Here is a 72,089-nt window from a genome sequence, read left to right on the forward strand (position 1 = left end):
TTCAGTAAAGCGCCATCATAAAGTGCGATAACTCGCCGCGAGAACGCTTTATTTTCCCATAAAAGCGTTTTATCCACGTATAAAAGCTTAAATCCGCACAAGCTTTCTCCCGGCGGCGAGTCGGCAAAAAGAGCATTAGCGCAGGCCACAGAAACATGGCCCCGACACGCCTCGCGCCGCCGTTGGTCAGGACCGCCCCTGCCGCCGCCGGCGCCGCCTCCCGCCCGTCGGACCGGCTCCGGCACAGTCGTTGTCGACACTCCGTCGTGTGTGCTGTGTGCCCATACAACACGATAACACGCGTTCTGCGATCTCGTATCACTAAAAATCATTCCCTCAAATATCGAGTGAGTGAACTTTCAAATATAAAAGAACTTATCCGAGTGTGTTAAAGTGTAGAAATATAAAAAAAATATAATTAACTGTTACATTTTAATTAATTTAATTCTTCATTGGAAAATCGGTAAAACAAATCTACAAGTCTATTTTATCGGGTGCGGACGGATATTGTGAAAAAGCTATTCGTGAGGCGATGTGCAATTGGAATAGACTACTGAGCAATCACGTGAAACATTCGAAAGAGTCGTGTTGATAGAGAAGGATTATAGAGGTGTGATGTGCCGAGTGCGGTGACCGTCGGTGCGAAGAGCAGGCGCGCTGGGGGCGAGCGAGGTGCCTCGGGTGGGTCGGGGGTGGTGCGCCCCGGCGCTGGATGCGGTAGAGGCGGCGGCGAGCGGCGGCGGCGCGGGCTCCGCCGGCGGCGCCGTGGCGATGACGGTGCAGCGTGACGAGCGCGCCCCTCGCACGCGCTTTATGATCACTGACATTCTTGACGCGCCGCCAAGGGATCTTAGCGCACATCGGGACTCCGACAGTGACAGATCAGCCACTGATTCACCAGGTAAAACTGCAATTTAACACTAAAAAATTATCCTAGAGGTTTTTTTAACATAACAAACCAAGAAAAAAAAAACAATGGCTTATTAGTTTCTTCAAAATTCAAACAAAAATGCCTCAAGGAAAAGACATCAACGCCGCGATAATTAAGTGCGCTTCATACGTAGACACATAAAGTGTACCCCGTCTCGACTTTATTGACGTTTCTGTGGTAATTTCATTCTGTTGCTCATTACGAAAGTAAAGCACTACAATATGATAATTTGCTCTAGTTCAATTGCTGGGAATTGTGATAATAAACGAGGTGTAAAGTCACGCAACTATAATGGACTCGCCTGGTTAGAAGCAGTTCATTTCAAAGTCATTATGTTCAATATTTGAAGATAACGGATAGATAGTTAAATTACCGTTTCATGTTTTTTATTTGGTTTTGCTTTTCAATACATGTTACTTGTAATTGTAATGTTATAACTTTAGTAAACAGTGTATTATAAGATTTTGATTTTTTCAAAACGGGGATTGATTCTCGTTAACAGATTTCATTAAAAAACTGAATCAAAAAGAAAAAAAATAGGTGAATTTAATAATGAAAAATGACATTAAGAAAACAAATAACATGAATTTTATTTGTACAAGTTATGTGGATTATAAGGGTCAGTTCACCCAGGTGTGAGGTCGGGAGGCTGCAACGCGATCCGCCCGAGATCCGAGTTTTGTCACAGCCGTACCCAGTGCGGCCGACCGGCACAAATCCTCAACGATTCGAACCTTAAAACCTTTGTTGTGATTCACTTTTCAACGCTGACAAAAAAAAAGTAATTTTGAAAATTTCGAATTATACTTTTTTATTTTTATTTATTACGCACTCCATAAGTCTTGAATGACTTTTAATAAGATACAATTTGAAATTATACTTTAGAATTCGAATTTTTGTTTTATATTAAATAAATTGGTTGAACATACGCGTTGCCTATATACCTACTACATACTATAATAACGCAGATAAATTTTAGTTTTTAATGCTAATTAATCTTGAAGTTAATTTTGGTCTTGATACTTCTAAATACTCGCTTAATCCAGTTGGTCCAGTCATATCGTATTTGAGATAAAGTAAACGTTTTTAACATGATTTTAACATCGTTTTGATAATAATCTGCCGGTCTCAAACTGCCGGGATCCGAAGTCATTAGTAAATTTAAATGTATAGTTTAAATATTTAGCTCTCTAGACTTCTTTCTTTTTGTTTGACATAGACATGTTGTTTGCGTGCGTAACACAGATACCTATAGATCCTATACCACGCCGTTCACATAATTAATATTAATTAGCTAAAAATAATATATTACGTATTTCTTGTTTCTAAAACTAAATTTAATGACAACACGCGATAATTTTTCCTTTTAAAATTTTAAATCAAATTTTGTTTTCGTTCGAATATATTAATTTGCTTTTTTTTCTAATGATATACGCCATTTTTATCTTGTACGTTTTAAGAAACAAGTTTTTTATTTTATATTTATAATCATCTCGCATAAACGATCGAAAATAGAAACATGGAACATATGTACATGAATTTATTTTATTATCCGTACATATCAAAAGCGGCCACGGTAATATCTAACTCATAGTATTACGAGTTTTGAATAATGATGATATGGAAGAAAATGTGTGGGCTATCGTATTAAGGCTGCTTTAACATTAAGCACAAAAGAAAGAGCGTGTAATCACGTCCTTCTTATTATAATTCCTCATTAATGTTTCATTCGGTCGAGTGCAAAACTAATTAATGTATAAGAAAAACGCTCGTTATCAAGATTATATTTACAACAAGCGCAATTAGCATACACAAAGATCTTTTAACATAATATTTTTGAGGATTATACAGTTTCTGCTCGTAAAATGCGCACGGAAACAAACACTAATTTTATATAATTGTTCGAATATGTAGACGATAAAAAACAAATTAGATTCTGACCGAAGCCATTAATAGTACGGCCTCTTTAAATACCAATAACAATAAATTGTTTATTTCAAACAACCAAGACTAAATAATGTTCGAGTTCGGATCGCGTTATCCCATCGACGATTTAATAGACAAGCCGATAAACCCGAGGCGTTAAATAAATTAAATAATAAAACGTATAATGGGTCGCGATAAATACAACCCGTTCGTAACACTCCTCTCCGAGATAAGTAAGCCCTTATAAAACGGACCAAATTAATCCTGGCTGAAAGGACTCTCCACGCTGCACGAGGGAAAAAGAAAAAAACTGACGTCATAATCAGCTTTTGTCAAATGTCAACCTACGTTCGCTTTTTAAATTTTTAAATAGCTCACCGAAATCCAAACGACTTTCTGACACAGTACAATCAGAAACATATTTCTAATAAATAAAAAATTCGTTTGACTAAAGCGAAAGAAAACTCCTAAAACACCAGGAACAATAATGGGTTTTTATCATAACTATTACCTTATTTCATGAATATACATATCTACCATTTACTGTGTTTAACATTCACTGACGGTAATTAAATGTTTCATGCAACTGTAAATGCCCCTGACAGCGTAAGTAATTTGAAAAACCCACTTACCGAGAATGTGAAAAATTACAACGTTTATAGCAATTAATGCTCACATAAGACAATATAATTCAGCAATTAATTTATGAGTAATGATGCAGTAGTATTCGACAGTTTCCAACGAAACAACTCAACTGAATGTGATTCGTTGATAAATAAATGAGAATATTTGTTTTAAAAATTTCAAGATAACATGGTAAATAAGGATTTTTTTTTTTGGAATTTTTCTAATGAAATATGTACTCAACAAATGTTCACGATTGACTTCCACGGTGAAGGAATAACATCGTGTAATAAAAATCAAACCCGCAAAATTATAATTTGCGTAATTACTGGTGGTAGGACCTCTTGTGAGTCCGCGCGGATAGGTACCACCGCCCTGCTTATTTCTGCCGTGAAGCAGTAATGCGTTTCGGTTTGAAAGGTGGGGTAGCCGTTGTAACTATACTGAGATTTTAGAACTTGTATCTCAAGGTGGGTGGCGCGTCTACGTTGTAGATGTCTATGGGCTCCAGTAACCACTTAAAATCAGGTGGGCTGTGAGCTCGTCCAACCATCTACGCAATAAAAAAAAAAAAAAAAAAAAGCTGACCCCGTCACCCTATGGGGTGAATAGCCAGTAAGAGAGAGAGAGAGAGAGAGAGAGAGAGAGATTGTTTTACAATTTTCACGGTTTCTATTTCGCGTTTTCCTTGACATCAGCTAATGAGGACTTATATAAGTTGAGTAAACGAAACGATTAGAGGCTAATAAAATTTATTTATTGCTAGTTATCACGGATTATGCCTTATTGTTTCAAACGGACTCTTGAATTCATTATAAAATATTATTATAATTCGTTAACAACGACCTTAACGGCCGACTGGTGTAGTGGTAAGTGACATGGTCACTACACAGGGGGGTCGCGGGTTCGAATCCCGCCAAGGAAAGATATTTGTATAATAAATATAAATGTCTTTCCTAGGGTTATGGATGTATATTAAATATATGTAGGTGTATAATAAAAATCTTACATTTATTTCCGTTATCTGGTACCTGTGACACAAGTTCTTTACGAACTTATCACGGGACCAGTTAACGTGGCATGACTGTTAGTAAATATCTATTTATTATTATTTATAAATAGCACGATTTTAAATAAAGAACACATTACAACTTTCCCGCTCAGATTGAAGTCCAACGGCGTAATTAACATAATGTTAATGTCTTTGTGAATTGCGTTTTGCTGTCGCCTGTACTTGGCGTTCTGTGCCACTGGTTCGACTCGTTGCTCGAAACGTCAAATGTTACCTCAAACGTTCCATTGCTCGCTAAGCTGCTTACCGTGCTTTTACGATAGAGCACACGCCAACCAGAAACAAACTTACAGTTTTAAAACATAAAGTCTAAATTTGTTTTTTTGATCTCTCCCTGGCTTTTTGGCATCGCGATAAGAAGAGATGAAGGTGACGATTCTTTCATAGTACCAACTTGATAAACATCAACAGTTTTATTGTGACAATAAATAGATTATGAATTCGGAGCCAGTTTTTGATACTTCCATAATAGGGCTCCCATTCGCGGCTCAATGTCACTTTTGACAGCAAATCCAAGCTGTGAAATCGGGACTCATTTTAAAATGTTCTCAAGATAAATTTGACCGGCTTATTCTATGTAGAGGAATTCGAATATTTCCGTTTAATTATGCCATAGTTTATACACCAAAACAGTAATAATGTGCTAATTAATTCTTTGTCATTATATTTATGTATAGGTTTACTGCTTTTAAAGTACCCTAGGTATTTTTTTATTGTAAAACAAAATTCATTTAGGTAGACAATTGGATACAGGTCGTATTATTACTCTTTTTTTAAGAGTGCTGTCGAATTGTCAAATCATCAACCAGAAAACTTCGCCTTAAACTGGTACTAAGCGTTTCACGAAACCAGTTTATTCACAAACATCCGACTTGTGTGTGTACGAAACCGTGTAATAGGTTTTCTACGTCCACTTGATCGAGATCTCGTAGAAAAATATCGGAAAATGCATAATTTTTCATTCGATTACACAAGAAACGAAATCGATTTTTTTAACGCAAACTATCGAATGGCGTTAATATTTTGACTGAATAAAACGCTAATTAACAATCATTTTACATTTGAAACATACAGAAATAATAATTTGAAAAAAAATACCATAAGAGATTCGGTTATTCTAGCATAACTGTATTGTCTAACCTACTTAATCTACTCACATAGGCCTAATTATTTACGTTGCTTTCTCATAATAGAGTAGATTAGTAGAGTAGAGTATTATTAGAGTACGTTCAAGTTTCAATCGTATTGTTTAACGGTTGTCCCACCCTTCAGATCAGAACTAATGACTGGTACACGAGGTGCGAGCTTACAATGCGCCCCTAACACTAGTGGCTACGAGAATTGACTATATTGGGAGATCGATTTTCATTGCCACCACGACTAAGATAGTTAGCGCGTTCACCCAAACAACTTAAAACCGTAACGCATTACTGCTTCACGGCAGAAATAGCCGGGGTGGTTGTACGTGCCGACTCAAAAGATGTTCTAACACCAGTAAAAATAAAATAATAGTTAGTTGGGAACATGAACATTTAAAAAATACGTTTGTAAGGCCGAAGATTTGTTTTATGTAATTTCAATAAATAAAAACACACTGAAAGACACCGATCTTGATAATTCTCTTGAGTTATTTGTACAGGAAATACGTGACAAGAACAAATACACTCGGACCCCGAATAACAAATATTTTTAACAAAGATACTGTCATCTACTGGTGCTGAATGATGCATACTGACTACTGATTATTAGGTCAATGAGGAGACCAGAACATCAGATCACAAGAAAAAAACAAAGTATCATTTGGTATTTACCTTTCTAAAATAGTGTTTAAAAAGAGCAAAACACGACACGATACAGAATCTCGTAATGAAATCGCAAACCATTAAAGCAGTTGGTAGCGTGGCGGTTGCCATCATTGCGGCGTGTTATGCCACAGTAGTGACATAACTCAACGCGCCAGCAAAGTGCATTGTTGAATGCGTTTGCACCGCTCACACAGACACCCATTGTGCATCATTTCATTAAAGCTAGTCACACAACAGTTAGACGATAGCGATTTGATTATCGTATTAAAATATTTAGCTGTACATTAAGTATACAAATATCAGGCACACTAAACAATGGTTTTTTTTCCCCTACCTATGCTCATAGCCTTGAGAGGTTATATCAGCTTCGCCCTAACATGTAGGTGAGCTCACGTGGCTCAAATCGGAGTGTTGCTAACACTGGCCCTAGCAAGAGCAGTGCTTCGCAGAATTTACTACCGGATCGGAAACGCGACCCACTGAGAAGATCCGGCGAGAAACTCAGTGGGCTGTGTCTATGAGTTAATTCGCTCGTCGAGCCCTTCGTCGAAAGTGACGGGTTCGACGAGGACGGTGACCGATGCTTGTGGTGCCTAAAAGCACCATTAATGGATCGGGAGGATTGGTAATGACGTGTTTTGGGCTGATTTTGTGAATTTCTGCTCAGATATCGTGCATTTGTTGAGGTTGCTCGTATATTTGAGGCAATTAATGCTTACAAGCCGTTACTTCGGTGTACTTACCAAACCACTTTCATGAAATATTTTGAGCCAACAGTTTTGAAGATTGTGCATTATTATTATAAGGAACTTCATTGGAAGTTAAGTTTCATGTGAAATGGCGAAGCTATTGTACAATTTACAATAGATAATGTCAATTGAATTTTATCTTAAATCGTATATAATATAATATTATAATATAATATTGAGATTCATTTCTTACTGTTATACAATGTTTATGTGTAAGACAAAATACTTTTCGAGTTCTTCAAAGTAGCTATTTTTATGAGTAAAATATTCAAATTCGAACATACCATTATTCAGTAGCCACATACTTTCGCCTCATTAAACGCCATTATTTTAGATGTTCATTACATTTCGCTTCCATTAATTTCATTTTACATAACTGTAACCGAAAAAGTAAACAATCTCGCAATTTGTTTGCAACATAAATGATTGACGGCTGCGTTCCTCTTTACTTCCTATGTAGTTTGATATTATCTAAGAGGTTATAACAAAGCGTTCCACAAACGTTAGATTGCATCTAATGTAAATGTGATAAGTTAGATTAACTATAGAATACACCGTGATTCTCATTAATCGAACGATTATATTAATTGTTCGCGGTTACCGGTGGGAGTGTGTATGTATATTGCAATTGTATTAATCCATTGTAAAATGAGTTTCCTATCCGAGATAAATTATGTGCAATTAAATTTAAGCCGATTTTGTTTTATGCGTAGTTTGTTGAATACAAGGAGAGGATGTTGGCTTAACTAATATATTGTTAAGTAAATTTTCATTAATAAGTCAAAGTTTAATTAAGGGTTTTTGTTAGGGTTAGTCTCGGACATATTGAATATCATTATATTATTTCCAGCATTTGAATACAGTTTTCGTATTTACAATTTTATTTTGATAACGTTCTTATTTAAAATCGTGTATAAAATAGTAATAAAAATCTACGGAATCTATGAATATGCAGATTATCGTAACCCGATTCCTGAGCAAATTAATGGAGTGATTAAACTAATTTTTTTTATCACAAAGTTTTCATACCAAATAGAAATTATTAAAATATGACATGTGAGTCGTCTATTATCAAAGGTGGCAATCTGTGCATTTGGACAAAAAAATGTTATTGATATGTCAATACAGATTGATTTGAATATAATCGTCTCCTTCAAAGAATACGGTTCAAAACCTGCATTAAATAAAGGTTAATACTTAACCTGTTATTTATCTAAGATGTAGTTCAGAAGAGTCTTGTGACTGCCAATGGAATACAAAGTCAATAATTAGTTTTTCTGATTTACCAATAATTGTCCAAAAGTCACATTGCCGGCTTTGATAATAGTCGACTCATGTATTTGTTATGGTTATTCATTTCTATGAAATTATATTTGGTTTATTTTAATTTATTCAATATGATTTCGACCTTGATTAGTTGTGGAAATACGATGTTTGAAACCCTATAGAGAATTTCAGATTCTGTTTAAAAACAAATATGAATTGAGTTAAACGAATAAACAATAATAATAGTCCAAAAATTCAGATACACATTTAAATTCAAAATTAAATTACCAATAGAAACATATAGAAAAGAAAAGAAAATAAACAAGTAAATAAAAATATATAAATAAACAATAATTATGTACATCATACTTATTTATTGAAAATAATTTAAGACGCGAGCTTTGCCGTCTCGTATATCGCGGCGTACAACTTTGCCTTACATTGCTGGACCACGATGTAACTATATTGAGTGAGACCTTATAACTCATATCTCAAGGTGAGGGCCGGCATTTACGTTATAGATGTATATAGGCTCCGGTAACCACTTAACACCAGGTGGGCTGTGAGCTCGTCCATTCAAATATGCAGTAAAAAAAATGCAGGTATTGATGCTTGTCCTTGTTTATTAGGTATACTGGGTCGTAATGTGGGAGTTTATTCTAACTGTTCTAATTTTAGATACTGCGAAGGTGCTATCCGAATGTCACCTCTAAGCGAACATTATTCTGTCTGTTGCGATACTCAAACGAACGAGGTCGTTCAATATATAATTTTCAATTATAAATACATTAGCCGACCTGCACCTACGCACGTTGTTTCATATGCACGCTCAACAGAGGTCGCAGCCGTGATTACGCTGTCAACGTTAAAAAAAAAACACAATTACGCCCGGTTATTAAGGCCGTTTTATCTATTTTAGTCGAGGTATAAATACATAAAGCCTATTCTTAAATTAATAGCCGCAAAAAGTTTTATGTATAATTTTTATAAATGAAAAACAAACGACGTTTCCTGCCTAATGTTTTCCAAGGTTATAAAAGTTATTCGATGTTTGATTTTTTTTTTTTGGCTCGGAACTTAATCTCTCTTTTGTAGAGCTCAATCGCGTAATCGGTAATACACGTCACTTCAAAGGTCAAAAATGAACGCGAAATAACATTTATTAAAACGTATTTACGTTACTGGCGTATGGAGTCCGACTTGTTTTCGCTTTGAGAATCCTCCTCCATGCGTCGTTTTCCACAGTGCTGAAGGTCGTGACCTTTACGGAGCAAATTTATTAGGACTAAGTTCCTCCATCCCTTCCTGTCCTCCGCGTAGTGAATAGCGACTTTGATGCTGGAGTCCAAAGTCGTCTTAATTGGATCAGACCAGCGCATGGGACTACGCCCCCTAGGCCTCTTTCCTTCCACTAAATCTTTAAATCTAAGGATCTGAGAATACCTTTTAATTTAAAATTATCAAACAGAGGTTTAATTCATTTAATTTTTTTAGTAATCTTAAAATATGCCACTTAAATTGCCAAAGTAGACGTTTATGGAGCAAAACTTCCAAAGGACTGTGTACATTATTGCGTACTAATGATAATAATTTTCACGGTCGGGTGAATTTGGCGGTTGGAGCTATTTACAATAAATTAACGGCGGTGTACCCTAATGGGCTTCTCATTCATAATTACGTTGAAGGCTAGTTTCCCTGTCCCTTATAGATCAAATAAAACCTGACCGAGAAGCATTTTAACAGAGCATACGTTATCCTAGACAAGCGTCTCTGTTGCACTCCTAATAAATCTGTAATGTTAATGCAATGAAATAAGTGTCATATTCCGGTACGAAAACTATATTCAACGCCCAACCACCTTTTTGATGTCTCTGTGAAGTCATTCCAATTATAAAATTGTTTTAATATTACCTCTATAATTTACTAATGAAACCGGGCCACGCTACGCTATTACTATGACTATGGCTAATTTGTACATGACAAAAACACACGTCCTTACAGATTTATCAGATCCAATAACCTTTGCCGTCAGCTCTAACACTAGGAGCAGGCTTAGGGACCCCAATAACCGTACTCGTCGAACTCGACAAAGAGGTCGACGTGCAATCTAACCCATGGATCAGCTCGCTGAGTTTCTCGCCGGATCTTCTCAGCGAATCGCGATTCCGATTCGGTAGTAGATTCATTCGCGAAGCAGTTGCTCCTTCGGAGGCGCACGGGCAGCTGCTAGCAAATCCCACCCCTTCTGGTTGAGCCTTTGCTCGCCCACTTGTCCTGGTGAAACTGAAAAGGCCTCCGGGCCACCAGTAATCCTTCAATCATAAAAAAATAATGACAAAAACCTTCTCTAGAGCTCCAACAACAATTACCAAGTTTCAAATCAATCGAATCGTGCTTTTTCCAATACATAAACAAACAAATACCGAAATATCGATTTTTATAATACCAGTGTTACCAAACCACGCTTTGCTATGAATTTCGTTGAAGGTATGAAAAACTTATGTTTGTTAATAAATGCTGGTGCTCGACTTCCAAACGTCGGTACCATAACAAAAACACCTTGAAGCGTCAACATCAACAGAACTGTATCGTTCAAGTTAATGGAATCAACTACGGGCTCATACATAGTTTATGAACGACAAACATACAGACCTTCATTCTATACTTTATGATATGATATGGTTCGATTATATTGTTATTTGACGTACGATTGATTGTCCGACTATACAACCCATTTCGTTATGTTAATATTATAAATTCGTTAGATAGTTTGTTTGTTTGCTAAGCTTTCACGTCTTAACTACTCAATATATCGTAATGACGTCTTGCTTAGACTTAGTCAGGGATACAGAAAAGGACATAGGGTAGGTTCCGTTTACTATAGGAATAATATTTTTCTACACCAATACGAGTGAAGATGCGAACAAAAGCCAGTACCTACTAGTTATAAGTTACTACATTACTAATCCTTTATACAGCCTAGTAGTCGAATCCGGGGTTTATAAAAAACGAAATAAATTATTCGAGTCGTAACATGTGGTATTGTATTGGCTTTTCTATTGACATGATTGCGCAAACATGTTCTTGGCTCATCGAATTATAGAAAGTTAACGGTCATTATATCTAAACCCTACCTATTTCTGAAGCCAAATTATATGTAGGTGCAACCGATATTAATTGTTAAAAATACAAACCATCTTAACATATTATTTACACCAATACCATACTTTTTTTGATGTCCAAGGGCTCGTATATCTATTATAAGAAAACAGATGAGTTTATAGCCTAACTTTGCGGAAACCGTTTTAGCTCTCCAGCTGTAACGCTTGACTTCTTTACGACTAAAATAGGCGGTACGAAACATGTCAAATAAAAATCCCTACTTTTGATCGTTATTAATTCAAGTGTCAAATATATAGTGGGTACATTTCAACTGTTGGTTCATAAACATCGTCTCTCATGGACATTCGTAATGCTAGGGACACATCTGGGTAGTACGCTTTCTGATAAGCTTGGATCCGTCTAATGGGCATATTTATTTATAGATCTATAGATCCATCCAGCCTACCCATTACGAATCTTTTTGCATTATTAACAAAAGCAATTGGAACTAAGGTTGAAGTTGAAAACTCAATTGTATTTCATCTTAATTGTTATTTGTATTATTACATAATTTAAGTAGCATATACATACATCATTCATTATTAAATAATTTAAGTAGCATTTACGTCATTAATTTTTTATATTCATTAATTTTTCAAACTCTTAAACGACTATTATATAGAATTAGCAGCACCTATAACGAATTCGTATGCAAGGCTACATATTTATTCAAACAAAAAATACTTCGTACGGCAGATAAGCATTTAATCCGTTATAAATTACTTATAAATTTGTTTCCCAATTATATATTCCAAATTTTGTTTCGTACTTATGATCTAATATTTTTTATTTGCTGGTGGCAAAGTTTATTTTAAACGGCACGAGGTAAGTATCATTATACTGCTTATTTCTGGTGCGAAGCAGTCATACGTTAATCACTCCTGGATGTTATTAACCTAGCCCTCGAGGATACTTTCATGAATCAATCTTTATTTAATATTCTAAGAGAATGAATGAAAATAGACTATTAGAGAGAAAATAGACCCATAATGAATGCAGAGTTAGGGTACCTATAACAATTTTGAAGTGCGTATGAAATATCGGCAAGCTTTCTAATGGAATATATAAAAATTGGAAATATATATTGGATATAAATATTGGAATTGAATTATTTCTGCCTGTGGAGCAGCCGTTGTAAGCCACTTAACACCAGGTGAGCCGCGAGCACGTTCACCTGTTTATGGAAGAAGAAAAAAAGAAACTCTTTAAAGAAAAAAGAAACTTTACTGGTGGTAGGACCAGTAAAGTTTGTGTAAAGTAGGTGGTTGTGAGTCCGCACGGGTAGGTACCACCGCCCTGCCTATTTCTGTCGTGAAACAGTGAAGCGTTTCGGTTTGAAGGGTGGGACAGCCGTTATAGATGTCCATGGGCTCCAGTAATCACATAACACCAGGTGGGCAGTGAGCTCGTCCACCGATCTAAGAAATAAAAAAATTAAAATAATCTGATCGTAATTTTTTTTAATCTTCAAAACTTATCATCGACCCCAATGTTACGCGTAGTATTGATATAACTGATCTAGATGTGTGTGTATACAACGTAATATTTTCTGTCGAGGGCAGTTCGTGCACGGGTGGCAAACCACAACCGCGGCCGCTCTCACACATCGCTGCACTAATTCCTTACGCTTTATACGTTATATTTATATCCTTTTCGTATCGTTTTTAAAACATATTTAGCGGTGAGTTTGTTTCTGGCTTAATGCGGTATTATTTAAGATTAAGTTTGATCAGTATTCGATTCAAGCATTTTTTTTCATATTATATGTTTAGATCATGTTTTTAAGAAGGTATATGTAATTTATATAAAAAGCAGAGAGCTCATAATATGAATTTAAATTAAAGTCAAATTATAATTTATGATGCCGCTACCGATCTACTTGTAGGAATCTACTATTTAAAATTAAAAAAAAAAAACACTATGTATGTAAATTTGTATAGAATGTCAAATAATAGGTGAATACCTCAACACTCAACGAAGTTTGTTCAAATTTATATAACTTAAAAAATACAATTTGAAACTACAAGTTCAAAAATGATATCATTCGAACGAAAGAAAATCAACTCAAAACAAAACCAATACAGTTCATTTTCAGTTGATTCCGCAGTTCCGAATATTTATGTGTATTCCAATTTCGTACTTCAAACAACAACAACAACAGCATTAGACGAATCGTTTTCAAACAAAATCAATAGCAACGGTTACATAAATCTTGAAACTTAAGTCGTTTACGGTAAGCAGCTAAGGGCCGAGTACAAAGTAAGTGATGTCGAAGGAAACTCAACGAGCCGAGGCGACCGCAAGAAACCTTACTGAACACGAGGCTTCGACGCATTTACGAAAAAAAAAAAACACACACACACAAACAAAAAAAAAACTCGTTTCGATTGTAAGGCTTTGGCTTTGTCTTATCTTGTTCTAAATGAAATTTGTGACGGTGAGAAGCACAAAAAATCAACTCCACAATAGTAATTGAAAGGATTTTTTTTTCTTAGTATCGTAATGGCGATTAAGTTCAGGATAGTTTATAGTCCATATAATAATAAACGCTTACTGTAATACTGGTGGTAGGACCTCTTGTGAGTCCGCACGGATAGGTACCACCGCCCTGCCTATTTAAGCCGTGAAGCAGTAATGCGTTTCGGTTTGAAGGGTGGGGCAGCCGTTGTTACTATACTTGAGACCTTAGAGCTTATATCGCAAGATGGGTGGCGCATTTACGTTGTAGATGCCTACGGGCTCCAGTAACCACTTAACACCAGGTGGGCTGTGAGCTCGTTCATCAAGCAATAAAATAAAAACATACATATATAGACAATGTAAGCTTTGCTGTATATCTAAAACATCTTGAAACTTCAACCATCATAGTTGATATCTTATTTGCATTGAAATACTCGCCAATCTTATATAGTCAAACGGAAACGCATTTGCTTTGGGCCAGAAATCGTCAAGACCGTGTTAGTTAATAGTTAGAGTTCAGCCCTAGACACGTCCTTACGGATCCATCAGATCCAATAACCTTTGCATTAGACGCCTTCAGCTCTAACACTAGGAGCAGGCTTAGGGACCCCGGTAACCGTACTCGTCGAACTCGACAAAGAGTTCGCCGTGCAACCTAACCCATGAATCAGCTCGCTGAGTTTCTCGCCGGATCTTCTCAGCGGGTCGCGATTCCGATCCGGTAGTAGATTCATTCGCGAAGCAGCTGCTCTTGAGCTGTTAGGTCTCCTTCGGAGGCGCTCGGGTAGCTGTTAGCAAATCCCACCCCTCCTGGCTGAGCCTTTGCTCGCCCACCTGTCCTGGTGAAACTGGAAAGGCCTCCGGGCCACCAGTAATTCTTCAATCACAAAAAAAAAAGTTAGAGTCCAACTGGTTCAGAACGTCCTATCATTAGTAATTACAAAAATACTCGTATGTTATGTAAATTTCCTATTATTAAATTAAAATTGAATTAAGTGACAGTACGCTGTATAGTACAAAAAACGTTATAAAATTTAATTACAATCGCGATTTCATTACTAATAGCGATTCATTCCACTCAATCATAAAAATGAAGAATGAAGAAATCCTGGGTTGACATGAAATAATGTTGTAAATAGAATATGTATTTGTCGTTTATTTTATGATCAGGAAAACTTAATGTAAATATTTGGTTATTTTATAAACTTTTTAATACACGCGTATAAAATGAATAGTTGTAATACGAACTTTGACATCAAGGATCGAACAATCTCTTCAAAGTCCCACCGCGTCCTATTAAAATGTTTGATCACATCCTATCGTTTCGATATCCTTAATTCAAACATATTAATTATACAGCAAGCTTAAATTACTATCACTAATCGTTTTGACTGTGATACCCGGATTTTGTAATTGATTAATTAGATCTCAGACTTATTTTTAATAAGTATCAATATTTTTTATAAAACTCGGTAAATAATGGGTTCGGTAGGATGATGGGAATGTATTCGAATCTATTTTGCAAAATTAAACAATCGTGTTAAAATTCAACCAAGATTCAAAAATTTTACTAAACTAGGCCTTTTTTGCGCTAGCAAACAAATGCTCATATTTGATTTGGAATGCTTTTCTACCACTAAGAATTCTGGCCACTAATTAAAATAAACTCCATGGTGTCTGTGTTTTTAACACATTTTTTAAATGCTTGCTATATATGTATGTTTCTTTGTATGTAAGGGAATATTTGAACGCCATTTTCATCGACTTGGGAAATTCTATTAAAAGGATCGATAAAAACATAATAATTTCGCTGTAATATCCTGATCGGTATCAACAAGACAAAAAATATATGAAATCAATCGTTAATTCGGTTGATAGAAGTGAATGGAATAGAATAATTCGCTGTGCCGACCCCACCTAGTGGGATAAGGTGGAGACAAAGAAGAAGAAAAATCGTAAATTCGGTTTGCTATTTATGGTTTTTAGATGTCAAATTATAGATTTAAAATAAGCGCGTATACTGCAATTTATGACAAAGTTAGTCAATATGAAGATTCCGTTGTGTGTGTTTAAGACAGTGTGCTCGTATTTAGCTATTCGACTATACTCAAGTTCAAATCCTCTGACACGTATACATTTTTTCCTAAATAATATTTGTTCATAAAAGACTTTCACAATGAAGAAATAAAATCTATTAGTAGAGGTTCACCATACTCCCTATTTGATGTCTGATATTATCATGTAGCCAATTTTCTGGTGGAGCAACCTGAGACTTTGAAATTTCCCAAGAAGGTTAGAGGCAATCGCGTTGTGGATTCCGGTAGCCGCTTAATGCCGAGTGAGCCGTAATTTCGATTACCCCAAAGCACGAAGAGCAATAAAATTATAATTATAGTGTTTTATTATGATAATTATAATCACCAGAACGTCACTTGTTTTAAACGTAGATATATAAAAAAAAAACATAACTTGTCCATTTAAAATTTACTGGAATTGATGAGTTTTATTTTATTTAATTAACTTGGCTGATGCTTTTTTAACTCGTTAGAAGTTAATTTACCTTATAATAGTCGTTAATTAAAATGAAACTGTATTTTGTCCAGGTGTGAAAGATGATTCTGATGACGTGTCGAGTAAGAGCTGCGGAGGTGACGGGTCTAGTCTGGCGAAGAAGCAGAGGAAAGCGCGTACAGCATTTACCGACCATCAACTACAGACCCTCGAGAAATCCTTCGAACGACAAAAGTACCTCAGCGTACAGGATCGAATGGAGTTGGCTGCGAAACTGGGCCTGACCGACACCCAAGTCAAAACTTGGTACCAGAACCGACGGTGAGTGCTTTCAAGATTTACATGAAAATTACTCGACCAATCAAATTGGTAAACTTTTGATGACCATGTTTTTTTTTAAGAATGAGGGATTACTGCTGGCCCAGAGGCCTTTCCAGTTTCAGCAGGACAGGTGGGCGGGTCCATATGTTATATGTCATGTCGATTGTCGGTTCATCAAATGAATAAATGATATGCTAGGCAAATCTTTCCTTCCCATCTTGTTGCCAACCAGTTTGTTTATAGATATAATAAAACCAGTTGAAAATCACAAAAACATGTGATTTTATAACGTTCACACGCACATAAACTGAAACTATATAATATTAATTAATTTTACATAAACTCAAGTTACTATTATAGCACAATGAGAGAGCTTATTATTTTCGCAAAACTCACAAAATAATAATTTACATAATAATTAATTTGAACTAAATAAATGAATACAATAGTGGAAAACGTATTACGATTACCTCGTACTGTAATAGGATTAAAAAATAAACAACAAGAACAACCGTGTAAGAAAACAATTAACTATATTTTGATGTTTGGTCCAAGTTGAAAATGAATTCATGGTTAACTAAAGTTGTCGTGACCGACACGATAAATCGCACGGTGTACGAACTGATACGACTATTCTATTGTGGACTGATTTATTCATACTAAGATACGCTTGGTATTCTTCGATAGTTATGTCTATTATTATATTTCAAAGCCAACGATTTCTCTGGTAGCTTCACTGACTGCTACAATTTCAACTTCCACGGAGGCAATGGCAATTGTTTTCTACTACTACTGCCAGATAGTCAATATCGCTGGTACCAAATTTTCTATGGAAAACGTATCTATCATTTCTATATGAAAAACTTCCACATTGAGGAGACTAACATCGAATTTTAAGAAATAAATTGCAAATTTTACAAATATTGCGCAAGTAGTCGTTGACCTTTATTAGCGGGTTGTTACCATCACCGTATTTCAACCGCAATGCGTACACAATATGTACGTTGCGATTTTAAGAGCGGCATCATTGACAATACAGTTCTAGTTTTAGGGGTGGGAGAGCGACTTGTGAGCCTGCACACAGTAGGCACGTACCATAATTCTGCCTATTTCTGCCGTAAATCAATCACGCCTTTCTGTTTGAAGTGTAAGATGACAATTGTGGTGTAAAACTGAAACTTAGAACTCTTATCTCAAAGTGGTTGGCGGTATTTAATTTGTTGATATCTATGGGCTTCGGTAACCACTTAACACCAGATGGACCATGAGCTCATCCACCTATTTAAGTAAAATAAAGTTGTGACTTCGAACACGTGCTTCAAGGTAGCGACATTCACATAGTATTTTATCTGGAATCGAGTTACCACTTAATAATAATCTTGATTGAACAAGACAAAAGTAATTTGTAATAATAAGTACTTTAAATTTTACATAATAATATTATTCTATTATTTAGTTACTCTTACTAGTTAGTTATTTTGGTACTTTCGGTATCATGCAGTCAAGTTTCAATAAAGTTTAACTCGGAATACCTACTTTGTTTTAAAATCAAGTGATATACCCGTATTACTCTCATGGAATTTAAAAAAACACCAATGCAAAATCATATTTTTCAAATAGTTAAGAGATGATAAATTATTCTAACGGCATAGTTCCTTTTTTTTTCTTAGTAAATTAGTCTTGTAGATCATTTAAACATTAGCATGTTTAATTTTAATTTATTTTGTACTCCGACAAGAAAAAGATAAAAACCAAAATGCTAATGTTAATTTTTTGTGCAACTTACGAGTCATTTGAATTATTATTTAATTGTTTTGCGTTTCTTCGAGATAAAATTGCTCACAAAAGCTATCAAATCGTTATGTTAGTCTGAAGTACCACCACTGGTTGGTACCACCACCACTGGTATGTACCACCACCCTGCCTATTTCTGTCGTGAAGCAGTAATGCGTTTCGGTTTGAAGGGTGGGGCAGAAAGTTGTAACTATACTTGAGACCATAGAACTTATATCTCAAGGTAGGTGGCGCATTTACGTCGTAGATGTCTATGGGCTCCAGTAACTTCTTTACACCAGATGGGCTGTGAGCTAGTCCACCCATCTAAGCTATAAAAAAAAAAAAAAAAGTGAACTTCAGTTAACGTACCGGTTACGGAAACTCACAAAATAGTGTTTAAGTATCGGCTGTATTCCCAATTAGCTTATGAAATTAAGGACAACAAAAAAACTAATATACATACTAATATTCAATAAACATTTTTCGTACTTTTTCTATTTTAGCATTTTGTTAATTTATAAAAGTAAGGTTTAACGCTATTGACTTGGAACAGACCAATAGTTAGCATCGTGAGAGTGTCGGCGACTCACACAAAGCGATGCTGAGTCAGTGGGATCGAAATGTAACTGCTACTGGCGCACACAACCTGGTACACACTCATTTTACGCATATTAAAATATACTTCTTTGTAATCACGATGTAAAACTGCAATGTTTTACAAATGTAACTTCAGTGGAACAGTCAGTTTGTTATCCCATAAAGACCCATTGCTTCGAACAGTATCTTTGTGTATGTATATATATACTCTACATATATGTAGGTATATTCTGTACGAATGTTTGTCATGGAATTCTTTCTAAGCCGACGTACTCATTATAATTTTGCGTATACTTGAATAGTTATCTGAATTATTTAGATTTACAATTGAACCCAGAAGGTAGCCTTGCAATAAAGTATCTGTTTTTTTTTTCAGGATAGGGCAATGTTTGCCTGACTCACTTGTATATTATACTATTCTCGATCAATAAGTAGTTCGGTGCTACTATCTTGCTTAGTACAGTAACTATTCCAAGAAAATTGAGACTGCGACCACTCGGATTGGGTATGTGGCCTCTGGCAGCCGTTAGATTTCGGCCAACCTTAGAATATCCATTAGAATTTGATTTAAATTGGAGAGCGGTAGCATAAAAAGGTCTGTAATTATATAAACATTAGATACATTTACGATTGTAATAAGAAGTGTCTTAGACATCTTATATTAGCTCATAAATACCGAATAAATATTATTTAGTACGTGTCTTAATTAATTCAAGCTCAAAAACAACTGCACTCATTACACCAAATAAGGCACTAATGGTTGATTTTAAATCACTCAGAACCACTTTCGGCGTCTAGTAAGTCAGTTTAACAAATAAAAAATAATTAGGGAGTTATATCGCCGCTTGTACCTGGGGCGGCTATTCCAAAAACAAACGTTTGTAATTAGGCGGCTGCCGCCTTCGGCCGAGCCCATAAAAACTACGGTAGCTAAAAACAAACTATATATTAATTTTCTATTGATCGACTATCCATTTTTAATAATCGAAAGCCCTTATACAAAATCTGATCGTGATGATATTGAATAAAGACTCTTTAGCCTCGTTTCGTTTAGAGATTTGTGTTTTTCGAATTGATTTCCTTTTTTTTTTAAATTGATGATTCAAGTAACCGGATCTTTTCCGCCAATTTGAAGTCTTTACGCTTAGCTCATATTTTTTTGAGAGAAATAGAACGAATATTTATCTAATAAAATTTGTATACGTCATCATAAATCTCTAATTAATTTATTATATAAATTAAAATATCAAAGTTCGTTTCTTTAAAATTATAATAAGACTCAAATAGTTCTTCGTTGATTGCTTTCAGATTTTGACACAAGGTGCCTTCGAATACGAGTTTTATATACCCAATATAATCATCATTCTTTCCTATTACCCTCTGTTGGGGTGTGGGGCTCGAATCAAATCCTTCCATTTACATCGGTCTTGGGCAGTCTGTTCTAGGTCCTTCCGCGTCATGCCCAAGACACTTGGCTCCTGCTCCACCGAGCGACGCCAAGTTGCGACCCAATTAATACGAGTAATAATTAATCCATTTGCCCAGATAAAGTCACAGCAACGCGTGGCCTGGTGCAGCTAGTTATAAAATTATTTGCTTGATAGCGGACACATAACATCAACAGCCGATTACCTGCCCAACAGATGGTATTCGGCAAACACAAGACATTTCATATAGCTTACATTAAAGTAGTAAATTAGCTCGGTGGAGTACCCGAAGTTGCGAGACCATTATCGATCGCCGCTATGCCCAACACCAGCCCTCGGCTCCGCTTTTTGTCGCAAGTTTTTGTTGATTTTCTATAATTTCGGTTAAACTAATGTTTGGGCTTCGATTTTTCGGTTCGTGAAAGGGTGTGAAATCGGAGTTAATTGAAGGATGTAACAGCTTTTGTGTGCGGTCACTTTCTTTCGTTTTTATATAAAGCTTCGCTCTTGAATTATTTTACATTTCATGCTTTGAAAGCGCCATGACTGGTTAAATAATGTAATAAAATTATACTATTTGTTAAATTTAATGAAGTCATTAACTGATAAAATTTCGTATGATCGTACATGTTGATTTCAAACTAGAATGAATCTCAAGATAACAAATAAAAACTGGTTTCTGAAAAAGAAAAGAAAAAAAAACGAACACGACACGCAGTATGACTTGAGAGGTACTACTAAAATATAACAATTAATATTATTAATTATCTACCGTAATCTTAGTACTTTATTTTTTTAACCAATAATTTTATGGCATATTAACTTCAACAATTGTATAATATTACTTAAAAAATAATTATCAGTAGTAGTATAAATGTTCCTTTCTTTATATTCATATTCTTGAAATTCGTAACATTTATTAAATAATAATGAGCATGGAACGGCCATTGTTATAATGTGATATTTATGAAAAGCCCCTTCAAATTCTTTTTCATAGAGAAGATTAACGTATTTATACGAACAGACATATGGACGAATATCTATTTAATATAATGGATTATAAATATTACGGTAACCATGAAGACTAATTATTTAAAATAAAAATATAATTAATCACAAATATCTATATATTAATACGTGAAGCAAAAACTTTGTATCCCTTTTTACGAAAATTGCGCGGACGGAGGAGTATGAAATTTTCCACACTTATAGAGAATATAGAGAAGAAGTGCACAATGCTAATATTTTTTTAAAATAATGCATAAAAGATACATTAAATCAATAAAGAAAACATTACACACACTACATACCATGTATTTCACGCACACACGCATGCATACTATTTATTGTAAAATTTTTGTTCTTGACGTCTGTTGTCAAATTGAGATTAAATATTGTTTGTCTTTGTTAATATTTTTTATAGTGTAAGTCTTGGCGAAATTTGTGATTATAGAAGTATAAAATACAATCATAATAGTGTACAAACTTACAATTCCAATTAATTATAGTCGAATTTCGACTACTATGGGACCTCTAGTTTTTATTAAAATATGTAATTTTATCGAATTGTCAATGTCTAATATAGAATGTTTCTAAAAATTTAGAGACTTACATCCATAATAATAAGACATACATAATTCGAATATACACACTTCAGACTTACTCAAATTTTAGATGTATAGTTTCTCATTATACGGTTCAGGTCTCTCTCCTCTCTCCACATCTGTCTATTTTCTGGAGAGCCAATTTTTCGGACATGAAAAAAATATCTCTGTTCTGCTACGTTTTAGAATAATACGATGTATAACAACGTACAAAACGACTAAGAGATGCATCAGAGAATGGATATCAGCGTTTTTTGAGTATTATATTTACTTTTAAGACCCTCAATTACCGGTCACTATCCTCGTCAAACTCGTCGAATCACGACAAAGAATTCGACTAGTTAAATACACAGCCCACCGAGTTTCACGTCGGAACCACTCAGTGAGTCGCAATTCCGATCCGATGATAGATTCTGCGAAGCAAAGCTTTTGCTAGGGCTAGTGTTAGCAAACTCTCTCAGGCTGAGTCCGTCAACTCACCTATCCGTCCGGGCGTAGCTGTTATAACTCTTTAGGCTACCAACGAATAGTATAATAAAATATAATATATAATATAATATAATATAAAAAATATATTAGCACACTGCGATCGCTAACCGGCATTTACTGGTCGTATGGTAGAAACCTGTGCTGAGATGCCCAATGTCGATCATAATCAATATTGATCCGTGAATCTACGAGCTTGCTATGGCCATCTAGACTATTTCAACTGGCTATTTGAAGTTGTGTCATGGAATGGACGTGACATACGCCGCATGTGACGATAGACAGAATATACAGGTTGCTGTTCCAAGCGTTCGTGAATTAAAAGTTCTTACGGGATTTTTGGATATGTTAACTTATTCAACTAAAGGGAAACAATTTAGCTCAGTTGTTCCATGCCTCACAAATATATAGAACCGACGATGCAATTATGGCTTTTAATCTAAAAATTAAAATATATTTTCCGACATCAGAATCATACGCAGTCCTGATATGTTATTTAGATAACACGTGTGCTGTGTCGGTACTAGAGTAATGTAATGTAGAAATAGCTGTACCTTTAGACTATAGATTTGATTAAATATTAAATGAAACATAATCTATAAATCTTTGCCTAGACATCTTTAAATCCATACATTAAAACCGATCATAGTTTCAAAAGTGCAATTTCAAAGTATGAATATTAGATATGCGACGTTATGCCTCTAGTTTCGTGTAATAATATTCACAATAAAGCTTTATAACAAAAACAGTCAGTAAAGAAGGACGTGTGAACGTCGGCTCCCGCCAGTGATCTTGTAGCGCGCAAGTCATCGGCGCCGGCGCTCACCGGTCATTACGAATCCACCGCCGCTGAGATTTGACACTGTTATTTGTACGACCGTGTTTTTTTAACCTCAAATATTAGTCCAAAAGGTATGAGCAAGTTTGATTTTGAAACTTTATTTTTAAACTAGCCGTATTCGCCCGCTTCGCTGCGCATTTAACATTTACATTATTGTTTATTGTCATTATTATTAAGGAGTCCAAGACTCATATAAATATTAGCCTATCCATTAAGTACATGTATTTTCTACATGGATACCAAGTTTCAAGTTAATCGGATGCATGGTTCAGTAGTTATATCGGAACATCCGTAAAAACCACTGCACATTTATATATTAGTATAGATACGTCAGTAGAACATTCTGGACAAAATAATAAATAGTCTAGTATCTTTAGTACAATTGAAAATATTTTTTTTACTAGTATTCATAGATGACATATCGCAATTTTTTGGCTTACTTTAATTGAATAAATAAGGCACCTGATAATGTTAGAAAGAATCCGCCAGTTACGGATATGGTGTGATTCATTTAAAAGATCATGTTATTTAAAAATCATAAATGCGTCTGTCTGTCCGTCATAAAACCATACCGATAATAGGCCGAGGGCTCTGAGCAAAATGTCATTTATCGTCATTTAGTCGGCAACAACATCCAATTAAGCCAGATTACGTAATTATACATACTATGTTGTTTCGCAATGCTTAGTTTGTTTTTTGCCACTTTACTTTTGAGGACTACTACTCTGTAATCTTCATAAAAGTTAAAAATAATATTAAGTCATTGATCGAGTGGTGCTACAAAATGCGGTATCATCATACCAGACAGGATTAAAGTATTACTATAATACAGAGTTTATTAAAATGAAAATCACTAAATTTGTGTTTAATAATCGGCGGTGAGCCGCGTTGTCCGAATTTTACATATTATTGTTTGTTGGAAACAACTTTCCAGTAATAATTAAAGAATATCATATCAAATATTTTTAATGCTTGGATCATTGCTTCAGATATTAATTGGGTGAACAATTTCAATCATACACTTCTTCGCATTTCAAATTAAAATTTGAATCACACAGATTTCATGATCGGGCCGTGTTAGTTTTCCACTGGATGTTTTGAACCAGATTTATATACTACATTCTACAACTGCCCTTATTTCTGCCGCGAAGAAATTACGCCTATATGAAGGGTGGATTAACACTGTAACCATTAGCCTTTAAATGGTATATATAGTACGTCCTATACCGCTTAATACTTAGTATGCGTGTCTTAAATAATGCATAAACAGGTGTCTATAAAATTTAGAGACTGTTTGTGTTGGTACCATAAATGTAGAATAAATATGCATACATATAACGCAGTTACACAAATTAACATCAAATCAAAATTATTGAAGAAATTATCGCTGTTTATAACAAATACAACGAATATTTGACCATAATATGTTCGTTTCGGCTTTGATAAATATCATTGACGAATATAATGATTTTTACGTCTTTTTGTTCGACTAATTCGCCTAATGGATTTTACGTGTTTAACAAGGTACAAACAATACGTCATTTGAGTGAGTGGGGGATATCCTCGATAACATGAACTAGTGTTCTGAGCATGTTAAATTTTTTGATGCATTTAACAAAAAATAGGATAGGATTATTTTAAAAAGTAATGTTATCCAATATTTAAATTATTGCAACAAGAAATCAAAATTTATTAATTTAGAAGCCTTTTAAACATGATGTTTTTTTATTTTTTATTTATTGCTTAGATGGGTGGACGAGCTCACAGCCCACCTGATGTTAAGTGGTTACTGGAGCCCATAGATATCTATAACGCAAATGCGCCACCCACCTTGAGACCAAGTTCTAAGGTCTCAATATAGTTACAACGGCTGCCCCACCCTTCAAACCGAAACGCATCACTGCTTCACGACAGAAATAGGCAGGGCAGTGGTACCTACCCGTGCGGACTCACAAGAGGTCCTACCACCAGTATATAGGCAGGGCGGTAAAGTTGCAGATAGTGTTCGAATAACAAAATAACATACTGAAAACGGTTTATGATCCCACCGCGATAATTGAGGAGGCGTGTGAGAGAGACAGAAAGTTTTCCCCTAACACTCTTTCTTTTTCAATACATTAAATGCTGCATCATTTTATGTTAATTCCTATGTTGTTTTCATTAAAATGTTGATTTAAGAAACTTTTTTGTTGTACGAAAAAATACTCGCATTAAATTATTGATTAAACAGGTTCTGATGTTATTTTCTCGTAACACGAGTGGCATCTTTATATTTATACATACCTTAACTCGGGGCTCACGACATAAAATAACCATTTAAAAGGTAATTAAAGACTAAAAATGTACATGCAGAAGGCATATTCAAATCACTACAACTAAATCATTTAATCAATCACTACACTGACCTCTTGTGAGTCCGCACGGGTAGGTACCACCGCCCTGCCCATTTCTGCCGTGAAACAATAACGCGTTTCGGTTTAAAGGGTGGGGCAGCCGTTGTAAGTATACTGAGACCTTAGAATTCATATATCCCAAGGTGGGTGGCGGCATTTAAGTACGTTGTAGATGTCTTTGGGCTCCGGTCACCACTTAAAACCAGGTGGACTGGGACCTCGACCACCTATCTATGCAATAAAATTTATTATAAAAGTCAAATGGTTAGTGTGCGCTCAAAACAGTATTTGTGTATCACACAGTCCGAACGTTATGAAGAAACTACTCATGTATGCATACAACTCTAATGACATAATTCGCGGTTGCCTTAGCTACCAGGAATCCTAATCGTTTATCCGGAACCCGCGAAATTACACCTCCAGAGAGACACGGGAATCGAAACAAGGACGTTCCGGTCGCGTCGGCCGATCGTTTACTCAATAATCACGGTGCCAATGCCATTCTATAGTTTGGTCGGGTTTTATTATCAAGCATTAGGATTAGATTCGTGCCTCGTAATTTAGAATTAATTTGATCGTGATTCATGTCCGTTTTTTTTTGTTTTATCAGTAGGTACGTATTTCGTGTAGTTGTTCTTAACCAAGTATTAATATTATTTAACTTTACAGAGTCAGGTAAGCTAGTATAGCCCGTCTACTATTAGGAAAACAAAGAACAATATACACTGCAACGTGATTGCCTCCATACATCTCGAGACGTGATCATATTTCGAATCTAATGAAAATTCAGTATGAAAAATAAAAACTATTTGGAATTAATCGATGTATACATATTATTTGGGTTTGTTTTTTATATTATGAAACAAATAAATCTTATTTTTGTACCAAACTCTCACTATACCGTCTTTTTCACCTAATGGCTATAAGGCGTGTCGTTAGCGCTTTCGGATCATCCCTATTAGGTATGTCTATCCCATCAGTGCTGGTACAAGGACTTTTACTTGTTAGGTCATGGTTACTTAAAATCTAATTTTCACTAAGCTCACGGTTTTTTATCGCAAAGAAAAAAATCTAATCCTTTCTGTGGAATTCTGTACATTTGAAATTTGGAATGGAATATTGTACATTTGGTTGTTATCTAAATTCTAATAAATTCAAATAGAATTAAACATTCAAATATACTTACTAGTAATGAATTCATGCGTTCCGATTCTATAATGTGGATGTTTGTATAAAAAATGTAACTGACTTGAACGGGCCTGAATTGCTGATACTTGCATACTTTGTATCAACTGAGAATTTAGTTCAATAGTTATCAGTAAACGTAACAATTGACAAGCTGCCCGTATATTCCTATTTTATGCTCAATTTGTCACATACCCGATCCTGTAGACCGAATGGTAAACAGTCGACATCGCCCGATCCCGATCCTATAACGGTGCTTTTAGGTACCACAAGCACCGGTCACCATCTTCGTCGAACCCGTCGCTTGTGACGAAGGGCTCGACGAGCGAATTCACCCATAGACACAGCCCACTGAGTTTCTCGACGGATCTTCTCAGTGGGTCGCGTTTCCGATCCGGTGGTAGATTCTGCGAAGCACTGCTCTTGCTAGGGCCAGTGTTAGCAATACTCCGGTTTGAGCCCCGTGAACCTACTAGTTAAGGTTAAGCTAAAATAGCCTCTCAAAGCTATCAGTTTAGGTAGGAGAAAAAAAATCAATTTGTATCGCTTTAAAAGTGGATGTGGCAAAGTTAAATTTGGAAACATAAAAATAAAATGTTGTATACATAAATAGCAGTCACCATTGTAGAAGAAATAATTTAATTTTGTGAACAACAAAAATATTAAGCGCCGGTAAAAAGTAGATTTTATATCGGACTGAAAATTACGCAAAAAAACATTTGTTGAATTACTGTGAACTGTACGAGTATAATTTGTTAAAATATAAAAGGGAAAGTGTGTTTATATGTATATTATTAATTTTTAATGTTTTAATAAAAAATGATTAAGTAGAACAGATAAGCTATTACTTACCCATACTATTTTATACCTAAAATACTGTAATTCAAAAAAATATGTTGGACGCCCGTTCGCGATTTCAGTAATGAATTTTTTATTTATAATTGGAGTTTACTCCTTTAGAATCGATTTACATATATAGGCCCGGGGTATGAAAATTATGGGGACCAAAATCGTACTAGCATGTCACACGAAATGCGTTATGCGCCTAGCATGTCACACGAAATGCGTTATGCGCCTGATTGGCTCCTGATTGCGTGATGCGTGCGCGCGCCAATCAGGAGCCAACGCGCGGCCGCGTTATCGCAGGTGACGCCGGGCTGCTGCGCCGGCAGTCCGCCACAAAGCCTCGTACTGATCGCGCGTTTCTCTCATTATTGTATTTTCATATATTTGTTAGTCGTTTGTTTTGTGTCTCGTTAATTTGTTAATAATCTGTTGTGTATCGTGTTGTCGTAATATAGAACTATTTCTCGTATTGTTTCGTTTATTTCGTTTAATTTTTTATATCCAGTAAACTCCAGTCGTGCGTCGGAGCGGACACACACACTTTTTTTTTTATCTTCAAGTCAAAATATTAAAACATTACACCTTTTTGCGAACGATTTTATCACATAATATATATTTTACCTAAAGAAATTAAACAGAGGACCATATTTTTCATTGGTTTGCTTTATCTTTATTGACGAATAATAATTGTAGTAACTTTCAGATAGTAAAAAGCGTTATGTACTAACTCCCAACCCTAATAATAAAAATAAGACATGATGTAACGCTCCGATGTAAAATACAACGTACAACTATAAAAAGTAAACAAATAAAACTCAAATTGGCGGGTAAACATAAAAAGTATTGTTGTGAACTGTCAATTTAAAAATATAAATTAAACTATGGTAATAAGCCTTATCTATGAATTTAGACAGAATAGTCGGAATTCTGATTTGCTTTGAGTTTATATCGATTCAGTCCCGAGTCTAGTTCTACCGTATAGTTATCAAATGCTCTAGGTCGTTAAAGCAATGAGAGGCTTCAATCTCCCTTCTACATAAGCCCTCTCATTATGCGAACTACCTCTCGATTGCTGATGAAGTTGTACGCAATTTTATGTACTTACTGCGCCTTCGTTATTTGTTAGAGCTAGGTATTTTGTCAATGTCTTTTTATGAATCTAGTTTTTGAAGTCCGTCAGATTTTTATAGTAACAAAAATGTCATAAATATATCGAAAACAAATTTGTGGACTTTTGATTATAATATAAATTCTGCTTCTGGAATAAATAACATCGTAAAAAACTACAATGTCTTATTTTATTTGAAAATTTATTGCAATACCGTTAAAGTGTGACGCGATCGGAGTCATACACGTATTACCCGTTCGTGATAATAAAAGCTCTACGATTCCCATATGAACACTCCTACGAACATGTTTCCGAAACTTTCTAAGCAGCGTATAAATAACGTTCGATAAAGCTCAAATTCGAGTCGACGTTTCAGAAACGGAAGGACGTAAGCGCTAACTGCGGCACAAGCTCTTCGGATCGATGAAAGTGCTCTTTGTCTGCCGGATATACAAGCCGAATTCGCATCACGTCTTCGAAAAACTCAAACCGAGAAAAACAGCCTCCCCCGCTGAGAGGTCGTAAGCGCCACCGTTTTACCGGACCATTTTAGTCTTTAACGTGAACGCTTAGAGCGTATTCTCGAGCCGATCTTCTCGAATACAATTGAATCAGTTTACGCAGCATCAAATCACTAAACCATTGGGCGGAGCGTTCTCAGACTCCACCGGGGGCCTGCGTAACAGAGATGGAAGAAACTCGCTCTTGATACTATCCGCTTAAGTTAGAAAGGGAGAATAGTATTGTCTGTTGATAGATCCGGGATCCGAGATACCAAACTGAATTTAAGTGCGCTTTGAGAGCTTTTGTTCGGACCCCGCGGCGGCAATAAAAAGAATAGTGTCACTGAGCAGATTGCCTCTCATTCACCACTTGACAATTAAATAAGTGCGCTCGAGTGACGTATCTTTAGAATAACCCGTCATAATAATATGATTAATGGGAGTGCACTCGCTTTCTATCGATCACTTGTCAGCTACTGATAAATTAAAGAGTGGGATTTAAATTAGGAGCTTTAATGCTGCTTAAATACTTATTAAAACACCTATGTCTCTAATGTGAAACGGTTACCCAATTAGCGTCACACTAAGCTTCGGGAATGTGAACATTAGATTAAAAAAACAACATAAATTTCAAGTTATTAATCATTTTACGATAGCACTCAAGAACTCCCCCTCATTTGCATTTAATGAAATTAAATGATGCATTTATAGAAATTAATTAACGAGGTACCCAGTGAAGCGTTTGCTAACAACCGCAGCCCCGCGTTGTCGCAGGGGAACAATGGTTCCCTCGGCACTATAATAATAATGGCAATGATAATGCTCATCCTAATAATAACTCCCCGCGAATTATTAAAAAAAAAACTTCACTCGATGACAATAACGAACCACTTTGGAACTAATCGAGTACTGGAGAACAAAATTAAATTAAATTTTGAAAAATGGGGTTTGTATTGTTTTGTGTTTCTGAGTTTCGGTTTTGTTTGTCTACACGGGCAGTTGTTTGAAAAATAAATAATATCAGTTTTTTTTTTGTAGAAATAATTTAAAGTTATTTAGTAATCCTATAATTTATCTAACTAGTTATTATAATTTTACAACGTATTAATATTGGCGTATCCAAGACGTATAGTAATATCATGTGTTTGTTAATCATATTATTCTATTTATAAATATGTAATAACGGTCTAAGTTTCCCACCAAATAAAATTTTCAATTCATTAAATCCGTCATGTACCTAAAGCAAATAGAGTAGTCAAAAGATCGTCAACCCCGGGGCAATACAAGTAATTTATACGGGCTCACCCTTTCGCAAACGAATCAAATAAATCAAATTAAAGTACTCGACCACGCTCCGGCGAACACACGAGTGCCCAAGACGTTTTGTAAAATTTATTATTTTATTTATATTTTTTATTGCTTCTATCATTGCGGTGTCCTCATTGTACTCTCGAGTGGTCTGTGACAAATTTGATGACGATCGGGGTCACGGCATCTGTAGGGTTACTACTACTGATCTATGGATTTTGGGGAGCGTAAATGACAATTTAGAAAATTTTAGAGCCAATTTAAGTCGCTAATGTGGCATGAACCGTGTGTGGAAGAATACCTTGCGGGATTTGTACAAAGATATATATGGTCCATTTGAGAAGTTAACGGAGCGATAATGGTATCATTTTCAATAAATACCTACTTGTAAAAATTATAAAAAAAGCATGTTTTTTTGTTACAGTAACTAAGTTTTTTTTTTGTACAGGACAAAATGGAACGTCAAACTGCAGTCGCTTGGAGCTTCTAGCAGAAGCTGGGAACTACGCGGCTTTTCAGCGTCTGTACGGAGGATACTGGGCTGGTGTGCCAGCCTATCCTACCCAACCAGCCCCGGCGACGGCCGACCTCTACTACAGACAGGCAGCCGCCACAGCTGCAGCCGCCGCTTCTGCTAGCGCTAACACGTTACAGAAACCACTTCCTTATAGGTAAATATACTTTTGTTTTCTTGTTTTGAAGTCTTCTTGCCTAAAAGATAAGTCGTCCGTTGCATTCGTATATAGCGATGCAACGGTGTTCGAATCCCGCAGGCGGGTACCAAATTTTCTAATGAAATACGTACTTGACAATTGTTCACGATTGACTTCCACGGTGAAGGAATATAACATCGTGTGATAAAAAATCAAACCCGCAAAATTATAATTTGCGTAATTACTGGTGATATAACCTCTTATGAGTCCGCACGGGTAGGTACCACCGTCCCGTCTATTTCTGCCGTGAAGCAGTATTGCGTTTCGGTTTGAAGGTAGGGCAGCCGTTGTAACTATACTGAGACCTAGAATTATATCTTAAGGTGGGTGGTGCATTACGTTGTAGATGTCTATGGGCTGGTTGTTGGTGAATTTTGGGCCATATGAAACATACCATTTTTATATACATACCATATTACCTATACATACAATATACATTATTTTCTTTTTATTTGATACCGAAGATAACGCGAATTTGAATTTGATTTACTCGTAGTTGGATCTAAAAAATATATACTATTAGTGTTAACCTTCATAACCGTCCAATATGCGCTGACGAAACAAAATTCGGCCGGTTGTATTATATTTTCTTATCTTTTGTTTACATGTCAATTAACAATTATCTTTACAAAAGTATTCACAATAATTAATTAAATGATCTAAATCCAACACCTCATTCCCACGTATTGTGTAATAATTTATTGTGTAATAATTAACTTTATAAGTGCTTTGCTGCATAACACATCTTGATAGATACATAAATATAATTGAATAGGTTAAACTGTATTTGCATTTTTTGTTGTAGTTATTAGAAGTTTCGAAACTTTTTGAAGTGAACTTTTAGGGCATGAGGGTAAAATTTTTACAGAACGTCACGCAGGTATGCAACGGAAGTGACATCAAACTACTATTGAAATTAAGTACTTGTCAAATGTCAGTTAGTAGTTGTTGTATTTTCCAACTGGAAAGGCAAATGTACCATACGGCCTAATATTTATATTTTTTTTGTGAAAAATGTTAATATGAATTGAAATGAAATGAAAAGAATTTGAAACATTATCAAATAGTATGAAATTAATTTAGTCAATTCAATTGGCAAATATTAGTATTTACAATTAGAAATCTAAACATAATGTATTTCAACACTGAGTTGAGATGACATTGACAGACGTGTGGCGGGAAATATCTTTTTCCCTTCCTCTAAGTCTCGGAAATCTAAAGTTTTAGATTTGTATAAATATAAGCAAGACTTAAAATTAGTTCACCAAAAAGTTTCACTTCTGACATGTGTACTTGTACGCACGCACTTTTTTATTTATTGCATAGATGGGTGGACGAGCTCACAGCCCACCTGGCGCTAAGTGGTTACCGGAGCTATAGACACCTACAACGTAAATGCCGCCACCCACCTTGAGATATGAGTTTTAAGATCTCAGTATATTATAACTTTTTTTTCTTTTTTTTTATGCTTAGATGGTTGGACGAGCTCACAGGCGAGCCGTGTTAAGTGGTTACTGGAGCCCATAGACATCTACAACGTAAATGCGCCACCCAAATTGAGATATAAGTTCTAAGATCTCCGTATATTTACAACGACTGTCTTACCCTTCAAACCGAAACGCATTACTGCTTCACGGCAGAAATAGGCAGGGCGGTGGTACCTACACGCGCGGACTCACAAGAGTCCTACCACAGTAAGGTAACTTCAAACCGAAGCGCATTACTGCTTCACGGCAGGAATAGGCAGTGGTGGTTTTAGGCAGTAATACACAAAAATAATTTTGCGGGTTTGATTTTTATTACACGATGTTATTCCTTCATCGTGGAAGTCAATTTGAACATTGTTAAGTACGTATTTCATTAGAAATAATGGTACTCTCGACGGAACTCGAACACCGGTGCATCGCTCAACACAAATGCACCGGACGTCTTCTGTTTCGGCCACGGCGACTTCAAACTTTTCTTTACTGTACTAGTTTTCAATTCACGCTCGTCCTTAAAAGTAGTTCTAATTATAATTATATTTCTCAGGTATATAAGTCATAGAAATTAGGTAAACATTAATATTAAGGTTTAGTCTGATTCATTTTATAACGATACTACAATTCTTTAGTATCGGAAACAACAGAATTGAAATTAATGTTTAAATAAGCAGGTGTAACAGAACTGTTTTTATTTACATTCTCATAAGCCCATATGTCCACTGCTAGAGACAGACTTCACCTAAGACTCGCCATAATTACTGAACCTGCGCAGCCCGTATCTTTTATTTTAATTTTTTTTTTTTTCTTTTGTTAATTAAATTGTTTGATTACGGCAGGTTATATCCTGGTGCGCCATTAGCAGCGTCCCGCCACTAGGACTGGGGTTGCCGGGTCCCTCAGCGCACCTGGTCTAGGTGCGCCGCGCTGGGTGCGTTAGGTATTACGCGCAGGCTCGACGCTCACCTCACCAGACTAGACCCGGGCAGCCCCCGCCCCCTCCAAACCCTCCCTAGAACAACGCTCTGATGATGACGACGACGAGGAAACTATCCACGTCTAACTTAAAATAAACAATAATATAATTATAGTGTTTCAAGAAAAGTGAGTTCAGTGTTGACGAGACAATTGACAGTAACGTTGAGACATTCCTTTGAAAAATCTCGAATTAATACGATAATTATAATATGTTCGGAGTTCCGAATTCGACCCTGTTGACATTTCGTATTTCGTAAGGACAGGGATTGTCCGAATATGTATATTAAAGCGATTGTAAGAATGTGATAAATGAAATTGATTTGTGTTGATGAAGTTAATTGTTTAGAATTTAGGTAGTACCCAAGCTTCTAAGTTACAAAACGTAAGTATGTTACGCCATATTCCCATTAATATTATTATTATTCTAATTGTAAGAAAGTAAATAGAATGCTCAGGAATTCGACAGTTGATCTAATGAGTAGACAAATAACAAATCTCCAAAACTTTTGTTCAAATGAATTGAAAGTAAAGATTAACTAAAGTCTATAAAATGATTGAATTTATTTAAGTGCTTCGAGCGATAATGAACCATTGAATTGTATCGATAACCTTTAAAAAGTGGTACAGTGCCGCTAATTATGTACATAGAGTGTACCCATACGTAGTTTTGCATCCTTATTATGTCCTGGAATATTAAAAATCTCCAACGCATATTTACGCACTGAATCAATACGATGCGGTTCACTGATCAATATGGCTGATATAGTTTGGTTTCATTCAAATAATTAAAGCTTTGAAGAGTTTCAGTAAAATAAAAAATATATTTAAATGAACGATTTTTTTTATTTTATAACTTTTTCTACTATATATACCTTGACGAGAAAATGTGAATTTTATGATAACCTGCGTTCCTAAGACACAACATTATAATGTCACGTGGGATTTGTAAATTATATAAATTTTAGCTGTTTATAAAAATATTACATTGTATGTACTATTAGTTTAAAGTAACTTAAAGATTAATTTATATAATATAAATGACACTATTAAGATACATGGCAGTGTACTAATCGTAGATCGCATTCTATGCATAGATTTTGTGGTGTTTTGTAATTAAATGTTGTCAATTAAAATAATTGTTTTATTTTCAAATAAACACAAGTAAGTTCAAAATGTCTGGTTTGTTTTATCTTCGCTTTTGCCAAGCTGAAAATACAACTGTGTTGTCTAACAGGTACCTAAGTTAAAAGAATTGCTGTATTTCATGAATGCGAAAGTTGTAGTTCATTATGTAGTTAAAGAATACGTTGGATATTTTAATCGTCATTTTTTATTGCTTTGTCGGCAGATGAGTCCCTTTATTAGTATAGTGACCGGCAGACTTCATGCCTCAATCGATAAATAAAGACCTAACTTTTATAAAATAAAGTTAAAACAAACAAAAGGAATCCTCCGACGGGAGATACATCAAGGGAAAACAAAATGTTATTTTTTTAATTCCGCATTTTCATATTATCTACCTTTTAAACCTTCTCTGGACCCACAATCATTCAAGATGAAAATAGCCAAATCGTCCAGCCGTTCTCAAGTTTAGCGAGACAAACGAACAGCAATTCATTTTTATATTGAGATTGTAATTCCGGAAACAAGAACGAGCTTCTTGAGAAGGAGTCGAATTCTTGTATGTATATGTTTAATAAAACAATGACGTGCGGCCTTATAAACGTCTTACCGGAATTTTATTTACCAACCGTTTCAATAAAAATCCTTCAAGCCATAAAGATTTGAGCTGATACAGGCCTAAATCTATAGTGAAAATACGTGCTAAGTGAGAATGAGAAATTGCGAAAATGGCTAATCTGTCTTGACGAATGGAACATTGAGGTAAATGAAAAAATAACAATCTATATTTCATGAAACTTATTTTTATGAAAAATATTTAAAACAATAGAATCTTGATTGTTCCTTATTTTAAACAATATTATTACGCACAATTGTTTACTTTCTTAGCAAAATGTATCCTTACCAACTGTTATTGAGATTTAACAAAACACGAAAAGACATTTTTTTTTTTTGCTTGAAGGATTACTGTGGCCGGAGGCCTTTCCAGTTTCACCAGGACAGGTGGCGAGCAAAGGCTCACAGGAGGGGGGGCTAACAGCTACCGAGCGCCTCGAAGGAGACCTAACAGCTCAAAGCAGCTGCTTCGCGAATGAATCTACTACGGATCGGAATCGGACCCGCTGAGAAGATCCGCGAGAAACTCAGCGAGCTGATTCATGATTAGGTTGCACGGCGAACTCTTTGTCGAGTTCGACGAGTACGGTACCGGGTCCTAAGCCTGCTCTAGTGTTAGCTGAAGGCGCTAATGCAAGTTACTGGATTGATAGTCCGTAAAACGTGTCTAGGGCAAAGACAAAACGTTGATTTTTACAATGATAACACAAATATTCTGAATAACATCGATGACTATGAAATGACTAGTATGGAACATTTTTATTGTTGTAAATTTTAAACATTATAACAATAATCAACTCTCAGTTTGTATTATATTCAAACACGATTTTGAAAACATGTACATGTTTAATTCATATATTATAACGATGTTAAAAACACTAATGAAGCAACGCACGTTTGAAGAAATATATTTTTAAACATAAAACCAGATTGCATTCATCAACCATATTACATAATGTTGCGTGCAAAAGGAACGTTAGAAAGAAACAAAAATGCATTGTTCGTTTAGGCACTTAAACAGTTCGAACACCTCACTGGAGTGTAGGGTTACCATAAAGTATGAGATTTTAGGGAAAATTTTTTATAGTAATCAATTTTTATTTTATGCACCCATTTATCATATTATGAAACTAGAATCTGCAGTTTTAGCACACAACTTTTTGGATCCGCAAAATGATTTTGTTTATAATCGGTGTTCTGTTTTCTTATCTGTATCACATGTTTCATTAATAATTAAGAAGGAGGTAAAATGTTTTATAATATATAATCAGATATAAATACAATTTATGGCATGACAAAAAATATTAATTTATTATATCGTTACATAAGATTAATATAAGATAGATATCAACCTTCATGCATACGTTTATTTTGAAATTTTAATCACATACACAACATTATTCAAGCATATGTTTTTTATGCTGAAATAATCGATACGTGGTAAACCTACTCAGGTTCATTACGTAGGTGTAAACTCCGTTTTGTCACGCCAACTCGGTTGGCTCCCGGCTAATAGGCTCGCGTTAAATTGTCTGTGCTATCTCCATTTGCAAATGCAGTTCCGTTAGTGATGCGAAGTATTGATTTTGAAAGGTACCGATGTCAAAGTAATCAATGTTTTTGTTTCTGAAATCGATATTCGCTAGAATATAGTCGTCCATATTCGTAATTGATATGTTAAAAAAAAGTGTTCACCACCCTTCAAACCGAAACGCATTACTGCTTCACGGCAGAATAGACGGGCGTGGTAACTACCCGCGCGGACTCACAAGAGTCCTACCTCCAGTAATTATGCAAATTATGATTTTGCGGGTTTCACTTTTATACACGATGTTTTCTTCACCGTGGAAGTCAATCGTGAACATTTGTTGAGTAATATCATTAGAAAAATGGTACCGCCTGGATTCGAACACCGTGCATCGCTCAACACAAATGCACCGACGTCTTATCCCTTAGGCCACGACGACTTCAATCGTAATTTAAATAGTGTATATATAGAGTAGTTTTGTTAGCTTATGCCTGTCAAGAAAATAACGGTTTACTTTAAACACGACCGTCAATTGAAATAAAGTTGGAACGGTAACATTGGGCAAAATAAATAAATAATTAATGTATTTGAATTTATGTTCGAAAATTAATTAGTTAATAAAAGATGATTATTTAACCTCCTTAATAGTGGAGCAATATCAAATATTAGATGTGCCCTACGATTACGTACGCGTTAAATTTGTAATTGAGAATAGTTCTTCATATCATTATCCATAAACTATAATCGATTTGTAAATCAGTTGATACGTGAGATAATAAACCAAACTACGACATTTATTGTAACAGATATATCCGGGATCATCCAAAAATAACCAGTACCTAGGTATTAATTGCTCCGGCTGTAAGCTGTTTTTTGGTGAATTTTCATCCAAACCATTCAGCCATTTTTGCGTGATTGTGCATCAGACATCCAAAAATACAAACTTTTGCTGTTCTAATATCAAGTGCAGATTAGGTAACGAGCCAGCAGTAACTACTTAGCGCTCGTCCTGTACTGTAAAGAATATTATAACGGCGTACGGCGATGGCAAACCGGCATTTACTTATGCTGTAAGCCTAAACGGGTTGGTATCGCCATCCTGCTTATTTCTCTTGCGAAGCAATCATGCTTGAGAAGTAGGACAGTTGTTCTACAATAATACAATTGATGCTTCGACCTCATGTCTCAAGGCGTATGGCACCCTTCAAATTATGGCTGAATCCGGTGACATATAACACGAATTGTGCAACTAGCGCAATAAGAAAAATAGTTTTGGGAAATTTCATTTTCATAGATACTCATTATGCTTATTATTAAAAAACCTTAAAATTAAAATTTCCGACTAAAACTCATAATCGACGGACGTGTTTGGAAAGTAATAAAATAATTTACCAGCAAACCGTAATTATGAATGTATTTCACAGTGCAGAGATTTGAGACGTTGATATACATCTGTTTATTTTATTGCACAGAAATGTATGGGCTCGTTGTCTACCTGGTTTTAATTACTTAACGGAGCCCATAGACATCAATACTTTGAATGACACTTGAGGCAAGAAGTGGTGGCATGTCATACACAGTATCTAAATAAGTCTCGTAATACAACGGTGATCTACCCTTTAAACTGGTATGACCGCATTACGGCAAAATAGGCAGGACGGTAACATAGGTAGGTAGCTACCCTTGCAGTACCGGTAATTACGCAATTTTACTTAAATTAATAAAACACGCGACTGGTTTAAGTATCACCGCCACTAATGCTAATAGAATTGCGACTATAACGGTTGAACAGGCGGCTGCTTTAATTTAATGAAAAACTGAAGATTTAATCGTCTTAAGCTTTCGCGCCTTACTTTATAAAATACTATTATTTAATCGACTAAAGTATACCTGTCAACCATGGCGCTAAAATCTACCTGTCAACCCTAATGCTCTTATAACGGCTCTGACATATTGAGAGCTGAACCTGTTTCATAATATTGTTTATAATTAGCATCTAATCATGCGCGCTCAATTTAGAACCCACGCCCCTTCTATATATCCGTTTCCATGTAAAATCCGCTTGACTACGAGAGCCACGAAGGCGTACTTTAGAAGGTTTGAGTGTACTTTTAAGGCTTCTTAAAAGTAAAAAGTGATAAAAACGAATACTGCTTAGTGATGTTTTACATAAAATTAAATATCTCGGTACAGTCGCAAACAAATCGGAGTCGGACACACATCGATAAACATGATAATAGATAATTAACAGCAAGTGTTTCTGGAAAATTAATTAGCCCATTGTATTATTTACTCTAAATTGTGAACTAAGAACTCGAATACCAACAGTTTAATTTTAAGGTGAAGTAACCTTGAGTCTTTTTTAAATAATTGTTATATTGCTGTTTATCAAAATAGAAACATTCGTCTACGATCGTAATAATGATCGAGTTTAATGTAAAACTATTCCAGTGCCGGGTATACACGAATGTCGTGAGGGCTTCACGACATTTTTCTTCGATTTTGTCGGAATGATTTTTAGCGAGCATAAAACCTATTTAAAAAGCCATCAGTCAGCGGCCGCTGATTGCCCACGAGGCACGCCATGGGCCGTGTTCACAAAACGGAGCAATTAACAACCCCACCACGGGCCTCGCCGCCAGTTTCCTTTCCCCGTCGCTGATCTAATCGCAAAACGATCGTTTTCTAGAATCGCCTCTACAAACTATCGCGTGTTTTGTATGGTGGGTGGTTAACACAGGGGGTCACCTAAAGTTCTGAATTACATTGCAATTAAATGAACTAGGACCAATTTAACAACACTCGTCAATTTCTCTGAAATTTGTGAACTACTGCTTGTAAAAAAATTACACGTTTGGTGTTTGTATGATAATTCTCATGTTGCTCTAAGTTTTGGCAAACATTTTTGACCAGCCGCCTGAATAACGTCAACGCTCCTTGGGCTGCTTTTGTTGATCTTGGCCTAGGTTGTATTGGCTTTGGTCAGGCTGTGGTAGACCTAAGAAGAAATGGATGGAATACGTGTAAGACGATATGTGTACAAGGCGAGTGAGCGAAGAAAGAAAAACGAAAATTTCAGCATCTTTAGCTATAAACGATTCCAGACGCTTAATAAACAACTATTTTACATGGTACCTTTAGGCCTTAAAGAATAGTGATATCGAAATTTACAACACTGAAAGCTGCTTCCCGTAACACAATAGCAATCTCAGTTAATGATACAGAAATGATTTAAGCAATTAAGCACGTTATTTGCTATTTCTTTTTGCGAACAAAGCATTACACTGGAATAAACGCGTAGTTTACACGCAATGTACATACGTACGCGAAGATGTTGTTACTGAGCGCGAAATTAATTTATTTATGTTATTTAAACGTTGTTTAATCACGACCAGCACGAAGGTTTTTTGCTATACGAAGCAATGAAATTAACATTTTTAGTACGCAATTAGACGGATAACTGAAATGCATACAATTTAATTATATAAGTTTCGATCGGATTGTCGAAAAATTTTACAGATACACATCAATTGCTCGTTGGTTGCATTATAGATGACTCTTCGATCTTATCTGGATTATACTTTTTCTTTTTACTATATTTACTTTTTGGAACCACTGAAGGATTACGTAGTCGACAGCTGTAAGAATGAATGTAAGTACTTACTCTATGGCTTTACACTCAATTTTTTATTATCTCAATAGTTTTTAGAAGAAAGTTAGCGAGAAAGTTATATGGCAGTTGAGGGATACGTACTATATGTATATAAGAATGTGTGGATTGTACTAATAGTAGGTTCTAGCGGAGATGGAGTTCGCAAAGTTTTAATTTTAAAGTAGATAATAATAAGTGGCGGATACGTAACCTTAATAATACCATGATATCAATGAACTAAGCACATAAAGCACAAGAACAATTGACATCAATAAAAGTCATTCTGTATTCCCTTCTGAATACTTATTACAGTATTGATTTCTTCCTCACCCACACGTATATAACATAACACAAATACTTTCCTAACTTCGTGTATCTAATTTAATTGGACTACGAGCATACGGACTGCAGATGACAAGAGCTTCGCCTATTCCATTTAACCACGAGACCATATAAGCAAACCCGTAAGATTGATTATAAGTTGTCTTCATCTAAAGTCGAACTTTACCTTTTATAAACTCCATAGCTTCTAAATCACTAGGAAAAAAAAACAAACAACGTCGATTATAAACTAGATTTTTATTAAAAAAAAAGTGAAAATGTTGTGATATAAGCACATAACATTGATCATTTTAGCGATAGTGGTAGGACCTCTTGTGAGTCCGCACGGGTAGGTACCACCGCCCCGCCTATTTCTGCCGTGAAGCAGTAATGCGTTTCGGTTTGAAGGGTGGGGCAGCCGTTGTGACTATACTGACACCTTAGAACTATATCTCAAGGTGTGTGGCGCATTTACGTTGTAGATGTCTATGGGCTCCAGTAACCACTTAACACCAGGTGGCTGTGAGCTCGTCCACACATCTAAGCAAAAAAATAAAAAAATAAAAAATAAAAAGTGAAAATTACGATACCTAATTTTTACTAGCCATAAACAACTTGATCTGAATCAGACAAAACAACTAAATATGTATAACATTAAAACATAATACAACGTGCATAATATTTACGTTTATCATTCACAACGCTTATTACCATTTTAATTTTCATTTTTGAAATTACAAGATTCCAGTTCCAAAACGTTAAAAGACTGACGCGTAAATTATTTGTGAAACCCACAGAGCCATTCGTTTGTAATAACGAATGAAAACTTTGAAGATATGGTCAGTTTACTGAAGCGACTTCCGGCCATCGGTAAAGCGATGTTAAAAGATTGTTTAATTAAACGAATTATGACTTTATGTTTCCGCCGCTCACATTATTCAAGCGACCGTGGCCCAATAGGTGAGACGCCTTGTGCGTAGTTGTATGCAGTTATGCCGCGACTCGTATTCTCGGCCAGAAAACCTTTGTTTTAAGGAAATACGAACCGAACACGTGTTCAAGAACAGACTATACGTGAAGGTTTTAACATTTGACAGAGCGCGCAATATTATTAAGTTTACGTTAAGTGTGACTGTAACAGCTGTTTAGTTCTTCATGGCAAAAACGAATATGAAGATTACACCTATACTTCGGAGCTCAAACTATGGCGCATCACCAGTGAACACGTAATTTGCATATTGTATTAGTATCTATCTTATACCTTTAAACGAGCAATTCTTGTATATTAATATATACCTATATAATCTGAATCTCGGAAACGGCTCCAACGATTTTCAAAAAATTTGTATACAGGGATTTTGGGGGCGATAATCAGCTACGATTTATTTCATTAAATGTGTTTTATTCGGGTTTTCAATAATCAACTCTTTCCGACATATATGGCGAATAATAATACTATTTCTTAATTGAGGCAACTAACCGCTTAAAGACACACAAGATGGCGTATCAAAAAAAAACCGGCATAATCTAGTCTATCTTATTGTCACATATTATTCATCACGATAGAGACTAGTGTTTACTTAGGAAAACTGCTTGAAGTATTTGAACCCTGGAATTGTCGAAATTTAATGACTAGTTTAAATACATATTTCTGAGAAAGTACATAAAATATGTCTTCAACAAATCATATTTTTGTTATTCATTTTATTCATAAACTGTCTAAAGCAGTTCATAAATATGCAGTGTTTAATTTGTCAAGCGCATTAATTTTAACATATTCAAGTATGTAAGTTATATGAAATACGAATTCACACTTAAAAATCACGGAACGATCCCGTAAATCAAAACGCTACAATGGGTGATGACTTATACGAATAACAAAAGAACTTTATACATACACAGATGTAAGATAGTGTTTTCTGCGACGAAATAAATATTGATAAATATCATATTTCTTTGTTTATATGATAATAATACTACAAAATAAACAGCTATATAAACTATATAAAATCACAGTGGTTTTACGGATGTTCCGTATAACTACTGAACCATGATCCGATTGACTTGAAACTTGGTATCCATGTAGAAAATGCATGTACTTAATGATAGGCTAATATTATATGAGTGTTGGACTCCCTACACCAGTTGTGGGGCGTTAATGATGAGAATCTCGTGGGGATAAGAAATAATAACGTAATTTTAATGGCAACGAAGCAGACGGGTAAGCTAGTTACTGAATAAGGAAAAAGTAGCAATGCTATTATATCGCACGATGCTACACATTCCTTTGGACACTTAATTCACATCGATTAGCTTAATACAAATTAACAGGCATGTGAAAGTGAAACGTCCACGCCAAGCGTTGGATATTAAAATTAATGTTTCATTTGCATTTAATAGGTCGGCAACATAAACGAATCTAATGGACGCATTAAATAGTTAAACAGTCATATTGTATGCAATTAATAATACTTTGAAGTATGCACTTTCACGGGTACTGAATTCTGCTTGGGTTTAGACGGTACGGTCGTAGTACAGGTGATTTCAAATAATAAAATTTAAATCTGTTCTTTCAATTTAGTATTTCAAAATGTGCGATGTAAATATAAGTGCACTAGTTTTTTTTCTTCGTAAAATTGAATTTAATCAAGAATTACGAAAATCTAAAAACATTGCTATAAAATTTGTCTATCTACCGGATAGATTTGAACTTTCTTCTTCACGAGAACGTAAGTCATTCCAGTATTTGTCTTTTGTTTAAATGTTGTTCACACATTATCGACCTAATATATTGATATTAAAATATTTATAATATTTCTCACTTATTTCCGTAATCGAACTGTTATGATACCCTCTGGTTCTAGCTTTGCTTCATCATCACCTTTCCCGAATAGTATCAGACTTATGATCTTATAGAGAACAATCCCTTCCCTAGTCAGTCAGTCCTATTCCTAATCCACACGGCACGGTTGCCGCATTTGTCGTGAAATCTTATATGTTCATTTCGTCAATAAAATATTTTTTTTTTAAATATATTTTCAATTCCGTATAACAGAACGAACTGGTCAAAAGCACAATAAAATATTTACTAAGAATCAGCACAGCCATTAATGCTTAGCTTCGTCGGACCCGTTGCTGATACCTCAAATCTGCATACGAAAGTGTAACGTACGTCATTACTATACTTAATTGAGCAAGCAGAGCAATTTGAATAGCAAGCGGGGCGATTTTATTTAACACGAACGCGATACTATCGCAGCCACAGTAATTAGCTTACCGTTTAGTCGTACCCGTAAACGATTCAACTGAACGTTTGTAACAAGAATAAAATCGCTATGAATAATAAATTATGCATTACACAAGTACTGTTATACTAAATCGTAATTAAGTACTTTATGAACATTACAATTTTATTGCGAGTATTCAGCGTTCAGCTTACGGTTGCGTTAAGATTCTTAGTTGATTGTTCGTTTACGCCGTCTTGAAAACACACTTTTATTTCATAATTCAAGAGAAAGGAATGTGACCGATTTTCTATGATGGATACAAATCATCTAGCCCCAGTAGTCTGGTTGTAGGACTCTTCTGAGTCCGCACGGGTAGGTACTACCACTGCGCCTGTTTCTGCCGTGAAGCAGTAAGCGTTTCGGTTCGAAGGGTGGGGCAGCCGTTGTAACTATACTGAGACCTTAGAACTCTTATCTCAAGGTGGGTGGCGCATTTACGTTGTAGATGCTATGGGCTCCAGTAACTACTTAAGACCGGGTGGGCGTGAGCTCGTCCATCCATCCAAGCAATAAAAAAAACAAGAGACGGATCCTCATCTTAATTTCCTACCTGACTCTCCTTCTTATTGCTACCCTAGTTATAGTTTCAAGTAAGTAGTCGCATAATTGGCATCACCGTTCAACGAATAGGAATGAAGGTGTCATGCGGTTTCGTCTACTTCCATTGAGATTGGGACCTCGTATCTCCACGTAGGGCGTGGCAAACAAAGCACTGACGAATTAAAAAAAAAAAAAAGAAACTATTGGCTTGAAAACCATTTCTAATCCAGTGAACACGACATACTACATGCTTGTTTCAGACTGCGATCGAGACATACGTTAATTTTAAACCTAGTATCCGATGAACCTAATGGATCCTAAAGTTCGGAAAGCAATAATATATTGCTCTAGATGTGTGACGTATGACTGTCTTATTCAACGAGCTTGTGGAGGTATTCAGCGGTAGGGAGCGGCTTGGTTCTGTCCTGGCGTTGCTGAGTCCATGGGTGACGGTAACCACTCACCTTCAGGTGGCCGTGTGATCGTCTGCCTACAAGAGTAATAAAAAAATTACTTCCTACAAGCAGGAACATCATGAAGCCATAGTACGTATAAGCCTTCCATAATGGAACTTATGCGCTTCAAAAGTCGAAACGGCTTAAGTTTACGTAGCTAATATTCTGCTGTTTACCGTTGCATACAAATGAGCACGTAAGCTCATATTAATATTGTCATGTTTCTTTCGTTTCAATAGAATGATTAACAAAGTGTTGGTTTAAATGCCGGTGTTGGCCGTTTCAGAGATCTTATCACCTCGGCCACCGGGCATTAGCTGTTTCATTCTAGTGAGGTTTGTGCTGCACTTTTTGTAATTATTCTTTTTTTATCGATTCATTCGTTGTGTATTGTGTTGATAATACTGTAATATTCGAATTGTGGCTACGGAACGTCGATAAGTAGATATTATTTGTGATATGGAACCTATTAAAACACTATGGACTGATATTTGTTAAAACATGTAATTTGTGTGATGAAATTGATTGCTTATTCTGTATCTATCTTTCTTACTGGTGGTAGGACCTCTTGTGAGCCGCCCGGGTACCTACCTACTCGTGCGGATTACCACCACCCTGCCTATTTCTGCCGTGAAGCAGTATGCGTTCGGTTTCAGGGTGGGGCACCGTTGTAACTATAGTGAGACCTTAGAACTCATATCTTAACTTTTTTGACTTCAGCTCGTATTTGTTTTAAAACTATTGTTTTTATTGTTTGTTGTGTCATTTACTCTAATTCACACTGGGCCGTCAGCGCAAAATGGCCTAAGCTACCATGTTAGTATAGAGATATGAGATTCGAATTTACCTTTACAATACTTGTAGGCAAAAAATACGCGCTAAAATGATGTTTACAAGTCATCTGTTATCTACGATGAACTAGGGATGGCCGATTTGCATCAAAATTTATTATGTTTCAAATAATTGCATACATAGCACGAATATGAGTTTGGGTTAGGCCACTTTGCGCTGACGGCCTCAAATTTATTATATTTTGAATGACATAAAGCATATATCGTATCGTTTGACATGTAATCGCTACCGGTTAAAGTTTTGTTATTTTATTACTAGATCCGGGTCAATCGTGCGCCGCGCATTTTGACAAGCAAATTGGATAATGCGAGGGAAACGTTGCAAGCGGCATGCGCGGCATTGTTCCGAGAGTCTCGCGAATTGTCACTGCTGTTTACGGATATTAATCTGGCATTTGTGAAATTATGGAATGAAATGGTTTCGCGGTTAGGTGGCCAAACTCATATATGCGGCTTAGCGCGCGCATGTGTAACGTCATTATGTATTTCATTGTTCTGACATTGATTAGTTGTAATGGTAGCGGGTATGTCTATGTCGCCACGCACAGCTTTATGTTGGAGTGATCGTCTGGTTTCTTATATAAAGACGCAGATTTTATGGATAGTATTTATTCTATCGGCGATACATATTTTGTGTCCGTACTCATTGACGACGCAGAACGAAAGGGACGCACACAAACGACGTTGACATATATACAAGAGTGACAGCTGTCAGTTGATATGACATAAGATGCGTTAGACTATACAATTTAACATTATACGTACCTGATTGTATGTAAGATTGAAGTGCTAAGAATTAATTTCTAAATTGTATTCGTACTAAAATTTGTATGTAGACGTGGAATAATTCGTTGATACGTAATATCCATTATGCGGGTAAGTAGTGCGGTAATGAGTCCGCGATATCGGCCGTTTTGTACCGCGTATCGCGATATTATCGCGCCCCCACCCCGCCGGACCACCGGACCGTGCACCCTTCGAACAATTGCAACCAGAATACCACTCGCCTACACAATACCGACCAGACTGCTACATTTCAGTTATGCCATACGAATATAGACAGTGATTCAGATCTTACACGTTCTGTTTAAAAATTCTTATTTGTGATTCATCAGACAGCTGGAGGATTGATTTAAAAGTATTAGTTGAAATTTTTTTATCAACAATAAGTCTACGTCCCTTTCTTGTAAATTGATAACTGTTGCCCATAGACATGACAATGTCAAATATTGCGAGTGAGTACTGCACTGTAATGAATATTAAACTAACAAGAACGATAAAATGTAGGTATACGGTAGGCAGCGGCTTGGCTCTGCCCTGGCATTGCTGAAGTCCGTGGGCGACGGTAACCACTTGCCATAAGGGGGGCCGTATGTTCGTATGCACACAAGGGTAATAAAAATATTAAAAAAGAACTGTATGACATGGATAAGCATCGTCATTGGTAAAGCTCATAAGAACAATGATTCCCCACAGAAGGCGCTCAATTAACATACGAAACTGGTTTAATTATTTAAGTTCAAGTTACGCATCACCGTTTTGAAATTATGAATAATGACCACGGATTTAGGCTACATTACTCCGTGTTAGATAAGCGGCATTTGTAATAAAAAAAATGCTTTATAAACCGATTACGGCTAGATACGATCTCCATAGAAGCGAAACGTTTAAATTATTCAAAACGCAATTTTTGTTGAAGTCTATTGAGTTTAATGGCTAATTAAATCGTTAATTAATGCTCGATTGGAATAGAATGTCGTTTGTTTTTTGTAAACACTAAGAGAATCGATGTAAGCGGTCGTTTCTAGGTGCATTAATATGAAATTACGACATTATATAATCGTACCAATAAATATATATGAGAAATCGGATTCGCAATAGACAAAGTTTAGTCTATTAACTATAACATATATTTGGAGCACTTTTTAGACATGATATCAGGGATAAAGTCAAGGGGTCCCTTCTAAATATTCATTCTGGTTCTATGCATAAACTCTGTCATGCTGTAGAACATTGCTTCTATGCCTCGTCAGTCTTCAATTGGGCCCATCATCAATTAGTGGAGTTCTCATAATAATACCAACTTCACTCTATTGTGATATTTATGGGTGATGGTGACTTCTACGTAGATCGACAAAGTCACATCTAAGCGTTGAACGTCTGAGCCATAAGTAAGCGAAACTTGGATGTGCTTGGACATAACTTTTACAAGACCCAAAAGTGTGACAGTATTCAGTTGGAGTCATTAGAATTAAAACTACTTAATATGAAGACAACAACGGATGCACATACTTGCGGCGTCGGTGATATTTTGTGCGAATACCTAATATTGCTACGTATGCCTCCTTACTGGTGGTAGGACTCTTGTGAGTCCGTACGGGTAGGTAACACCACCCCGCCTATTTCTACCGAGAAGCAATAATGCGTTTCAGCTTGAGTGTGGGCAGCCGTTGTAACTATATTGAGACCTTAAACTTACATCTCGAGGTGGGTGGCGCATTTACGTTGTAAATGTCTATGGGCTCCAGTAACCACCTAACAAGGTGTGCTCGTCTGTCAACGCAACTCATTAGCAATAAAAAAATTATTAATGTAAAACGACTGCGAAACTAATTAATATTGAAAATCAGCTACTATTTTAATCTTTTTAATTTAATACAATACAATATTTTAAATAAATTTAATCATTATTGAGGATTGCGACTCTAGATCTGCCTAATAAATTAAAATTTGTGTCTACGTGGATCTCACAACGCTACCAGGCATAGTACTGTGACCACAATGCATATGTGCTCCGTGCTGGTGTTCACTAATTGCCGCGTCCGGCGGAAGTGGCCGGTTCAAGCCTGGTGTCAGGTGACGGCCCCCTGTGTGTGCATTGTTGAACGCACACACGCACAACTACGAAGGGTTTTCCACTAGGCTCTGTAGCACAGCGTCTAGTAAATTTGTGAACTGTCTTTGTAAGGATTTAATTAAATTTTCACTGATGCCAAAATAATTGAATTTCACTTCGTTTTCAGAACATGTAGTTCCGCTGTCTGCGTTTGATACCAATCATACATAGTCTTTGCCATTTTCGATATTTGAGGTGAGAGCTTAGTTGTTCTTACAGTTTGATTAAAGTGGATAAGTAAATTGGGTTTAATAGTAATTCAGAATAGGCCCCTAATCCAGTCCCGGTGTCTACGTTTGATACCGGTCATAGTCTCTGTCATTTTTTATTTAGAGTTGAAGCGTAGTTGTTCCTACAGTTGATTAAGTGGATAAGTAAATTGGATTAATTATAATAGATGTTGAATGAGGTTTTCATATACTATGTTTCGTAAAATAACAATCTTTGTGTATTCTATTTCTACGCATAATTTCTAATATCTAATCGAGATCTTAAACCCCGACTGTAACCATCATTTTACAATTGTTCAAATATCAAAAAATATTTAGAAAAATAAGAATAATAAGAAAATCAAAAATAAGAGAAAAAAAACTAAGTAGCTTGCACTTAACTTACTGTTAGTTTTTTTACTATAGCCCTTCTGAATACTGTGTTCAAGAGTTCGAATAGTTGTCATGAGTGTGCGTGTTGTGTGTATTTAGCTAATTAGCTAGTCCGATTTCGAGATAACACTAATAATAATTACTTTTATGACGTGCCCATTAAAATATGCTAGGGTCTGGTTGGGGCGAATTCTTTACAATCTAAGAATCTGTTTGAACTAAACCAGAATGATTTTCAATCGATTTCATGGGACAATTTTAGCGATAATTCGGTAAACGTTTTTATTTAAACTAGAGGTCCGCGGTAGTCGAATTCGACTACATTAATTAGAATTGTTATAAGTTTGTACTATTTATTGATTTATACTTCTATAATCACAATTCGCCAGGCTACACTATAAAAATATTATAAAGATAACAATTTAATCTATTCTCATTTGACCACAGACGTCAAGAACAAAAGTTTGACATAATAGTTGCATGGTGTGTGCGTCAAATACATGTATGTAGTGTGTGTAATGTTTCTTTATTGATTTAATATATCTTTTATGCATTATTAAAAAAATTGTGAACTCTTCTTTAATTCTCTATAAGTGTGGAAATTTCAAACTCCTCCGTCCGCGCAATTTTCGTAAAAAGGGTACAAGTTTTTGCTTCACGTATTAAATTATTTAAATAAGCTACATTAACAAGGACATAAAAATAGTCTTCTTGAATCACAAGTAAAATATTTTACGCTCCAAAGATTCAACCTTTTCATATTCCCAGTACCAACATTCAATAATAAAGAATTAATTAACTCACCAGGTCGTAATTACTATACGACGATCTAATGAGATTTTAGTCGCTAAACCATATTCATGGAGCTCATGCATGACTTTCAATTTGCGGAAAAAATTATGATCAAGAACTGTCGTGGGCTAATGTGTCGGCGCCGGGATGCTCGCTTTTTTTTTTCTCCCCATAATTACGTAATTAGTGACGATGAATTGGAAATGCATTTTAGTGCTATTGCAGTCCCTTTTGTCTGCCTTGCCTGAGTAAACTTTTGTTTACAACAGCTGTTTTAACGATACGTAATTTCGCGACTTTCTCGGTTCGCTGATGATTACATTAAAAACGTTTTTTGTTTGTATTTATTTGAATAAGTGTTTAATTATGTCAAGCTACGAACTTTGATCGAGAAAACTCCATTCATCGAAATAAATGAGAATATCGTTAATGTAATAATAATTGAGTCAGTTAAGATATACATCATTAAGGATAACAAATATTGCCGGTCAGATCTCTACATCTGATGAGATCACATGAGAAGCACCAGCTTTCAAATAAATAAAAGATCGTCAAATGGTCACCAGGTAGAAAAAACTTCTGAAATACATACAGAAAAGAGAGCCCAGTTGTGAACTCATTCTTTTTTGGAGTCGGTTACAATGTCCGAAAGTTTAGATAAACCTCCAATTTCCAAAACCCAGACTATTAATAGACTAGATATTGTCGGCTTATTTTCAGCCATATTGTAGAGGAGAAATGAGGTGTCGCAATTAATTCCGGTCTAGGGAACAATGGATTGTGATATTCATTCTACACGTTGATCTGAAATAAACACCCACTGCGCTCGCGTTTGCTGACATTTGGCACTACACGAGTAAGCTGGTGATAGATCGACCACGATAGAATCCGATACTATTTATCATAATTATTGAAAAGTCATAACGCTCATGGCAGCAGTAATCAGTACGTACGATGTGAGACATTATTGCTATTATTATGAAAATTGTAACAGCCATTTTTTTGGAATATTCTGGTAATTTAGTTGAAACTATCAGTTATAAATATCTCAAGCTTATGTACTTCGGACGGGCTCTCTCGACTGCGTCTATTAAGCTCTATCACTTGAATCCATTGAGAGCGTGAGATGCAATGGATAGAAGACTCTTCTACTAGACAACTCTGTGGTCTTAGTATAGTACACGGTTGTGTGCGGTCACACGCAATTTGTTCTTGCAATTACTACATTTAATTGACTGATCGTTAATCTACAAGTATGTGGGCAATAAAGGGTATTATACTACAATGTACGCTCATATTTTCTTGCGAGAAGTAATTCTTTGTATACCCTTTTTAACCTGACATTAAATGCTAACTCCGCTTTATCAATGTATGAGCAGTTTGGCTCGACTATCTTTGTAGACAGACATAAAAAAATTCACTGTACTTATTCGAATGAAAATATTTTTGTCCATTGAACCGTAATAATGGGAATTGTAACAAACAGCTGTATTAAATTACATTCAATTTTAAGATAAATCTAAGTTTGGATTGTGTAATCTTCGTGAAGCGTCCGTAAGAAATTGGATGATGATTACAAGCGCAAACTTTCCACAATCGTAACCGACGAACAGTGTACGCCCCAGTTTACCGAGATTTATAGCAGGACGCGCTATGAATATCCCTTTCAATTAGGATCAATGATATCGAGTGGCGTTCGACGGTTGCACGATTTGTACGCAATATCGCTTGAAACCGATGCTCCATTCATCATTATTATAATGTGCCACACTCACTTATTTACGGAAATCGATATTTTTTTCGGTATCGATTTTGAATAGTCGGGCTCGACACGTCGATAACGTGACGGCATTGTAGAGTTGACCCGTCATTGTTGGCACGACGACCCACAGAGCGAAGCCGGCACCCTGCACGGCGAAAGTACGAACGCGATTAGTTCCGCATCTAGATTAATGTATTTTGTAATTATTGATTATAACAGGTCACGGTTGTTGCCAGCATTTCGGTCTAAACAGATCAATTATTAATCACCATGTTTTGTGAACCGCTGTTAGTTCATTATTGTTAACAAAGCGATACTGATGCGGAACTCGAGATCAATTTTTCATGTTTCGCGTCCATTAATACGTGTTTTTTTTTATTAATATATTTGGGTTAATTAAGATTATTAACCATATACACTGGAATTGCGCCTCGATCACCGATCGAAAACATCCGCCTCGAAAAACTGTAGAAATGATTGATTTAATTAAATCATTTAGAAAACGTATGCGGACTAAGAAGTCTGATATATTCATGTCAAATGATGCAAAGGGTCAAGGTCCTAAGATAATAAAAATAGATAAATAATCACATTTGAGATAGCAACAAACGACTTCTAAAGTGAAAAATTAAACACCGTGTAGTAAAAGAAATATGCAAAATTTATAAGTTATTACTGCTTGTAAGACAGATGGATATGTATCAGGTGGTAGGTTAGCCAGGCCTATGTTTGACACAAAAGTCAATGTAGTATAAGTTACATAACAATTTTACATTTCGCCTCATGTGGGAAATCGCAATAATATTGTATTTTCAATCTATTAAACGTATTCGGCCTGAAACCGTTGACAATGGAGAGTGTGTAGTGTCCTAGAAGGGTAGCCTCCATCGCCATCCATCTCTCTCCGTCGGTGTTGTAAAAACACCATTTACAATTAAGAAGTAGTCGTCGTGGCCTAAAGGATAAGACGTACGGTGTATTCGTATCTAGCGATGCAACGATGTTCGAATCCTGCAGGCGGGTACAATTTTTCTAATGAAATACGTACTATTAATAAATGTTCACGATTGACTTCACGGTGAAGGAATAGCATCGTGTAATAAAAATCAAACCCGCAAATTATATTTTGCGTAATCACTAGTGGTAGGACTCTTGTGAGTCCGCACGGTAGGTACCACCACCCTGGCTATTTCGACCGTGAAGCAGCAATGCGTTTGGGTTTGAAGGGCGGGGAAGACGTTGTAACTATACTGAGACCTTAGAACTTATATCTCAAGGTGGGTGGCGCATTTACGTTGTAGGTGTCTATTAAAAAAAAAAAGAAAAAAGCTTAACCTCGTAATCAACACATTTATCAAATTATTTACCTGATTTAAAAAATCTATTAAACAACATTCCTACCAGACGCTTACACAATATTAGTGGTCAAATCTATAACGTGGGTGAACTATCAACCAGCCGTTGTCCGTTCAAGCTTCTCCACGTAAATTGGAAGCGCAAGGCACGTACGAAATGCGAAGCTTAGCGATGTAAATGCTTACTAGCTATCTCAAGAAACTAGACTGCAATAAAATATTTATATTTATGAGAAACATTATAGTGTAGAGAATTGCCTTATAACAGAAGATTCGGATCAGATTTTTCGTTTAGTTTTTGGTATTTTTAATATTTGTCTATCTAATTATTGATCCTTAAAACGTACTAGAAACATAGCTTCATAAATTATACATAAATACATATACAGCGTTTGTGACATTTGTAAGCTGAAAAAATAATCTAAACTAATCTTGAGTCGTCGTGGCCTAAAGGATAAGACGTCCGGTGCATTCGTATCGAGCGATGCACCGATGTTCGAATCCAGACGGGTACCAATTTTTCTAATGAATACGTACTCAACAATGTTCTCGATTGACTTCCACGGTGAAGGAATAACATAGTGTATAAAATCAAACCCGCAAATTTTAATTTGCGTGATTAGGACCTCTTATGAGTCCGCGCGGGTAAGTACCACCTCCTCCTCCTTGCGTCGGTTTCCTCATTACTGAGGGTCGTGGTCATGGCCTTGAAACAGATGTTTTTTATAGTGCACCGCCAGCTGTTCCTATCTGCAGCTGAGTGCAGAGCATCGTGCACTGTGGTATCCAGGGCTGCACGAATCTGGTCCGTCCGTCTTAGTCGCTTGCCCTCGACCTTTCCAGTGACCATCAATTTCTCTAAGTTGTCACTGTCTTTCCTTGCGATGTGGCCAAAGTATTCAAGAATCCTTCGCATGCAAATGGTGGAGAGTCTAGTCCGGATCTTCAACTGAGCTAGGATGGATAAATTGTACCAATAATAAATTGTATAAGTACCACCACCCCGCCTATTTCTGCCATGAAGCAGTAATGCGTTTCGGTTTGAAGGGTGGGGCAGCCGTTGTATTATACTTGAGACCTTAGAACTTATACCTCAAGATGGGTGGTGCATTTACGTCGTAGATGTCTATGAGCTCCAGTAACCACTTAACACCAGGTGGGCTGTGAACTCGTCCACCCATCCAAGCAATAAAAAAAAATCTAAAATCTAAACTTACCATACCATTTGCAACTCCGAAAGCGTTCGTGAACGAACGTTCCATTTCATTCCCTCAAGTCTCTCACGGGGTCACTAATACCTAATGAGAAATACGATTGCGCAAGGAAATGATATCGATATAATTCGATATTCACTCCAAACCTAGCAATCACGAAAACAAATTTGCGTTCATTTCCTCCCGCAGGCTCAAACGTGTAGGCTCCGAGGAGCTATGTCTCGCTAGCAATATCTTTTATAAGGCGGGTGAACGTAATGGAACCATTTCTCATCAATTTTCTAAATAAAGGCACACAGAAGCCAGCGGATAAAACAAAGCGCGGGCGCTCACGACATAGATTGAGCTGAATTATCGCTTTACCGCAGAACACAATCTGCTTTCCCGTACACATACACACAAACACACATAATATCCGCATAACTGGGAACATTGTCTATAATGACGTAGTATTGCACCACTTAACACTAAAGAACAGGTGCGTATTCAAGTTAAAATGTAAGCTTTTTTATTTTTTGTCCCTCGAATACCATCGCAGAACATATTTAAATTTTAGTATTTTACTCAATTTGATTAGCATCACCGTATTTCCAATTCGTTGTGGTCTAAAGGCTAAGATGCCCGCCCGTTTTACTCTTATCGAGCGAAGCCAATGTGCTGGTGTTTAATCTTAACATGCTGGTGTCAACTTTTCTAATGAAATACTTAAATTGGCACATGCTTAATGACTAACTTGTAAATTGCTAATTGATGTTAGTTGTGAACTAATGTAATATGGATATCGGAGCCCATCAATGTAAATGCCGTTCCCTACTTTGAGACATGTTCCAAGCCTTAGCTTTATAGAACAACGGCTGCATCACCCTTCAGACCGAAATGCCTTACTGCTTCACCGTAGAAATAGGCTGGATGGTTATTTTCTTGTAGCTTATACACAGCTAATTATTGTCAAGTTTTGTCGTTTGATTACAATTAAAAGTTCATTTATCTTTCACACAGATTGTACGTACTATTTCAAATTGATATGTAGTTACTTTTCAAACTGTCAATTTAAAGCATTTACAAAATATATAAAAGTACTTTTATTGTTTCTTCATGATCCGCCTGTTAATAGGTGTCTAAGCCAGAACTTGCATGCCGCAATCAACATTGAAACAAGCGGTGAAGATCTCAACAATTTTAAAAACTGTTCTTCCATTTACAATTCGAATTGCTAAAATAATAACAGTATCGCAAATAATAATAATAAACTTTCTTAATACGACTCTGTTAACGGTAACACCTTTAGCATTCAGAGCCAGAGCAGAGATAACAAGCGTGAATATGTAATGTAATGTAAATGATTTTTCACTTTTATCAAAATACGCAAACGTTAGAACTGCAAAGTCAACTGCTAAGAATAAAACTGTTAACCAAGCGATTAAAATTACGGCGAATCTAATTTCCAAAATTTGGGTAGATGGCATCACTTGCTTAGCTTTTGTTGAGTGGTTATAAAATACATACATATTAAAAACGAGACATTCACCTTGATATGCTTTAAAATAAACTCTACTTATACAAGTGCATAATGTTTTGAACATAATTTTACTACCCCGTGTCATTTCTTCTATTTCTTCATCGTTGGTAAGTCGATCGGGGGTACGTTGTAAAAATCTTACCCGCCCCAAAATTGGAACTGTCCTGTGGCAGGCATATTACTAGATAAACAGGACGTATTACAAATTATCTAAACATTTAAAATTAGCAGCGTTCTGAAAGTTTACTAGTTTGCTTAAAATTAAATTCTAATAATAGACCTTTGTCCCCGTTCGCTATCAAATTGCAGGAACGTATTTAATGGAAAATTTAGTATCATTATCCCAACAATGTCGGTAAATAAAAAAATTACGGTAATTTCAACGACGGGAGCAATCAAAATGTCGCGAGCACAAAACCGCCGACAAATTGGGCGAAAGTGTGACGCTAACATTCGTAATTTTTGTTCATATGACAAATGGACGCCATCTTCTGCCTTGTGCCTAATTTCAGGTGTAATGGGAAGCAGATGCGGGCTCAGTGATAATCATTATACAATTAATGATCAAATAAATGTGTATGAATATTTTTCTCCCTCTCTCTCTCTCTCTCGAATATTTTATGTTCTATATTAAGAAAAAGTATATTTATATGTATTTCTTCTTCTTCTTCTTCTTCTCTGTCGTTTCCTCATTACTGAGGGTCGTGACCACCTTGGTCCAGTTTTTGCACCAGCTTCCTCCAATGCTGCCTGCATTCGGCCTGCTTAATGGCGCCCGGGACGCTGGTGTTTGTGGCCTCCCTGATAATGTCCGTCCACCTGGTTGGCAATCTTCCTCGACTTCTCTTTCCTTCCACGTGACCTACAACTATTAATTTTTCCAAGTTCTCAGGATTTTGTCGGGCCACGTGTCCGAAGTACTTGAGGAGACGCTGCATACAAATTGCAGATAGACGGGTCTTGACGTTTTGCTCCTCGAGAATTGACACATTTGTTCGGCGCTCCGTCCATGATACGCCCAACATTTTGCGCCAACACCACATTTCAAATGCGTCAATTCTCGATCGGGTACGGCCCTTGAGGGTCCACGTCTCAGAAGCGTACAAGAATATGGAGAAGATAAGGGTTCTCATGAGCTTTATCTTAGTTTTTTTGCTTATGCTGCGATTTCTCCAAATCTTCTCCAATCGCTTCACGGCTGATTTTGACATCTGGGCCCTCCTGATCACCTCCCTGTCACAATCACCGTCACTGGATATTAATGACCCCAAGTACACAAATTCCTGCACCACGTCCAGGTCACGCAGTTCGTGTGTGCGTGTCATTGTGCCAGCTCTATCGACAAACATCAATTTCGTTTTGGATCGGTTGATGCGAAGTATGTATTTAGAAATTACAAAACTTTATTTTGAATAAATCTCAGCTTAGTTTTCTAAGAAAACATAAGTACAGGGCCAGTATCGCTTAGCATAAGGCAAGCTGGCACTCAATGCTAAAAAAATTACGTTCATATAAACATTTTTTAAACTTATCGCTTCTTGTTTTGTCAGTTTGCTTCGTTTAGATTGTGAATTTATTACTAGGGTTTTTGAAGGTGAGAGCTCCTTCAAATTGTTTCAAGTTTGTCCGTTTCGTATCGGTCAAGGCCATACATAAGTTTCTGCAAGTTTTTACAATGTCAATAACCGGCAAATACTTTTCTCTCTTTCTTTTATAGTGAATTCAATTTCGTAAATTTTTGCGACCATATGTCACATACTTTTCAGATTCGGTTGGATCATTCGTTTCTATTTGGATGCCGTAAAATCGAAATAATCACTAAGTACAATTCTGCACTTGAATATTCATAAGTAGTCGAAAATCAAAAGGAGGACGAAATGTTATTCGCGCGTCACAAGTTTCATTACCTATCGTGCGTGCTCTTTCCCATTAGTTGTGTTGAACCACGCCCGCCTGTCGACCACGGTCGTATGAAAAATAATTATAATCGTATTTATTATAACTAAACAAGTTAGCAATTTCGGACAATGAGGTTTTTTATTTCCCTCCCTGAACCGTTAACAATACTTTGTTTTAGATTTTCTGAGCATCTCGCCGTATAAATATTTTATTAACTTTTACATTTATTTATACGGTAATCAATATGTGGACTCTAGAAATAGCCGAAATGTAACAAATAATAGTTATTAATGCCTTTATAATATGTAGATGTACTACAAAAATAGTAAATTCTTATTTATCCCCATAATATTTTACCAATTACAAGTTTGTTAATGTGAATTATATCGGACGAACAATGTTCAAACGCATAGAATATGAACGAATAAAATACATAATTACCCCGTCCAGGCGCACCTGGAATAGCTTCTTAGACTACCAGCGAATAGGTAGAGGGAAAAAACCTACTTAAAACAGTTTCCGTAGTCTTAGCCGTCCGTGACCTATAAAGTACGGTAAGTAAAAACTGAAAATTATTCGAAAAGTCGAAAATCACATAGAGATAATCTATATATACCTATATATCTATACGTCATGTATGACGTTGAATATAATCAATGTCAAGAACGGCTGGACCGATTTGGCTAATTTTGGTCTTGAATTATTTGTGGAAGTCCAGAGAAGGTTTAAAATGTAGATTAATATGAAAATCATCATCATCATTATTCTTTCCTATGCTGGGGTGTAGGGCTCGAATCAAATTTTTCCATTTATACCGGTCTTGGGCAGTGCGTTCTAGCTCCTCCCACGTCATGCCCAAGACCCCTAGCTCCTGCTCCACCGAGCGACGCCAAGTTGTTCTGGGGCGGCCTCTCTTCCTTTTGCCAGACACTTTCTAGGTCAGTGCTCTCTTTGATAGGTGGGTATCGGGCTTTCTCAAAGTGTGACCAATCCAATGCCACTTCCGCGTAAGGATCTCCTTCTCCATTGGTGTCTGCTTAGTGATCCTCCATAGCTCTTTGTTAGTGATCTTCTCAGGCCAAAAGATTTTCAAAATCTGACGCAGGCACCTATTCACAAACACTTGAAGTTTTTTGATCAAGTCCCTGCGAACAAACCAAGTTTCCCTCCCTTACAGCAATACAGACTTTACATTTGAGTTGAAGATCATCACCTTTGTTCGTCTTGTTAAGGTTGAGGCACTCAATATGAAAATGCTCGGAATTAAATAAAAATAACAATTTTGTTTTTCCTTTGATGTGTCCCCCGTCAGACGGGTTCCTTTTGTTTGTTTTAAGTGTATTTTATACAAAAGCTTAGGTCGGTTAGGTTTATTTATCGATTGAGGCACTGCGAAGTCTGCCGAGTCAGCTAGTAATTAATGTTAATTAAATAATAATAAAATTAAACCGTAAAAGTAGTCTCAATTATGAATAAAACACGATTAAAAACACATCTTCAAACATATTTAAAAAAAGTATCGGAACCTAGGTACCTAAGAAAGAAGGTCGGAGGATATTATTGATAATAGTCTAACAATTAAATTAAAAGATATACACAGTCCTGGCTCTTTTTTTTCTTCCTACCTAAGCTGATAGCCTTGAGAAGCTGTCAGCGCAACCGGGCGAGTAGATGAGCTCACGGGGCTCACGGGAGTGTTGCTAATACTGGCCTTAGCAAGAGCAGTGCTTCGCAGAATCTACCACCGGATCGGAACCGCGAATCACTGAGAAGATCCGACGAGAAAGTCAGTGGGCTGTGTCTATGGGTTAATTTACTCGTCGACCCCTTCGCCGCGAGCGACGGGTTCAGCGAGGACGGTGACCGAATTCTGGCTCTTTTGAGCTACTGCCTTTACTGTAATACGGAATAATCCGTCTGTAGTACCTAGTATTAATTGTCTTCACTTTCAAAGTCCTATAAGGAAGAATACTGTCCGGATCGTCAATGAATTAGCTCACGGATCTCTTGGGTCTACGACTGGCATTCTCTTTATTTTGAACCTTAAGTTTCGTGGAGAATATTCTGAATTATTTCAGAGGATTCTGTCATGTCTTTCTTACCACCGCATCACCAGCTCGTGGAGCAGGGTTCTTGCCGACACCTGAAAGCGTTGCATTCAACATTCATCTATGGGCTCCTATGATCGTTTCACATCGGGCGGATAGTGTGATTAACTTGGCGGCTAAATAAAAAACTTGTAAGTAAAAAAAACAAAAACCAAATTTATAACGTTTTGTCATAAAATGCGGTCAGTAACGACAAACGAGCCTGCCTGCCCACACGGTAGCGTGTCTAACTCGAAGACACCTGCGCCCTAATGTCTTACGGAGCCATTCAGGCACTACCTAACGCGGCCGTGACAAAACACTCGCAATCGCTTTACAAGCTTCAAATAAATAGTCAGGAAATGAAAATGCGTTAAAGCAAGCGCGTTTTGTACGTGGCTTTAAAAGATTTAACATTTTATAAGGTGTATAGGAATTGTGTATAGGATTTTTGAAGTTTTCCGTACTATAACAGTTTTTTTTATGATTGACGTATTACTGGTGGCCCGGAGGCCTTTCCAGTTTCACCAGGACAGGTGGGCGAGCAAAGGCTCAGCCAGGAGGGGTGGGATTTGCTAACAGCTACCCGAGCGCCTCCGAAAAAGACCTAACAACTCAAGAGCAGCTGCTTCGCGAATGAATCTACTACCGGATCGGAATCGCGACCCGCTGAGAAGATCCGGCGAGAAACTCAGCGAACTGATTCATGGGTTAGGTACTATAACAGTCAGCGGTACTCTAGTTCATTATTTACATGTATTATGATAATTAAGTAGTCTCCGTTTTAACTCGTTCGCAAATAAATCTTAAATCTGCTTTTTGTTCTCCTACTTCTGTTACTGCAAATTAAGCATATAATAGAACGTGCCTATACGTTTTCCAGAAAGTAAAAAATTCTAGCATTAACTTAATTAGATTATGAAATTAAAATCGGACGGTAAAATTGTGTTTCACAAGTCTAAGACTTACCGCTTTTTGTACGATACGATTTTTCACATTCAATCTCGCTATTGTTGTACGAGTATGACGTTCTATAAGTACTTTTAATGATTAGTTCTATTGACAGTTGAAAATGAATTTAAAAGGTCATCTGTCGCTATCTTGCATCTCCATACTAGTTTTTCTGCATGCTATCATAATAATAATTATATATTGTAAGGAATACCCTACAAAAAGGGTATAAAACCGGCGCGCAGCTCCGTCACCCGCGCATTTGTCGGTTGACATTCATCGAGAGAACATCGTTCAAAGACTTTAAGTGTTAATTTAGGAAACACGAATTTTATAATAATGTTGAAGGTAAAGTGCCTATAAATAGCAACGCCTTTGCTCGAAACATTCATTCGATCGGCGGCGTTCGTGAGAGAGGGTGGTCGTGGACATGGTGTGCGTGAGTCATTGTTTAAGTCTCTGTAAACGTGTGCTAATTGTTATTTTTTTTTAATGGTTTTTCTTCTGATTCCTAATATCAGAAGTGAGATAAAGGACTCAAATAGCCCACAGTAGCGTAAAACTCTGAACTTTGTTTTGTTTTACAAAGACTGCTTACTTTGATGCTTTCATACTTTATTTGTTATTTTTCTTGTGTGATTGCAAATTTTAACTGTGATAATGAGATATACTGAAACTCCTAGTACACGGAGGCGACCGTCTCGAGATGATTCTCGTAATCGAAAACGATATTATGCTTTCGCGATCACAGAGATGATAGACAGAATCGCGATACGAACGATGCGCTCGCGCACGATAGACCTGTCGCGACACGTTCTAACGATAAGGAGCACGCTGAACAGACCACCAATATTTTACGGATAATTACGACTCCCATGTCGAATATCGTTGGTTCGCAACAAGGCCACGTAGAATCTAGTATCCCTGGTTCTAATGCTCTACCCTCTCCAGTGCTTTAATGGAAGCAATTAAAACTTTGCAACCCTCAAGGTCGCAAAATTATTACATATCGTATTTTGACCCATCGATTAATAATTTTCATTGAAGTTTGTGCGAAAAAGTAGAACGCGCCAGAGAAGTTAACGCGTGGAACGACCACGAATGCTTATCGCGAGTGGCATCATGTTTAAGGGACGATGCTAGGGTTTGGCTGAGTGAATGGGTTACTTCTGATAGAACTTTGAACTTTAATAGTGATACGGGGCATAATGGGCCCTCAGGTTAGAGCCGCGAACACTAATCTACTCACGATTTGATTTCATTTTTTAGTGGAGGTCAGGTTAGGCCGAGTCCTCATAGGGTTCAGGCACTAAATGAGTCACCAGTGACTCGTAATGTCACACAGGTAGATAATTCTTGAGGTTGACTGCATACTTCCGAAGGTGATTTCGGGACTATGTTGGCAAAATGGTCAATTCCACTTTTGAGATTACAGCTCATTCTGAACATCACAAAATGCAAGACAACAGACATCCGACCTGCAGCTTCTGGTAGAAAAGACGCCACTACACCTGTGGTGAGGACTCTAAATACTGATGTCACGACTGAGGTGTATCGTTCGAGGTGAGTTCGTCGAGAACTAGGTCGAGGTAGAGCTCATCAATTGGTACCACGAAGTGAAAAGCGATATGATGCTCGCGTGGATGGGCACCGACGAGCAGCAGCCGTTTTGAATGTCGATAATCTTGTTTTGGTAATAACTCAGTCTACAGGAAATCTAGATCCGGCAATCTGTGGACCTTACCGAATGGTGAGGATTGTGCCTCACGGGCATTGCCGCCAGCTCGGGCCCCTCGATGAATCCTGCGGCAGTAGCACGCAAGCGACGTGCCGGTAGCTGCGTAATATCGGTCGGCAGGTAAACTTGATTCCGGCATGCGTGGCTCGTATAAGGTTGTCGAAATTCTACCCAGTGGACTCTATCCTACGGCTGCTCAATGGCAGTTATGGCAAAACTAGGCAAGCAGCTGCACAATATATGGTGTCGTGGCGGGGCGAGTGGACCCCTGAGACGTGTGCTGCCTTCTTTGAGAGTCAGTAAAGTTAATAATGATCATTGTTCACAGATATACGTATTCCTATGGTGAACCTGAAGGGTGAGCTATAGATGATTGCTCTCTAGTTACGTATCCCTCACTCGGAGTCACGGTGAGATGCCTCAATACGATTGGCCTAGGCTGGCGTATTGAGAAGCCTCGGCACGTTTGAGTATGGTCGGCGTGTCGGGAAGCTTCACACGTTTGAATAAACTCTGCGTGTGGAATGCACTCGTACGTTTTTAATACGATCTTCGTACGAGTGGGTCTGGGACCATTTTACGTATCCCTCACTCGTGTGATTAATCCTACACGGTGAGATGCCTCAATACGATCGGCCTAGACTGGCGTATTGAGAAGCCTCGGCACGTTTGAGTATGGTCGGCGTGCCGGGAAGCTTCACACGTTTGAATAAACTCTGCGTGTGGAATGCACTCGTACGTTTTAATACGATCTTCGTACGAGTGGGTCTGGGACCATTTTACGTATCCCTCACTCGTGTAATTAATTCTGCACGGTGAGATGCCTCAATACGATCGGCCTAGACTGGCGTATTGAGAAGCCTCGGCACGTTTGAGTATGGTCGGCGTGCCGGGAAGCTTCACACGTTTGAATACGCTCTGCGTGTGGAATGCACTCGTACGTTTTTAATACGATCTTCGTACGAGTGGGTCTGGGACCATTTTACAGGCATCACTGGTAACCAAATGCAGAAGACACTTAACGAAGGGCGACGCACACTGGCCCTTGGATAATAACAGGAATATGCGCATTAAGGATGATTGCTACTGCGCGCACTGCTCGCGTGCCGCTGGCTGCGCGCGCTCATCTACTTCTGGCGCGCATACTGCGCGCACTGCTCGCGTACCGCTGGCTGCGCGCACTGCTCGCGTGCCGCTGGCTGCGCGCGCTCATCTACTTCTGGCGCGCATACTGCGCGCACTGCTCGCGTACCGCTGGCTGCGCGCACTGCTCGCGTGCCGCTGGCTGCGCGCGCTCATCTACTTCTGGCGCGCATACTGCGCGCACTGCTCGCGTGCCGCTGGCTGCGCGCACTGCTCGCGTGCCGCTGGCTGCGCACACTGCTCGCGTGCCGCTGGCTGCGTGCGCTCATCTACTTCTGGCGCGCATACTGCGCGCACTGCTCGCGTGCCGCTGGCTGCGCGCACTACTCGCATACCGCTGGCTGCGCGCACTGCTCGCGTGCCGCTGGCTGCGCGCGCTCATCTACTTCTGGCGCGCATACTGCGCGCACTGCTCGCGTGTCGCTGGCTGCGCGCGCTCATCTACTTCTGGCGCGCATACTGCGCGCACTGCTCGCGTGTCGCTGGCTGCGCGCGCTCATCTACTTCTGGCGCGCACACTGCGCGCACTGCTCGCGTGCCGCTGGCTGCGCGCGCTCATCTACTTCTGGCGTGCATACTGCACGCACTGCTCGCGTGCCGCTGGCTGCGCGCACTGCTCGCGTGCCGCTGCTTGCGCGCGCTCGTCTGTTTCTGGCGTGCATACAGCACGTGCTGCTCGCGTGCCGCTGCCTGCGCGCGCTCGCCTGTTTCTGGCGTGCCTATCACACGTGCTGCTCGTGTGCACACTGCACGTGATGCTCGCGAGCCGCCGACTTCCGGTGCCGTACGACTGGCAGTGACGCAGAGGGCGATGTCGCTCGATCTGCGGCCTGCTGCTTCACTCGTTGGGGACTATGATGCCTTTGGTGAGTAGTTCGTTTGCAGTCCTGCTGAGCTACTTATGCGCTCCGCCTGCATTTTCAGGATTATCTATCAGGATGGTCGAGCGGGACGCCCGCCACACGTGGTGCAGCCTCACATCGTGGTTGCAGACTGGAGCTGGGACGGCTGCTTTGCCGAACTTTCGGGAGGCGTGGACCTAACAAGATCTTTCGCACGCTTCCGCATCATCGTTACGAGTGGACCCCAGTTATGTGGTCGAGGACGAACCACAGTCAGGAGAGGCCGTGTAAGGAATACCCTACAAAAAGGGTATAAAACCGGCGCGCAGCTCCGTCACCCGCGCATTTGTCGGTTGACATTCATCGAGAGAACATCGTTCAAAGACTTTAAGTGTTAATTTAGGAAACACGAATTTTATAATAATGTTGAAGGTAAAGTGCCTATAAATAGCAACGCCTTTGCTCGAAACATTCATTCGATCGGCGGCGTTCGTGAGAGAGGGTGGTCGTGGACATGGTGTGCGTGAGTCATTGTTTTAAGTCTCTGTAAACGTGTGCTAATTGTTATTTTTTTTTAATGGTTTTTCTTCTGATTCCTAATAATATATTAATACGTGAAGCAAAAACTTTATAACCCTTTTTACGAAAATTGCGCGGACGGAGGAGTATGAAATTTTCCACACTTATCTATACTAATATTATCAAGAGGAAAGATTTGTTTGTTTGTTTGTTTCGAATAGGCTCCGAAACTACTGGACCGATTTGAAAAATTCTTTTTCCATTAGAAGCCGACATTATCCCTGATGAACATAGGCTACTTTTTTTTTTTTTGTTTCATGTGTGTTTTAATGTTTCCGAAGCGAAGCGAGGGCGGGTCGCTAGTAGAGAATATAGAGAAGAAGTGCACAATGCTAAAAAAATTTAAAATAATGCATAAAAGATACATTAAATCAATAAAGAAAACATTACACACACTACATACCATGTATTTGACGCACACACGCATGCACACTATTTATTGTCAAACTTTTGTTCTTGATCTGTGGTCAAATTGAGAATAAATTAAATATTGTTTGTCTTTGTTAATATTTTTTATAGTGTAGTCTTGGCGAAATTTGTGATTATAGAAGTATAAAATACAATCATAATAGTGTACAAACTTACAATTCCATTTAATTAAAGTCGAATTTCGACTACTGCGGGACCTCTAGTTATTATTATTATATTGATTACCCTATAACAGCAGGCATTCGATGTCAAGTGATGGCCCATAAATTAAGTACAGTTATTCACTTTAAGACACGAAATAGAAGCGTGAAGTTTTAAAATAAATATATTTGGTGTCCCACCCTTCAAACTGAAACACATTCGCGACAGAGATAGGCAATATGAAAATACAGCCATAACATTAAGACAACCAATATTTACAAGCTATGTCACAAGAGTTAGAGTCATTTTATGAGTTACACACATATTTTATATTTGATTACACATGTAATAATCGTCACAAATTACAGTTAGTAGTTTAATACGGTTAAATCACAAAAAAGGACAAAGACCTAATGTAATCTTGACGTAAGCTGGTAATCATCAAAATATTCTGTATCAAAAAAACAACTTTATTCTTGGCCTTATCACCAGCGTATAATGACTTCCAAGGAGTACAAAACTCCATTTGGACACGACATTTTACAAGCTAAACTACATTTGCTCAATTCGAATATAAAATTCACCAATTGTCAACGATGTAGTGAAAATGTATGTACCTACATATCTAATGCCCAAATTGATAACCAAATCTTTGAAACGTTTCTTAATTCTAACGTTTTTCTTATACTATTATCAAAAATTAGCAATAAGAGGTACATAAGAAAAATCGATTTTATCGAAGCGATTGTAATTAAATGTATTGTTCATTTGCATTCGCAATGTATTGTTCGAAATTAATTATGATTCACATTATAACATTCGAGAAGTTTCAAGGATATATTCCCAAAAAAAATCACAGCTACGACAGGTTAGTCGATCCGCGGTCCTGCTGTCTTACTATTCGTTTTGTGTCCATCAGGTATCGGCGAGAAGCATCATCCATCATCCAAGAAGACTAATTGCCTGCTACCTTGCTTCGGCACTCTTATCCGTTTGATACTTCAGCGATCCTATAAGACAATTTTAAAAGAAACAGTTTAGTTGTAATTTCTACCCTTTTGAGATGACCAATAGAGTTTACTTCGATTAATTATTGTAAAATGCAAGTTTGCTAATGCAAATTAAGTAGATAATTAAATAAATTAGGCATGTTACAATTTTTCAAAACATTCATTATTGTGTATAAATAGTATTGAGAATGAATTATTAAATGACATCGCAGTATTGTCCTAAATATTCATAACATCATAGTAAAGTAATCTACCCCATAATCGCATATGGCCAATGTCAAGAAAACCTTGCCTGCAACGATATGTCAAGCTAAGCTACGGGTTTGAATGCTGTAATATTTTTTCTCTTAGCCGCAGAATTTAAACACTACTAGGTTAAAAATAAAATTATAGATTTACATTATTTTGGTAGTTACGTGTCGTTGACATGATAATTTAAACTTATTTCCTATCACACTATTTATTAAGTACATGTAAACTTTGAGTATGTTTTTCCAATAGATCATAATATAGTAAATGATCTTGATTTTCTTCTGGTTTCGTTACCCCATTACGGAGGATCGAAACTTCTCGTGAAATGGTATTTTTCTGTCGGTTCTGTACCATCAGAATCAATCCGCATGGCAAGGACGTTAGACGTGGTGCGTAGGTATTTGATTCAAAACTGAATCCAATATGTCAGGCTTTGTCCAATGGACATATTGATTTCCTTATTGCCTATAGTCATGCGTTTTTTGAGGTATGACTATGCAGTATATATTTAATAAAAATAAAAATATTCGGTTTGATTTAAATAGAATAGACCATAGACTATTAATAAAAAATTCAAGACAATTCTGTCTAAAAATATATATTTCAAAGTATATGTACAGTAGAAAATGGTTCCAAGAAAAAACGCTGTGGTAAAACTTCACTTGTGGGACAGAAGTATTATTGCTGGGACAGAGCTCTCCATCAAAAGGGGTAAGTCGATTAAGTGTCGAGTTTTATTTGCCGCAAGAGGCTAGAGGGGACGTGTGAGCCCGGCGCCGCATTAATCATTAACGGAGCCTGCCTAATGACACCACCAAAATGGGCCTATTGGGATGGGATAGCCGTATTATCGATAAATATTGAGATGTTATCGATAGTAGGTACTTAGTAAAGTTTCTAGAATGGCAATCATGCATAGAGATTTATATCTACTGATTTTTTTTCTTCACATGGTACCTCACCTTTCATTGCGGTTGGCAGCACTCACAAAATGTAGTGTATGATCCCTAACTTCCTAATTAACACCATTTAAAAACCTAAGCTTCAAATAGGATGCATTCGACTAATATGAACTACAGTGTATTAAATCAATTCATTATTTTATTATTGTTTGTAATTTAGGTGAAATGGTAAGAAAGGTAATTACCGTAACATCGATATCGAATGTTGTTACATCACTACAACCGATATTAGATGTCGCTATTAACTCCGCAAAACGTAATTAATCGAATAAGTTTATGATTGATATAACCAGTTTGCGGGGTGCTTTAATTCACTTTCCCAATTTCTATGGCTCCGTTCGCCTTTATAAAGTTACATCCTTAAAGGAAATTGATTGGTACTATCGCTACGTAATCGATTTAGTAATGATTCGATTCGATTACGAATGATATACACTCTAATGTTCGAGGAAGCGTTAATAACGAACAAAAATTAATCAAAAGGAAATATAATAAGTTTATGTCATTAATAACGTAACTCCGTGTTGTTTAGTTGGTAATTGAATTATTAGATTATTATTAACACGCAACAGAGGCTCAAAGTATTGTGTATAATTTAATATATTATAGTAATAACTCCACTGTCTCTCTTTTATTCACCACATAAACTATAACGTAACTAAATATAATAAGGCAACATTTACAATATAATTATTTTCTTTATTTAGTAAAAAAAAACGATTCTCTATTTGAAACCAAATAATGGATCCTTTTTCGCGGCGCGTTTGAAGAAAATGTCGTATAAAAAAAAAACAAGAACTAAACCTAAATTGCTGTATTAATAGAAGTTTATGGAGATGAGGCCGGCTGCTAAACAAATATGTACATTCATTTAACACTGATCGCGCCCTTGATGTGGTGGCGTGAAAGAGCCTGTATAAAAAATGGAGGGTGGCTGGGGACTGGGGGGGACGTGGGGACGCAATTTGTAATATTTCACGAGCCAGTAGACGCTTATTAACTAGGCGTGCAAAAAATAAGCGCCAGAGATAGACAACAACAAAAATGTGACGTGAAATTTTAGAAGGTTTTTTATCATTTTTTGTTAACATCAATTTGACATCGTGTATTATTTTTATTTGAAACTAGAATTCCAAATTAAACGACTTGCTATTTATTTAATTTGAGTACGTACGTCATTGCATACATTTGCATCCCTTTTTTTTAACGCTGGGGAATCTATTTACGGATACCCGGTCGAGGGGGGTAGCTGACCAGGTTGTATCGGACTCCGATGCCTCTAGAGGGAGAACAGAAAGATCGAGGTCCACCTCCTCCTCCAATTCCTCCCAGAAGACTGTGCCTTGAGAAATGCACACATTCGCATCCTAAAATAATTATAATTACTATTTAAATAGCTAAACTAGATGGTTTTTAGTACCTAAACCGGTGACAAGAGAAATTAATGAATTTTGCTAATTTTTACATTTAAAATATGGGGTTATTCTGGTCTATAACATCGTCTTGTTTCTCTAACGACAATTATTTTACAATATAATTTATTACTGGTGGTAGGACCTCTTGTGAGTCCGCGCGGGTACCACTACCCTGCCTATTTCTGCCGTGAAGCAGTAATGCGTTTCGGTTTGAAGGGGCAGCCGTTGTAACTATACGTGAGACCTTTGGACTTATATCTCAAGGTGGGTGGCGCATTTACTTTGTGGATGTTTATGGGCTCCAGTAACCACTTAACACCAGGTGGGCTGTGAGCTCGTCCACCCATCTAAGGAATAAAAAAAAAGTTTCAATGGTTATGTTCTCAGAAAACCTTTACTGTAATTAAATTGAAACTTCTACCTCATGCCTAAAGGTGAATGGTGGTATTCGTATTGTGGTGCCTATGTCCTTCAAGAATCACTTGGAACTAGATTTCCTAAGCCAAGACACGATATTACTAACGACAAAATGACAAATAGATTTAGTCTTCTGATATAATTTTATTATACTATTTTTTAAATTGTGACTGATCATAAAATTCAAAAAATTTAAAAGTTCTTTCATGGTTTAAGCTCACCTTACTTTATTATCAATATGTTAATTCCGACATTTGTAAGACTTCAAATTTTTCGTGGGCACGGACAACTAAGGTATTATTCGTCCATATATTTTAATGTCGGCGAAATATTTGTATTTTGTTTGTACTTAACTACACAATAGAGCTAAACAATAATTTTAATTAATTTGAAAATGTTGACTACACCCGCGTAATGTAAAAACTCGTATCTAGTCAGAGGGCATAGAGTTACTGGGCGGAAAATAACAGGACCGCACTTCTTCATTCTCATTGCTTTTATTTCTACAAACCTTTGTTCAGTGTTTAATATTAATCAAACATCAAACTGAACAATTAAGAGGCTAAATATGTATAATGAAATATTTTCTAAACTACTTAATCTTTTACTGGTGGTAGGACCTCTTGTGAGACAGCACGGGTAGGTACTACCACCCTGCCTATATCTGCCGTGAAGCAGTAATGCGTTTCGGTTTGAAGGGTGGGGCAGCCGTTATAACTATACTTGAGACCTTAGAACTTATATCTCAAGGTTGGTGGCGCATTTACATTGTAGATGTCTATGGGCTTCAGTAACCACTTAACACCAGTTAGGCTAAAAAACACCGATCTAAGTTGGTAGAACTTCCTGTCACTTATCATGCAAGAGAAGATTGGTACTAATTGGTAATTAGCTTTATCTTTATTCTTTCTTACAAAAAACTGATAATTTGTTCTTCGTTGTCTGGGCATAATTTATTAAGACGAAATAAAATTTAAGAGTGCCTTACAAGTGAAGTCTTACCATACAAACGGACACGATGTGAATGACAAAACCACCCGAAAATAATTAAAACTAATTTTCGGTTTAATATCTCGGTTAGTTTTACCATTTTATAATTTGCGTTGTTTCGAAATTTTTTTTTTTGTTTTACTGGTCAAGGTCATCTAAGGCGGTGGTCGGCAATCTTGTCAACGAAAAGAGCCATTTTGTACCATGTATTTTTAAAGGCTTGTGTTTCAAAAACGTTTACTCGTCTCTTACAAGGCAAGATAATAAGTAATATTCTGTGCCTGAACTTAAGCATTACGCGCAAGAGTCGTAGTCCGAGGGGTCAAATTGCCGCGGGTTGCTGACCACTGGTCTAAGCTATTAATCGTCGACGTTTGAATGTTATGCATACCACTGTCAATACTTATGTAATAAAATGAATAAGGAAATAATAAATGGGAGATTAAAGAGAAAAGTAGTTTTTAATTAAGTCTACGTTTCGTAAAGAATTAAAGAAAATAGTAAAATCACTTGCGTTTTAAATTATGCTTCACAAAACAACAGCTTTGTGTAGATCTTTGTTCATTGCTCAGAAGTAGATCTGTAGTTAGGGTCAGGTATATTAAATATAAATAGTATATCTTTGTGTAACACACACACACACACACGCG

The 72,089-nt window shown here is 36.9% G+C and overlaps 2 protein-coding genes across 2 annotated transcripts; both read left to right on the forward strand.

The window, feature by feature from the left end:
- Nucleotides 1-229: 229 nt before the first annotated feature.
- On the forward strand, nucleotides 230-34,347 carry LOC114242926 (homeobox protein B-H1). The gene is given in 7 exon segments (XM_089732798.1): nucleotides 230-901; nucleotides 16,599-16,828; nucleotides 29,664-29,769; nucleotides 31,350-31,572; nucleotides 33,935-33,954; nucleotides 33,957-34,106; nucleotides 34,109-34,347. Coding segments are annotated over 7 exon segments (909 nt in total). The 5' UTR covers nucleotides 230-771; the 3' UTR covers nucleotides 34,159-34,347.
- A 27,711-nt stretch (nucleotides 34,348-62,058) lies between these two features.
- On the forward strand, nucleotides 62,059-65,848 carry LOC149501435 (uncharacterized). The gene is made up of 2 exons (XM_089732871.1): nucleotides 62,059-63,379; nucleotides 63,588-65,848. The coding sequence occupies exon 2, from the start codon at nucleotides 64,323-64,325 to the stop codon at nucleotides 65,274-65,276; it is 954 nt and encodes a 317-aa protein (XP_089588997.1). The 5' UTR covers nucleotides 62,059-63,379; nucleotides 63,588-64,322; the 3' UTR covers nucleotides 65,277-65,848.
- The last annotated feature ends 6,241 nt before the right edge of the window (nucleotides 65,849-72,089 follow it).

The sequence above is a fragment of the Bombyx mandarina genome, chromosome 15 (genome assembly GCF_030267445.1).
Source record: "Bombyx mandarina strain Sakado chromosome 15, ASM3026744v2".
Classification (NCBI taxonomy): Eukaryota; Metazoa; Arthropoda; class Insecta; order Lepidoptera; family Bombycidae; genus Bombyx; species Bombyx mandarina.

Excerpts from the sequence above, each read along its gene's own strand:
- LOC149501435 (XM_089732871.1), top strand. The coding sequence starts at position 64,323 with ATGCGCATTAAGGATGATTGCTACTGCGCGCACTGCTCGCGTGCCGCT.